The sequence below is a fragment of the Gossypium arboreum genome, chromosome 2 (genome assembly GCF_025698485.1).
Source record: "Gossypium arboreum isolate Shixiya-1 chromosome 2, ASM2569848v2, whole genome shotgun sequence".
In the NCBI taxonomy this organism is placed as follows: domain Eukaryota; kingdom Viridiplantae; phylum Streptophyta; class Magnoliopsida; order Malvales; family Malvaceae; genus Gossypium; species Gossypium arboreum.
The window spans coordinates 55964991-56037079 of NC_069071.1; positions in this window are offsets into that span (position 1 = coordinate 55964991).

A 72089-nucleotide genomic window follows, 5' to 3' on the forward strand; every position below is an offset into this window, starting at 1 on the left:
TTCAATAACATTGATGCTACTTTACAACAGATTTTTCAGCACTTCCACATCTCATCGCCACCCCCACCTCCAGAACCACCTAGCGATGAAGATTTATAAAGAGCTCCTCAGCTCATCATCACATAGGAACTAAAAACTCCACCGGGAAAGGTTCTCCACGAATGACATGTCCTGCTCGACCATGACCATAGCTACCACCATATAATATTCTTTTGGTGCAAGACTTTTGGACTAATGAAACTCTACCACCACTGGAGTATCCTCCTCCCCTCTCACGCCGATTATTCTCTAAAACTCTAGTTCAAGGAATTCATTCATCATTCAGGAAGTTTCACTTGTCTCCCTATCTTATGATTATATATCTATCTTTTTCAATATATCTACCTTTGTACATTGAGGCCAATGTACACCTTAAGTGTGGCGGGTCTTTTATATCAGAAAAATCCCTGAATTTTGTTTTATTCTTATGCGATCTTCTCATATCATTATTAGAATGAATTTTAATTAGTCTATAATGTTTATTGATACATCTTGAATTAAAACATTGGTATTTATAAATTGATTGTTTAAACTTTAAGACATTAAATAATCAAGCATGATAAGTTGATTTTTGAAAAATTAAAAACTTTTAGGTTGTTTCCCTAAGTTTAGGTATTATCTTGAGTTGGAATTCACAAGTTTAAACATCAAAAAACCATAATTTTTGTGAGATCTTGAGCCTTTAGAGCATCTATTATTTCTTTCATCTTCACTTTCATTATAAGTGCGTTAGTATTGAATTGTTATTCTAGAACTTGCTTGATTATGCATGTCAAGACCACACCATTTGATTTGATATGTCAAAATGATAAAGGCACTTAGGTTTAACCCACTCACTCCATAAAAGCCTACATTCACAATTAACCCTTAGTGAACCCCTTTGAGCCTAACAACCCATTCGTTGATTTACCCTCAATATTAACCCATAACTCATTATTGTTGAAATCCCCTAAATTAATTTGATCCCTATTTTTTTTGAGATTTGAGTTGGAATAGTTGCTTAGCTATGTTTTATTTTATTTTTTAATTTGACTTATTCTTAAAAAAATACATGTATACATATTAGTAGTAGTGATCTTCTGAGCTAAAGAAGTTAAATTCCATATTCTGACAAAAAGCTCTGTTGTACGCAATTGATGACTAGTCATTTTTTTAGTTAGGTAATTTTTCAATTCAATCTCGATTCTAACCGTTTCTTTCAGCTTGTGACCACACCCTCTAACCAAAGCCATGTTACAACCCTCTAAGGACATTTTGATTATTTTTCATCTCAATTTATAGTAGTGGAGATTTGTTTTTCATGCAAGCCTATGGTAATGACTTTTCATTATTGACTATTGAGTGCTTCATTTATTGTACTTAAACACCTCGAGTGATTTGAGTGAATCTTTAGTGAGAATGTGAAACTCTGTGATATTTTGAATCAAAAGGGATTACTTAGATGAGGGGAGACACCTATGTTTTCATGATAAAATGCTCAACTTGGAATGTTTGAAACTTTAATGTTCTTTTAGTCAAATTTTGAATGTTTGATTACTTATGGATTAGTTTGAGATATTATTGATAAGAATTATAAAGTTAAAAAGAATTTATTTTGATTATGAGTTGAAGGTTTTTCTTGAGGACAAGCCAATGCTTAAGTGTGGGGGTATTTGATAAACCGCAATTTATACATATTTTTACCCCATGCTTAACACATTTTATGGATGATTTTTCCTTAGATTTGGTGAATTCGATGCTCCTAATGCCTTAATTTCATGTTTTATACTTAGAAGAGCATAAGAGAGTGAAAGGAACGACAAACGAGCCAAAAACGGAGAAAATGGGCCAACGTACGAAATTAACACGGCCTAGACGTCCCTACACGGGCAGACCGCACAGTCATGTCAATTTGGCAGAATCAAAGCATGACTCACACGGGCGTGTCCCTGTCGAGCCCAAGCAGAGTCCTATTCGGAAAAGGCCACTTTTGAGGGTTCTTAGGCATTTCAAAGCCTATAAATACACCCTAGAAGAGAAGAAGAAGGGGACATACAAGAGGAAGCAAGGAATTGATCAAGGAAAGCCAATCGATCCATCTCAGAAACCGGATTCACCATCAAGACTGCAAATCTCCCTTCAAATTCCCTCAAAAGTTTTGGGTTTTCTTATGTTTTGTTATTTTTATTCTTTTCAGATGTTTTCTTTCATTAGTATGAACTAAAACCCCTAAATACATAAGGGGAATGAAACCTAAGACGGATCTTGTTATTATTATCTAAATTGTATGATAAATATTTGACTTGTTCTTAATTATGTGTTCTTAATTCTTGTTTTGATATTCCAGGATATTAATTCAAATTAAGCTCTTATTCAGAAGAGGAATAGACCTGTCTAAGAGTAAATTTGTCATAATTAAGTGGAGTTGATTGCGCGCCTAGAGATAGGGTGACAAGATTTTACTGGATTAGGGTGAAACCTAATAAGGGGATCCATAGATCGAGTTAATGTAAACCTAGGGCGTTAATTAGAAAGAGATTTCAATTATTCAATCTAGTTTTAGATGTTGTTAGTCTCGAGAGAGATAATAATATAACTTAGGGATCTCTATGGAACAAGTTGAATGAATAAATCTTCCGATTCAGAGTCAAATAATAAGTGAAGTCTAGGTGGATTTTTCCTTAGGTATTGTCTCAATCAATCGAGTTTTCCAAAAAGTATTTTTCCCAATTTTTTTCTGTGATTTCTTAGTTTAATTAATTAGTTATATAAACAAAACCTTTTTATTTTTTAGGCTAGATAATAAAAAGAAAGTTGATACTAGTACTTTTAGTTCCTTTGGATTCGATAATCTAGTCTTGCTAAAGTTATACTACTGTTCGATTGGTACACCTGCCTTCATCATGATAATAGTTAGTTTCAAGAACGATTCATTATAAATATTTAAAACCTGTCACGAACATCACGTATCACACCCCAGAGGTACGAAGATGTATCGTGATTTACAAGAATTATATTGGTGGCCTGGAATGAAAAGGGACATAGTTGAGTATGTTAGTAAATTTTTGACATGTCAGCGAGTAAAAGCAGAACATCATGTTCCTACTGGACTACTTCAACTTATTAGTATTCCTGAGTGGAATTGGGATCGTATCACGATGAATTTTATTACGGGATTGCTACTATCGGCGAGCAAAAAAAATGCTTTTTGGGTAATTGTTGATCGGCTTACAAAATCAGCTCACTTTATAGCAGTCAGAATAGATTGGATATTGTAGAAGCTTGCAGAAGTGTATATCTGGGAAATTGTTAGATTACACGGTATTCCATTGTCCATAATTTCGGATCGAGATCCTCGGTTCATATCGAGATTTTGGAGACAGCTACATAAATCATTAGGTACTAGACTTAACTTCAGTACGGCCTTTCATTCGCAAACAGTTGGACAGTCTGAACGAGTAATACAGATATTAGAAGATATGCTTCGGGCTTGTATTATTGATTTTGAATTAGGTTGGGAACTTTATTTTCCATTAGCTGAATTTGTCTATAACAATAGTTTCCAATCTAGTATTCAGATGGCTCCGTATGAAGCACTATATGGTCGAAGGTGTCGATCACTAGTATGTTGGATAGAATTGAAGGAAAGAAAAATGATTGGGCCAGACTTGATTCAAGAAACAGAAGAAACAGTAAAGAAGATTAAAGACAGATTAAAAATAGCCTTTGATAGGCAGAAATCATATGCAGACTTGAAACGGCAAGATATTGAATATTCTGTTGGTGATAAAGTATTCCTCAAAGTATCACCTTGGAAGAAAGTTTTGAGATTTGGCCGAAAGGGTAAATTGAGTCCACGTTTTATTGGGCCGTATGAAATAGTAGAAAGAGTTAGACCGATTGCTTACCGATTAGCTTTGCCTTCAGAGTTAAGATTCACGATGTTTTTCATGTTTCTATGCTTCGGAGATATAGGTTGGACCCTTCACATATCATTTCCACTAAAGACATTGAAATTCGACCGAATCTGTCTTATGAAGAAGAGCCAATGCAAATATTAGCTAAAGAAGTAAATGAGTTGAGAAACAAACGGGTTCCTTTAGTAAAAGTGTTATGGAGAAATCATAAAGTGGAAGAAGCAACTTGGGAACCAGAAGAAACGATGAGAGCACAATATCCTCATCTTTTCTCAAGTAAATTTCGAGGACGAAATTTGTTAAGGGGGGAGAAATGTAATGACCCAAAATTCACGGGCACCGGAAAAGTGAGTTATAGGGCCTTCATCTTAGTGAAATAAGTTCGAAAATAATTATTAAAAATATTTATGAGCCTAGTGGTGTGTCTAATTAGGTTTTAATTAGGTGAATTTATCTTAATTTAGAGTAATTAGTAAAAAAAATTAAATTGAATAAGGGGTAAAATTTGAATTATAGATTAAAAGAAAGTATAAAGGGCCAAAATGACAATTAAGCCAATTCTTAAATATGAGGCGGCATAAGTTGATTGAATTGAAGATATTACATAATATTTAATTAAAAATTATTAAGGTTTAATATTAAATAATAATAATAATAATAATTATTATATTATGAAATAAGTTAAATAAAGACATACAATTTAATACAAGTGTATTAATAGAGACATATATATATTTGTGATATTTTATTTAATTAGTAAAAGATATTTATTAGATAAAATAATTAAATTGTGAGATTTTTGTGTAATGAACCAATTAGATAGTGACATTTGTAATAATGTGAATATATACATTTGTATTATATTTATTTATTTACTTTAAAATTTAAGTAAAAGATAATTACTAATTAAATAATTATATTAGGAGATTTTTATTAGTAAATAAATTGAAAGTATGACAATTGTATGGTATTGATATTGTACAAATGTACAAAAATATATGTGTACAATTGTAGTATTTATACTTGTTACTAAAATAAATTATAAATTATATTAATTATATTATAAGATTTTTGTATAATAAATAAATAAAAGAAAGACAAATGGATGGTCATGATAATATACAAATGTAAAAATATTTATAAGTGTACATTTGTAATATATGTATTTGTATATTAAATAGATATTTATTATATTTATTATTATTATTTAATTAACTAATACTATTTTATTATATTAATGAATAAATTAATAAATTGACAAATGTAAGGTGATAGTAAAATACAAGTGTAATAAATCATATACATACAATTGTAATATATTCATTTATTTACTTACTATTTAAGAAATAATAATATTTATTAAGTTAATATAATAAAATAACAAAAAAGAAAGAAAAAGAACAAAGTAAAAGAAATAGAAAAGAAACAGAGAAGCTATTTCGAAACAGGGGAAAGGAAGGAAAGAAAGAAAAGAAAAAGGAAAAACTAGAGTTTTAAGGTTTGAAGCTTTAAAAGGTAAGTCAATTAAGCCATTTTCTCTTAATTTTGATGTTTTAAAAGCTTTAGAACAAAGTTTTGTTGAAATTAAGTTAAAGTTTTGAAAGTTCTTAGGTTTTTGAACATAGTTCATGTTGAACAAAATAATGAATTAGGGATTTAATTGAATGAATTTTAAGTTAGAATTGATTAAAGGATTAAATTGTAAATTAGGCTATAAGTTTTGTGTTGTAGGAATAAAATGAAAGAAGTTTTAAATTAGAGTTTTATTATGAACATTAGATAATAAGTAGAATATGGAAGGAAATTGAATAGACATAAAGTATGAATTGAGTTAGAAAAGTAGATGAGTTAATTAGGATTAAATTGGAATTAGGGTATAAATTGGATAGAAATTCAGCTATTTTTATTTTTAATTAATGCTGTAATTAATAGTGTAAATTATTATTATTATTTTTGTAGCTAACAAAGAACCCGATGTAACACCCCTTACCCGTTACCGTCGCCGGAATAGGATACAGGGTATTACCAGAACATAACACATACCATTAAACATAACCGAGATATAAATATGTCATCCAATTTGATCGTGCATCGTATAACATATGTCTTGAACAATATTAGCCAACTTTAATGGCTTGTACAAAGTAGCTGGTCGAGTACTGTAACTAATATTTTAAACCTAGACAAATATGACACGTAACAAAATAATTAAGCCTACTATACATGCCATAATTCAAAACGTTTAGTTCAAATACCCTAAAGTATGATAGTGCGGGTAGATCTTCACGATCCTTAACTCCCGAGCAAGTCAAGGATACTATAAGACAAAAGAGAGAAACAAAGTAAGCTTATAGCTTAGTAAGTAAGTATGTAAATACTAATTAAAGAATCTAACATGTTTACACAACAATTCAAGTATATCTATTTTAACTTCACTATTCATTCCACTTTGATTAAGCTGTCTCTGCTGCGTCATATTCACTAAATAAATCATAACTCGAGTTACAAAACTTGAAATTCAAATCCGTAAAATTTCCCTGAATCTAGACTCATAAAGATTTTTGGTAATTTTTTTTCTATAATTTTTGGTTCATCCGATTAGTACAGTTTATTAGTTAAAATTTCCCCTGTTACACAGCTCGACTGATCTGACCTCTGTTCACTACGAATTGAATTTCTCTCAGTACACAATTCAAACAACCCTGAAGTCTGTTTCATTTAAAACTAGTCTCAATAAGGAATTTAGGCATGTAAACTATATTTCTTAATTTGCTTTGTACAATTTTTAATGATTTTTCAAAGTTGGAAGAGGGGATCACGTATTCATCCTAAGCAAGTCACATACAATTGTAAATATCTCAAAATATAGAATTCCTTTGCTTGATCTGTTTCTTTTATATGAAAGTAGACTCATTAAAATTTAATTTCACATCTCATTCAACCTCTAATTATATTCCTCCTATTTTTGGTGATTTTTCAAAATCACGTCACTGCTACCATCTAAAAACAGTTTTAATGCTAATTTCACTCTTTCACACATTCTTTATGCTAACCTCATTTTATCTTATATATGTATATACCACAAATCATTCTCACCACATTTCATTCACCATAAGTGTAGGTCCAAACCACAATATCACCACAAAACCATCCCGTTGAACAATTCGGATCAATCCTCGATATTTAATGGTTTCAAAGACACATTTCACCATCATACTTCGTTTAGTTCGGCTCTCTTGTACACATGGTGAACACTTAGTACCACTCATGCGACCTAACCGATTTGTCTCGTAGCTCTCTTGTCTACATGGTGTCCTTCACTTGGAATCATGCATGCGACCTAGCTACATTTATCTTTCACGTAGCTCTCTTATCTACATGGTGTCCTTCACTTGGAATCACGCATGCGACCTAGCTACATTTATCTTTCACGTAGCTCTCTTGTCTACATGGGATACATCTCGTATCACACATGTGACCTAGCTACTACAGGGTGTCTCGTAGCTTTCTTGTACACATGATGTGCACTCAAGATCATACATGTGACCTAGCTACGCCCTCTATTTCATTCGATCTCTCCAATGTTCAACCGGATCTCTCTCTATATTTATTTCCATTCTTCCAATAGTCGATTTATATTTTAACATCAGCTAGTATATTTATATAATAGGCTGAAATGTACATGAAATTATTGTAATATTTACATACAAACTTACCTTGGTGCAAAATGTGGAAATTTTGCAATTTAGTCCAAAACTTTTTCCTTCCCCCGTTCGAGATCAATTCCGCATCTTTCTTGATCTATAATAACACATTTAGCTCATTTAATACTCATACTATTTATTTCAATCCAAAAATCACATCATGGAAAAATTACATTTTTGCCCCCTAACTTTTACAAAATTACAATTTCACCCCTAGGCTCGGAAATTTAATTTCAGCCCTTATTCTTATGTTTTATGATATGCTGAACATTTTCTCTTCTACAACAACATCAAATTCTCACTCTATCATATAGTTATGAACAATAGGTATTTTTACCGATTATCTTGCTTTTACTCGTTTTCACTTAAAACCGAGTAGCACAAGTTATTTAACATAATTTAAAACCTCATATTCTATCATAAAACATCAAAATACACAAATTTCACCTATGGGTATTTTTCCAAATATGAACCCTAGGTTAAATTATTACTAGCATAAGCTTAATCGAGCTTCCGGATTCCAAAAGCGTAAAGAACATTAAAAGCGGGCTTGGAATCACTTACTATGGAGCTTGAAAATTGAAGAAACCCTAGCTATGGAGAGAGGGAGAATTCGGCAGCAACTAAGGAGGATGATGATAAATTTTGTGTTATTTTTCCCATTTTATTTCATTTAATATCCAAATGACCAAAATGCCCCTCCTTACTAAACTTTCAAAAGTTCCTTCCATGTCCTAATTTTGTCCATGAACTTAAAATTGGTCAAATTGCTATTTAAGACCTCCTAATTAATATTCCAAAACAATTTCATACTAAAAACTTCCGGGATGCAAATTTTGCAACTTATTCGATTTAGTCTCTACTTTCAATTTAAGCACTTTAGGCATAGAATTTCATCACGATATTTTCACACAATCATGCAATCATATCATAAACCCGAAAATAATTATAAAACAATTATTTCTATCTCGGATTTGTGGTCACGAAACCACTATTTCGATTAGGCCCTAATTCGGGTTGTCACAATTCTCCCCTTTTGAGATTTTCGTCCCGAAAATCTTACCCAGAAAGAGGTTTGGGTCTTGTTTCCTCATAGCTTCCTCGGGTTCCCACGTAGCCTCTTCTATCCCATGTCTCGTGCCACAATACTTTCACTAAAGCTATACTTTTATTTCTTAACTGCTTTTAACCTCTCGAGCCAAAATCTTTATTGGTTCCTCCTCATAGGTCATATCGATCGAATCTCAATTTCATTGGGGAAATCACATGTGAGGGATCGAACGATAACGTCATAACATTGATACATGAAACACGTTATGAATTCTTTCTAACTCTGCCGGTAAGGCCAACCGATATGCCATTGGTCCAATTCTCTCAAGAATCTCGTGCGCCCAATAAAACGCGGACTCAACTTGCCTTTTGACTAAATCTCGAATCTTTTCCATGGTGACACCTTCAAGAACACTTTATCACCCACCGAAATTCAATCTCTTTTCTTTTAAATCAGCATATGACTTTTGTCGATCTGAAGCGACTTTCAAGCAATCCCGAATTACTTTTATTTTCTCTTGGTTTCTTTAACTAGATCAACTCCATGAATCTGCTTCTCACTAAGCTCGGTCCAATATAAAGGAGTCCGACACTTACGACCATACAAGGCTTCAGTATGGTGCCATTTGTATACTTGATTGATAAGCTGTTATTGTAGGCAAACTCAATCAAAGATAGATATTTCTCCCAACTACCTCCAAATTCTAAAACACAAGATCTAAGCATATCTTCGAGTACTTGGATTACTCTTTCTGCTTGACCATCTGTTTGTGGATGAAATGCGGTACTAAAGTTCAATTTTGTACCCAAAGCTTCTTGTAACTTTTTCCAAAATCTCGAGGTAAATCTTGGATCTCTATCGATATTATAGACATAGGTACTCGTGCAACTTCACAATTTCAGCAATATATAATTCGCTAATTTATCAAGTGAGTAATCGGTATGTACTTGGTATAAAGTGGGCTGACTTTGTTAATCTATCAACCACTACCTAAACAAAGATCCTTCTTTTAGGAGTTAAAGGAAAACCGGTTACAAAATCCATGGTAATCTTGTCCCATTTCCACTCGAGCACCATTACCGGTTGAAGTAATCCTGAAGGCACTTGATGTTCAACTTTTACTTGTTGACGATCAAACACTTGGTTACAAATTGAAATGTCCTTTTCATACCGCCACCAATACAACTTCTTTAAATCATTGTACATTTTGTGCTACCAGGATGAACTAATAAACAACCATTGTCGCCTCATGTAATATTTTCGAATCAATTTATCGTTTTTCGGCACACATATCCTGTCTCGAAACATCAAACAGTCATCTAGTCCAACTCGAAAATCGAGTCGTAACTCGATTCGCATTGAGTTCTCTTGATCCGCAACTCACTATCATTCTTTTGAGCATCACAAATCAAGCGGAGAAATAACGGTTTAGCTCTCATCTCGCTAAGATTGACCTATCATCGATAATGCTAACCCGTGTTCATGGCTCTCAAAGTAAAAGAAATTTTCGCTCAAGGCGCCAAGAATTACATTTGCTTTTCCCGATGATAATCAATCACTAGATCATAATCCTTTAATAATTCAAGCCATCTTCGCTATCGCAGATTCAGATCCTTTGATTTATCAAGTACTTCAAACTTTTGTGATCAGTAAAATTCGGCATTTTTCACCGTACAAATAATGTCGCCAAATCTTCAAGGCAAAAACAACATTTGCCGGCCCAAATCATGTGCGTGATAGTTCTTCTCATGCGGTTTTAAGCGTCTCGAAGCATAAGCTACCACTTTACCCTCTTGCATCAACACACATCCAAGGCACATCAATGATGCATCACTATAAATTACGAACTCCTTTCCGACTCGGGCAGTACTAAAATTGGTGCTTCATCAATCGTGCTTTCAACTTTTCAAAAATTTGTTGACATTTATCAGTCCATTCAAACTTAACATTCTTTTGCAACAACTTAGTCATAGGAGAGGCAATCATCGAAAATCCTTCAACAAAACGTCTATAATACCCGGCTAAGCCTAAAAAGCTTCTAACCTCGGATACATTCTTGGGCGCTTCAATCAAAGATCAAGAAATCTTGCTTGGATCCACCGAATACCATCACCGAGACTATATGCCTAAAATCCGACTTCACGAAGCCGTAACTCACTTTTACTAAACTTGGCAAACAGTTTCTTTTCTCTCAAGATCGCAATATAGTTCTCAAGTGTTCGGCATGTTCGGACTCATCTCGAGAATAAATTAAAATGTCATCTATAAACACTACTACAAACTTATCCAAATATGGCGGAAGATCCGATTCATTAAGTCCATAAATATAGTGGAGCATTTGTTGTCGAAAGGCATCACAAGAAACTCATAATGTCCATACCTTGTCCTAAATGCGGTTTTCGGCACATCGACTCCTTAACTCTCAATTTGGTAGTAACCGGACCTCAAATCAATCTTTGAAAACACTGGCCCCCTTTAACCGATCGAATAAATCATCAATCCTCGGCAATGGGTACTTGTTCTTTATAGTCACCTTATTAAGTCGACGGTAATCAATGCAAAGTCTCATTGAACCATCCTTCTTCTTCTGAATAATACAGAGCACCCGGGAGAGAAACTCGGTCTCACAAATCCTTGTCTGTTAACTCCCGCAATCGAGCCTTCAATTCTTTTAATTCATTGAGCCATTCTATATGGAGCAATCGAGATCGGTGCGATGCCGACAATAAATCAATGGCAAAATCTATCTCTCTGCTCGGAGGCAACCTAGTCAATTCCTCCGAAATACATCCGAAACTCACAGACTATCGATGCTGATTCAAATTTCAGTTGAGGCAACTCAATATTCATTACATAAGCCGATAAGCTTCACACCCTTTTCTCATGTATTTCATACAGGACATGTGCGAAATCACCATAGGCAATTTATTTGATTCATCTGTTTCAACCCACGAATTTCTCCATTTTCACATTTCAACTCTAGTGTCTTTTGTTTACAATCTACCTTAGCATCATACAATGTTAACCACCCATTCCCAAGATAACGTCAAACTCACCAAATGGTAACAACATCAAGTTGGCGGAAAACAAGAACCTTGAATCATTAATGGGCAATTCTTGCAAACCTTGTCAACTAGCACATATTGGCCTAAGGGTTCGACACTTTAATCGTAAACTCAAGAAATTCAACAGCAACTTTTTATTGGATACTAAATTCATGCAAATATAGGAATGAGTGGACCCGGATCAATCAATGCAATAACAATAGTATCATAGAGAGAAATGTACCAAGAATGACATCGGAGATGATGCTTCTTCTGCACGTATAGCATAAGCTCTAGCAGGTGCTCTAGCTTCGATCTTGCCGTTAAATCTTTCATCACGCTTTTACTACTAGTCCCACCTCCAAGATTTCTCGGTGGTCTACCTCTACTAGCGGTGGTATTCATCTAGCACTCTGAAATCTTTCTTCTTTAACTTTCTCTGGACAATCTCTAATAAAATGCTCATGAGAACCACACAGAAACAAGCTCGCTCGGTCCCCAACACTCACCATAATGTTGCTCGCCACATTCTTGACACTCGGGCTTTCTAGGTCACACATTACCCATACTTGCCACCAAGTAGCTTGAGCTTTAGACCCGAATATGCTCTACCACGATCTCTGTGAATCCCCAATTGAAACTGCATTCGAGGGTTTGTCTCTTTGGACCTCTTTGGTTGAGATTGAAATGGCTTGCTTATCTGTCTTTTTCGACATCTCGGGCCTCAATAGCGCTTTTTCTTCTTTCTTTGTTCAATTCTTGACTTTAAGAGCTCGATCAACCAATACTACAAATTCTTTCAACTCCAAAATTCCTACAAGCACTTTAATGTCCTCATTCAGCCCATCTTCAAATCTTCTACACATAATGGCCTCGGTGGACACACATTCCACAGGCATACGTCTTTGAGTCTTACAAATTCGCTCATACTCGCTCTGCACATTTTCCCTGCTTCAATTCAAGGAACTCCTTCCGTTTTGATCAATAAATCGCTGACTTATGTATTTCTTTCTAAATTCTTCCCGGAAGAAATCCCAAGTAACTTTTTCTTTTGGCACCACTGCAACCAAAGTCTTCCACCGGTGGTAAGTCAATCTCTCAAAAGTGATACTGACACTTTAAGCATTCCTCGGGTGTACATGAGAGCTCATCAAATACACGGGTAGAATTTTCAAGCCGAATTCCGCTTTCTCGGGATCATCATCGACCTTTGCTCTAAACTCTTTGGCCCTTGTTTTGAATCTTGTCAACCGGAGGCTTGTTCATTCTTACCAAATCTATACCTTGAGCAGCCTCTGAGGAATCGCCCGAGGTATAGGAGGGGTGGAGGAGGTTGAGCATTTGAATTTGCTCGAATAAATTCAAGATACCAATTGTTCATCATTTGGAGAAAGGCATCCGAGCCTCATCTCCTTGTCTCAATGTCTCGAGATCTACTTTCCACAGTAGCGGTCCCTTGTGCGGGAGCCGGCGCATTACTAGCAAAGATCATCACCGCAGTTCCTTGGGATCCATTACTATATTAAAACAAAACACAGCTTTAGAATAATCGAGTCACCACACTATCACAATATTTTTATGGCATGTATAGCTAGACTTTTACACAAACTTTATTAGTCCGAGAACCGACTAAACCATAGCTCGATACCACTAAATGTAACACCCTTACCCGTTACTGTCATGGAAATAGGATACTGTGGTATTACCGAACATAACACATACCATTAAACATAACCGAGATATAAATATGACATCCAATTTGATAGTGCATCGATAACATATGTCTTGAACAATATTAGCCAACTTTAATGGCTTGTACAAAGTAGTCGGTCGAGTATCTTGTAACTAATATTTTAAACCTAGACAAATATGACACGTAACAAAATAATTAAGCCTACTATACATGCCATAATTCAAAACGTTTAGTTCAAATACCCTAAAGTATGATAGTGCGGGTAGATCTTCACGATCCTTAACTCCTGAGCAAGCCGAAGGATACTATAAGACAAAAGAGAGAAACAAAGTAAGCTTATAGCTTGGTAAGTAAGTATGTAAATACTAATTAAAGAATCTAACATGTTTACACAACAATTCAAGTATATCTATTTTAACTTCACTATTCATTCCACTTTGATTAAGCTGTCTCTGCTGCGTCATATTCACTAAATAAATCATAACTCGAGTTACAAAACTTGAAATTCAAATCTGTAAAATTTCCCTGAATCTAGACTCATAAATATTTTTGGTAATTTTTTTCTATAATTTTGGTTCATTCGATTAGTACAGTTTATTAGTTAAAATTTCCCTGTTACCTGACTTCATTGATCGACCTCTGCTCACTACGAATTGAATTTCTATCAGTACACAATTCAAACAACCCTGAAGTCTGTTTCATTTAAAACTAGTCTCAATAAGGAATTTAGGCATGTAAACTATATTTCTTAATTTGCTTTGTACAATTTTTAATGATTTTTAAAAGTTGGAACAGGGGATCATGTATTCATCCTGAGCAAGTCACATACAATTGTAAATATCTCAAAATATAGAATTCCTTTGCTTGCTCTGTTTCTTTTATATGAAAGTAGACTCATTAAAATTTAATTTTAATTATATTCCTCCTATTTTTGGTGATTTTTCAAAATCACATCACTGCTACCATCTAAAAACAGTTTTAATGCTAATTTCACTCTTTCACACATTCTTTATGCTAACCTCATTTTATCTTATATATGTATATACCACAAATCATTCTCACCACATTTCATTCACCATAAGTGTAGGTCCAAACCACAATATCACCACAAAACCATCCCGTTGAACAATTCGGATCAATCCTCGATATTTAATGGTTTCAGCACACAGCCCCACCATCATACTTCGTTTAGTTCGGCTCTCTTGTACACATGGTGAACACTTAGTACCACTCATGCGACCTAACCGATTTGTCTCGTAGCTCTCTTGTCTACATGGTGTCCTTCACTTGGAATCATGCATGCGACCTAGCTACATTTATCTTTCACGTAGCTCTCTTATCTACATGGTGTCCTTCACTTGGAATCACGCATGCGACCTAGCTACATTTATCTTTCACGTAGCTCTCTTGTCTACATGGGATACATCTCGTATCACACATGTGACCTAGCTACTACTGGTGTCTCGTAGCTTTCTTGTACACATGATGTGCACTCAAGGCATCATACATGTGACCTAGCTACGCTCCTCTATTTCTTTCGATCTCTCCAATGTTCAACCGGGATCTCTCTCTCTATATTTATTTCCATTCTTCCAATAGTCGATTTATATTTTAACATCAGCTAGTATATTTATATAATAGGCTGAAATATAAGAATGTACATGAAATTATTGTAATATTTACATACAAACTTACCTTGGTGCAAAATGTGGAAATTTTGCAATTTAGTCCAAAACTTTTTCCTTCCCCGCTCGAGATCAATTCGCGTCTTTCTTGATCTATAATAACACATATAGCTCATTTAATACTCATACTATTTATTTCAATCCAAAAATCACATCATGGAAAAATTACATTTTGCCCCTAACTTTTACAAAATTACAATTTTGCCCTAGGCTCGGGAATTTAATTTCAGCCCTTATTCTTATGTTTTATGATATGCTAAACATTTTCTCTTCTACAACAACATCAAATTCTCACTCTATCATATAGTTATGAACAATAGGTATTTTTACTGATTATCTTGCTTTTACTCGTTTTCACTTAAAACCGAGTAGCACAAGTTATTTAACATAATTTAAAACCTCATATTCTATCATAAAACATCAAAATACACAAATTTCACCTATGGGTATTTTTCCAAATATGAACCCTAGGTTAAATTATTACTAGCATAAGCTTAATCGAGCTTCCGGATTCCAAAACGTAAAGAACATTAAAAGCGGGCTTGGAATCACTTACTATGGAGCTTGAAAATTGAAGAAACCCTAGCTATGGAGAGAGGGAGAATTCGGTAGCAACTAAGGAGGATGATGATAAATTTTGTGTTATTTTTCCCATTTTATTTCATTTAATATCCAAATGACCAAAATGCCCTCCTTACTAAACTTTCAAAATTCCTTCCATGTCCTAATTTTGTCCATGAACTTAAAATTGGTCAAATTGCTATTTAAGACCTCCTAATTAATATTCCAAAACAATTTCATACTAAAAACTTCCGGGATGCAAATTTTGCAACTTATTCGATTTAGTCTCTACTTTCAATTTAAGCACTTTAGGCATAGAATTTCATCGCGATATTTTCACACAATCATGCAATCATATCATAAACCCGAAAATAATTATAAAACAATTATTTCTATCTCGGATTTGTGGTCACGAAACCACTATTCGATTAGGCCCTAATTCGGGTTGTCACAATTCTCCCCCTTTTGAGATTTTCGTCCCGAAAATCTTACCCAGAAAGAGGTTTGAGTCTTTGTTTCCTCATAGCTTCCTCGGGTTCCCACGTAGCCTTTTCTATCCCATGTCGTGCCACAATACTTTCACTAAAGCTATACTTTTATTTCTTAACTGTTTAACCTCTCGAGCCAAAATCTTTATTGGTTCCTCCTCATAGGTCATATCGATCGAATCTCAATTTCATTGGGGAAATCACATGTGAAGGATCGAGCGATAACGTCATAACATTGATACATGAAACACGTTATGAATTCTTTCTAACTCTACCCAGTAAGGCCAACCGATATGCCATTGGTCCAATTCTCTCGATAATCTCGTGCGGCCCAATAAAACGCGGACTCAACTTGCCTTTTGACTAAATCTCGAATCTTTTCCATGGTGACACCTTCAAGAACACTTTATCACCCACCGAAATTCAATCTCTTTTCTTTTAAATCAGCATATGATTGTTGTCGATCTGAAGCGACTTTCAAGCAATCCCGAATTACTTTTATTTTCTCTTGGTTTCTTTAACTAGATCAACTCCATGAATCTGTTTCTCACTAAGCTCGGTCCAATATAAAGGAGTCCGACACTTACGACCATACAAGGCTTCGTATGGTGCCATTTGTATACTTGATTGATAACTGTTATTGTAGGCAAACTCAATCAAAGATAGATATTTCTCCCAACTACCTCCAAATTCTAAAACACGGCATCTAAGCATATCTTCGAGTACCTGGATTACTCTTTCCGTTTGACCATCTGTTTGTGGATGAAATGCGGTACTAAAGTTCAATTTTGTACCCAAAGCTTCTTGTAACTTTTTCCAAAATCTCGAGGTAAATCTTGGATCTCTATCTGATATTATAGACATAGGTACTCCGTGCAACTTCACAATTTCAGCAATATATAATTCGCTAATTTATCAAGTGAGTAATCGGTGCGTCTTTGGTATAAAGTGGGCTGACTTTGTTAATCTATCAACCACTACCCAAACAAAGATCCTTCTTTTTAGGAGTTAAAGGCAAACCGGTTACAAAATCCATGGTAATCTTGTCCCATTTCCACTCGAGCACCATTACGGTTGAAGTAATCCTGAAGGCACTTGATGTTCAAATTTTACTTGTTGACGATCAAACACTTGGTTACAAATTCAGAAATGTCCTTTTCATACCGCCACCAATACTTCTTTAAATCATTGTACATTTTGTGCTACCAGGATGAACCGATAAACACCATTATGCGCCTCATGTAATATTTTCGAATCAATTTATCGTTTTTCAAGACACATATCACTGCCTCGAAACATCAAGCAGTCATCCGGTCCAACTCGAAAATCGAGTCGTAACTCGATTCGCATTGAGTTCTCTTGATCCGCAACTCACTATCATTCTTTTGAGCATCACAAATCAAGCGGAGAAATAACGGTTTAGCTCTCATCTCGCTAAGATTGACCTATCATCGACAATGCTAACCCCGTGTTCATGGCTCTCAAAGTAAAAAGAAATTTTCGCTCAAGGCGTCAAGAACTTCATTTGCTTTTCCGGATGATAATCAATCACTAGATCATAATCCTTTAATAATTCAACCCATCTTCGCTGTCAGCAGATTCGGATCCTTTTGATTTATCAAGTACTTCAAACTTTTGTGATCGGTAAAAATTCGGCATTTTCACCGTACAAATAATGTCACCAAATCTTCAAGGCAAAAACAATAGTCGCCAGTTCAAATCATGTGCGGATAGTTCTTCTCATGCGGTTTTAACTGCCTCAAGCATAAGCTACCACTTTACCCTCTTGCATCAACTCACATCCAAGGCACATCAATAATGCATCACTATAAATTACGAACTCCTTTCCGACTCGGGCTGTACTAAAATTGGTGCTTCAATCAATCGTGCTTTCAACTTTTCAAAACTTTGGTGACATTTATCAGTCCATTCAAACTTAACATTCTTTTGCAACAACTTAGTCATAGGAGAGGCAATCATCGAAAATCCTTCAACAAAACGTCTATAATACGGCTAAGCCTAAAAGCTTCTAACCTCGGATACATTCTTGGCGGTTTCCAATCAACGATCGCAAATCTTGCTTGGATCCACCGAATACCATCACCGAGACTATATGCCCATAAAATCCGACTTCACGAAGCCGAACTCACTTTTACTAAACTTGGCAAACAGTTTCTTTTCTCTCAAGATCTGCAATATAGTTCTCAAGTGTTCGCATGTTCAGACTCATCTCGAGAATAAATTAAAATGTCATCTATAAACACTACTACAAAATTATCCAAATATGGCCGGAAGATCCGATTCATTAAGTCCATAAATATAGCTGGAGCATTTGTTAAGCGAAGGCATCACAAGAAACTCATAATGTCCATACCTTGTCCTAAAGGCGGTTTCGGCACATCGACTCCTTAACTCTCAATGGTAGTAACCGGACCTCAAATCAATCTTTGAAAACACTTGTGGCCCCTTTAACCGATCGAATAAATCATCAATCCTCGGCAATGGGTACTTGTTCTTTATAGTCACATTATTGGTAGCGGTAATCAATGCAAAGTCTCATTGAACCATCCTTCTTCTTCTGAATAATACAGAGCACCCAGGGGAGAGAAACTCGGTCTCACAAATCCCTTGTCTATTAACTCCTGCAATCGAGCCTTCAATTCTTTTAATTCATCGAGCCATTCTATATGGAGCAATCGAGATCGGTGCGATGCCAGTAACAAATCAATGGCAAAATCTATCTCTCGTTGGAGGCAACCTAGTCAATTCCTCCGAAATACATCTGAAACTCACGACTATCTGGTCGATCGATTCAAATTTCAGTTGAGGCAACTCAATATTCATTACATAAGCCAGATAAGCTTCACACCCTTTTCTCATGTATTTCTGTGCAGACATGTGCGAAATCACCATAGGCAATTTATTTGATTCATCTGTTTCAACCCACAGAATTTCTCCATTTTCACATTTCAACTCTAGTGTCTTTTGTTTACAATCTACCTTAGCATCATACAATGTTAACCAGTCCATTCCCAAGATAACGTCAAACTCACCAAATGGTAACAAAGATCAAGTTGGCGGAAAAGCAGTGACCTTGAATCATTAATGGGCAATTCTTGCAAACCTTGTCAACTAGCACATATTGGCCTAAGGGTTCGACACTTTAATCGTAAACTCAGTAAATTCAACAGGCAACTTTTTATTGGATACTAAATTCATACAAATATAGGAATGAGTGGACCCGGGATCAATCAATGCAATAACAATAGTATCATAGAGAGAAAATGTACCAGTAATGACATCGGGAGATGATGCATCTTCTCGCACGTATAGCATAAGCTCTAGCAGTGCTCTAGCCCGATCTTGCCGTTAAATCTTTCATCACAGCTTTACTACTAGTCCCACCTCCAAGTATTTCTCGGTGGTCTACCTCTACTAGCGGTGGTATTCATCTAGCACTCAAATCTTTCTTCTTTAACTTTCTCTGGACAATCTCTAATAAAATGCTCATGAGAACCACACAGAAACAAGCTCGCTCGGTCTCCCAACACTCACCATAATGTTGCTCGCCACATTGTCGACACTCGGGCTTTCTAGGTCACACATTACCCATACTTGCCACCAAGTAGCTTGAGCTTTAGACCCGAATATGCTCTACCACGATCTCTGTGAATCCCCAATTGAAACTGTCATTCGAGGGTTTGTCTCTTTGGACCTCTTTGGTTGAGATTGAAATGGCTTGCTTATCTGTCTTTTTCGACATCTCGGCCTCAATAGCGACTTTTCTTCTTTCTTTGTTCAATTCTTGGCTTTAAGAGCTCGATCAACCAATACTACAAATTCTTTCAACTCTAAAATTCCTACAAGCACTTTAATGTCCTCATTCAGCCCATCTTCAAATCTTCTACACATAATGGCCTCGGTGGACACACATTCTCAGGCATACTTGTTGAGTCTTACAAATTCGCGTTCATACTCGCTCTGAGACACTTTCCCTGCTTCAATTCAAGGAACTCCTTCCATTTTTGATCAATAAATCGCCGACTTAAGTATTTCTTTCTAAATTCTTCTGGAAGAAATCCCAAGTAACTTTTTCTTTTGGCACCATGCAACCAAAGTCTTCCACCAGTGGTAAGTCAATCTCTCAAAAGTGATACAAAGACACTTTAAGCATTCCTCGGTGTACATGAGAGCTCATCAAATACACGGTAGAATTTTCAAGCCGAAATTCCGCTTTCTCGGGATCATCATCGACCTTTGCTCTAAACTCTTTGGCCCTTGTTTTGAATCTTGTCAACCGGATGCTTGTTCATTCTTACCAAATCTATACCTTGAGCAGCTGCAGGAATCGCCCGAGGTATAGGAGGGGTGGAGGAGGTTGAGCATTTGAATTTGCTCGAATAAATTCATATACCAATTGTTCATCATTTGGAGAAAGGCATCCGAGCCTCATCTCCTTGTCTCAATGTCTCGGATCTACTTTCCCACAGTAGCGGTCCCTTGTGCGGGAGCCGGCGCATTACTAGCAAAGATCATCACCGCAGCCCTTCGAGGATCCATTACTATATTAAAACAAAACACAGTTTAGAATAATCAGGAGTCACCATACTATCACAATATTTTTATGGCATGTATAGCTAGACTTTTACACACACTTTATTAGTCCAAGAACCGACTAAACTATAGCTCTGATACCACTAAATGTAACACCCTTTACCCATTACCGTCGCCGGAATAGGATACAGGGTATTACCAGAACATAACTGTGACATCCCTAATTTGACCCTAGTCGGGAAGTGGTGTCGGGACCATTAAACCGAGTCTTATAAGTAATTAAAAGTTATATTCTATGTTTATGATGTTAGCAAATGCATGTGTGAAAGTTGCGTGCATTAATTTGATCATTTCTATGTGAATTTATTAAGATGGACTTATATGAAACATTGTTGAAAGGTGATAGGCCAATCTTCAATGGTCTAATAGTATATGCATGCAAAAGAATGGTTTTGCATGTCAATTTACCCAAAGAGAAGGAAGTGGCCGGCCATGGTGATGAAGATGGGCAAAAGAAAACATGTCTTAAACATGTTTTGCTAGTGGTGGATGTTAGAAATAATAAAATAAGAGCATGGGTAAAGAAATGAAAAAAAATGAGTGTGGATACTTCCCCCTTGTGCCGTACATGAGAGAAACAAAACAAAGAAAAAAAATTTTGTTCATCTATTTTCACTCTCCTTTGGCCGAAAATACTAAGGATAAGGAAGGAGTTTTGCTTCATACTTGGTTTGGAAGAGGATTAGGAAGAGGTTGGCTATACTTGCATCAAGAGTAAGGTATGTTTGAGGTTGTGCCATGAGATTCATGCATGTTTTTGGTTGCTAGATTGATGTTCTTGTTAGCCCATGGTTCAAATCTTTGTTATGTCATGGGAATGAAATTCGCCCAAGTGAATATGGTGATAAAGCCATTGCATGCTAAGTGTGAAGCTTGATGATGATGCATGCAAAGATGGATTGTCTACTCTTGAAATTTCTTTGTAGCCATCTTGAGTAAGACTTTGAGTTTTCTTTTTGTTTAACCATGATTGAAGTTGAAAGGGCATGATTGTGATGTATTCGCCATGATGCATTCATGAGCATGGTTCATGCTTCTTGCATGATAGTTAAAATTTGTGTTTTGGATGGCTATGGGCACCTTGAAATTGACCATGCACATATATGTATATATATGTTTGCACATGATGTTTTGGTTATGAAGTAAGTGGTGAATATGTTTGTTTAAAGAAGAAAATGTTGAAGAATGTTTGTGAAATTGCAAGTATAATCGGCCATATGAGTGCTTGATGCTATATTATAAGTATTTAGCCACAATATGTAAAACATTAACTAGTAAAATGCATGCTGTTTTTTTGTGTGGTATTAAGTGGATAATTGGCCTCAAATTGGACATGTATATTCGGCCTTAGGTAGCCTATTGATGGCCTTAGCTTTTCCTTGATGCTTGAATGAATTGTATTGAATTGCTTGATGTAGTATAAAATGTGCATGACCATTGTGTATTCAAGCTAAAGGGTGGCCATATGACCATTTAAACTCCTTGTCATATTCGCCATAAGCTAGCATAATGAGGTTTTAATAAATTAAATTTGTTTGAATTAGCTCAAGAGCTTAGAGGGCCACAATTGGACAAGGGAAGGAATAAGTGATCGAATAGCCGTAAAAGCCGTTCGACAACATCCGAGGTAAGTCCTCAAGAAGTGACCCTACTTGAATTATGTGAAATGAAATATGGATGTGTAATGATTATCGATTTATGTGTGTATGAGTATTTGAATGATACCCTGCTAAGTCCCGAAGGCGATTATGCTAGTGATTACCTTTGTGTTTGAGCCTTAGTAACGAAAATGAAACATGAATGTCTAATGATTATTGATGTATGTGTGCATGAGCAATTGAATGATATCCGGCTAAGTCCCAAGTCATTTATGCTGGAAATTATATCCGGTTAAGACCAAGGCAATTGTGCTAGCGGCTACATCCGGCTAAGACCGAAGGCATTCGTGCAAGTCATTCTATCCGGCTAAGACCAAGGCATTCGTGCACGTGGTTATATCCGGTTGTATTCAAGAAGCTTGGGCTGGAGGTGAGTGTTGGTTGCTGTAATAAATTCAATTAATGCGCTCGAAAAGCCCAAAGAATAAGGTATGTTTATATGTGCATTGGAAAAGTCGACATGTTTGAGCAACATTCGCTCAATCGACTAATGAATATCAACTATTGAAGTGGTTGATACCTTGTGAAAGTATATAATGATGAAGTGTGAAGTAAGAATGATTATGTGAATGTGTATTAATGAAATGATGCATTTGGCTATGTGAATGTATTGCTTTAATTAAAGCTGATTTTATTCCTTGAGACTTACTAAGCATAAAAATGCTTACCCATTTGCTTTGGCTCTCTGTTTTATAGATTTTGCTCGATAGCAAACGGATTCGGGATCAATAAAGCCGAAGTCATCTACACTATCAAAGCCTCCATTTTGGTATAATTTTTGGTTGAACTTTGAAATGGCATGTATAGGACTACCCTTGTCGGTTCAATTGTGTTGTGATGTATATGTGTGCGGCCATGCGAAAATGGCTCGTAGAAGTCAAGTACTAACTTAGACCATTTGTGATTTGTATATATATATATATATGGTTTCATGATGTAATTATGGATTGAAATGGGAGTGTTGGTCACATGATCAGCCATTGGAATGTCTAAAATGGTCATAGGTGAACCTATTTATGGCAAGACTAGTTGGATCATGAAGACTACAAATAGATAAGACATACCTTGAAAACAGATGCGGGCAGCAGCAGTGAAGTGGTTTTGAAAAATCACCAAAATTTGTAGGAATGGTATTAAATAGTGAATAAGTTATGTAAATGAACCTTGATGAGTCTACTTTCATATGGAAGAAACGAAACGGTCATAGGAGTTACATGTTAAGAGATATTAATGCTATTGTGAGACAGGGCCAGAGCGGTTTCTGGGTCCCCTGTCGCAACTTTAAAAATTTACTATAAATTATCCAGAAAGAATCAGGAGTCATACCTTACATGTACAGATTCCATTTTTAGTCTAGCTTCATTAGAAACAAACGGCACCAGTATTAAAGCCCTGTACAGAGAGATATTCAAGTTGTAACGCGCAAAGGTCAGAGCAGTCTATCTCTGTAACATGGGTGACTTTAACTAATAAACTGTACCAATTGGCCCGACCAAAAATTCTAGAAATAAATCCATGGATGGATATATGAGTCTAAATTCAGTAAAAATTTACGAAAACAGTTTCCAAGTTTTGAAACTCGAGATATGATTTTTAAGGCGACAGTGACGCAGTTTTCCAGCCTGACTGGAAATGTCAAATTGATGGGCGAAACATGTGGATTTGGCTTGTTAACCCTCGTGTCCGACAATCCGATGGTCTCGGGTTCGGGTGTTACAATTTTATTGGTATCGAGCCACGGTTTAGTCGATTCTAGGACTACCGTGATGTGTTTGGGGTCTAGCTATACATGCCATTAAATGATGAATCGATAGTGTGGTGATTTACGACAATTTGACTTTGTGTTGTTTATAGTAATGGATCCCGATCCCAACCGAGCGATAGCTGATGATGTGGAGAGTGTGGCGCTGCTCCCACGCGAGGACAGCGCCATGACTCTCAACCTATGGCCAGCAATCCGAATGATGAGGCTAGGCAAGCCTTTTATAGTGTGATGAATGAATGGTTTAACCAATACATTCGAACTAACACTACTGTTCCACAACCTCCATTCCCGACAAATGCAACCCCAAGACCTACAATACCTCCCAGAATCGACCAAATAAGGTCAAGTAAGCCCCAATCGATAGGATTCGAAAACATGGGGCCACCAAATTCAAAGCTACGGATGATGATGATGCCGAAGCGAGCTGAATTTTGGTTGGACAACACTATCCGGGTGCTCGATGAGCTATCTTGTACACCGATGAGTGCCTAAAGTGTACCATCTCCTTGCTACGCGATTCCGCCTACTATTGGTGGAGTACTCGACTTTTGTGGTGCCTAGAGAGCAAGTGACTTGGGAATTCTTTCAAACCGAGTTCAAAAAGTATATCGATCGAGATTCATCGACCAAAAGCGAAGGAATTTCTTGATCTTAAGCAAGGTTCTATGTCGATTACCACTCTGACGAAAATTTGTGAGGCTTAGCGATGCAGCGAGAATGCATTTCGTCCGAAGCTATTATGTGTAAACGCTTGAGGATGGGCTGAATAATGATATAAGGATGTTCGTTGGCATTCTCGAAATACGAGAGTTCGTAGTACTTGTTGAGCGAGCTTGTAAAGTCAAGAGCTTAGAAAGGAGAAACAAAAAGTCGATGTGGGAACCGGAGAATTCGAAGAGGTCCTCGGAAAGTCTCTTCAACAGAATCGAAGAGATTTCGAGATGATGTGAGCCGGTCTAGAGGCGCTTGGGCTTTTCTAGACGAGGACGCGATCGACCCTGTGACTACGAGTCACTTGATCGCCGATGGTGGAAATGATCGCCGAGAGAGGCGGAGTGTCTGCATTGTGGAAAATGGCATTCTGGGAGCTGTTGGTTCCGTGATCGCTCTGCTATAAGTGTGGATCGGCCGACCACTTTATGAAGGATTGCCCGAGGATGCTTGAACAAAATGTAAGTCAAAGTGGAAACCCGGGTGCTACCACTGCTCGGGGTAGGCCACCTAGAAATATGGGCAATGTCAGTGGCAGTCAAAGAGGATCTAGAGATGCTACCATCGGATCTGAGGCTCGTGCTCTGCTAGGACTTATGCCATCAGCCGCACGCCGAGGATGCTTTGCCTCTCCGGATGTCATTACGGTACTTTCACTCTTTTCAATACTAATGTGATTGCTTTGATTGACCCCGGTTCTACTCATTCTTATATATGTGAAACCTTAGCATCCAAAGAAGACTTTGCCTATTGAGTCTACTGAGTTTGTAATTCAGGTGTCAAACCCCTTGGGTCATTACGTGCTTGTCAACAAAGTGTGTAAGAAAAGTCCCCTAGTGTTCCGAGGTTCTTGTTTTCCGGCGGACTTGATGCTTTTGCCGTTCGATGAATTTGACGTTATTCTTGGTTTGGATTGGTTGACCATGCACGATGCGGTTGTAAATTGCAAAAGCAAGACTATCGATTTGAGGTGCGCGAATAATGAGATAATTCGGGTTGAGTCTACAGACTTAAAGGGGTTGCCAGCTATAATATCAGCAATGTTGGCCCGGAAATATGTAAGAAAAGGGTGCGAAGCGTACCTTGCGTACGTGCTCGATGACAAGGAATCAGAAAAGAAACCCGAATCTGTGCTCGTGGTTTGTGAATACCCGGATGTTTTCCCTGAAGAATTGCCGGGTTTACCACTGTTCGGAAATAGATTTTGGCATCGAATTGGTACCGGTACCACTCTAATTTCGATAGCTCCGTGTCGTATGGCACCAACGAATTAAAGGAGTTGAAAGCTCGATTGCAAGAATTGGTGGATAGAGGTTTTGCTCTTGAGTTGTTCGCCTTAGGGTGCGCCGGTGTTGTTTGTGAAAAGAAGGATGGAACCATGAGGTTGTGCATCGACTATCGTCGACTTAATAAAGCGACGATAAAGAACAAATATCCGTTACCGCGTATCGATGACTTGTTCGATCAAGCTGAAGGAGCCTCGGTGTTCTCGAAAATAGATTTGAGATCGGGCTATTATCAATTGCGAATCCGAGATTCGGACGTACCCAAGACCGCCTTGAGCGAGATATGGTCACTATGAGTTCCTAGTGATGTCGTTTGGGCTTACTAATGCCCCTACGGTATTTATGGATTTAATGAATCGGATCTTGAGACCATATTTGGATCGATCCGTAGTCGTGTTCATTGATGACATCTTGGTCTATTCAAGGAATGAGATCGAACATCTTTGAACACACGAGGTTAGTCTTTGCAAATTTTACGGGATAAGCAATTATATGCTAAGTTCAAGAAGTGTGAGTTCGGTTAAGAGAGGTTAGCTTCTTGGGTCATGTGGTATCTGCATCGGGTATTCGAGTCGACGAATAAAATTTCAGCCATACTTAATTGGAAGCCTCAGAAATATTCTTGAGGTTCGGAGCTTTTTGGGGCTTGCTTGGTTATTACCGACGATTTGTAAAGGTTTCTCAACGATAGCCACGCCGATGACGGCTACTCCAAAAGGATGTTAAGTTCGAATGGACGGAGAAATGTCGAAAAGTTTCGATCAATGAAAACTTATTTGGTGAAGCCCCAATTCTAGTGCAACCCGAATCCGCAAAGAGTTTGTCATCTATAGTGGCGCCTCCCTACTTGGGTTAGGTTGTGTATTGATGCAAGAAGGTCGAGTTGTGGCCTATCGTCGAGGCAATTAAAGCCACATGAGAAAAATTATCCGACCCATGATCTCGAATTGGCGCCATCGTATTCGCCTTAAAGATTTGGCGACATTACTTATTTGGTGAGAGGTGCCATGTGTACTCGGATCACAAAAGTCTCAAATATTTGATGACCCAAAGAGACTTAAATCTGCGACAAAGACGTTGGCTCGAGCTGTTAAAGGATTATGAGTGGTCATTGACTATCACCCGAAAGGCGAATGTGGTTGCGGATGCCTTGAGTCGTAAATCATTATTCACTTCTGACGATGAATGTGCACTTGTCATTCGATCCGACGGTGTGTTAGTAGCTGAATTGAAAGCCAAACCATTATTGATACACCAAATTCGAGAAGCTCAGAAAGTCGATGACGAGTTGGCTGCAAAACGGGCTGAGTGTGTTCCGAACAAGGACTCGGAGTTTCAAATCGATGATGACGATTGTTTGAGGTTCAAAAGTCGTCTGTGTGTTCCAAAGAATTGAACTCATTTCGATAATTACGAATGAAGCCCATTGTAGCCGAATGGCAATCCACGAGGAGTACGAAGATGTACAACGATTTGAAACGTCGGTTTTGGTGGCATGGTATGAAACGAGACATCTCCGACTTTGTTTCCGGATGTTTAATATGTCAACAAGTGAAAGCGGAACATCAAGCGCCTTCAGATTACTTGACCAATCACGATACCCGAGTGGAAATGGGATCGAGTCACAATGGACTTTGTATCGATCGCCATTGTCGTGAGTAAGAAGGATGCGGTTTGGGTCGTGGTAGATAGATTGACTAAGTCGGCTCACTTTGTCCCGTGCGTCGGATTTTTCAATGGACAAATAAGCCGAATTATACGTTCTCAGTTGTGAGATTACACGGGTGCCTATTTCCATCGTGTCGGATAGAGATCCGAGATTTACCTCGCGATTTTGGAAAAAGTTGCAAGAAGCTTTGGATACCAAGTTGCATTTCAGCACCGCCTTTCACCCCCAAACCGATGGTCAATCCGGCGGATAATTCGATACTTGAGGATATGTTGAGATGTTGCGTCCTCGAGTTTAGTGGTTCATGGGAGCGGTATTTGCCGTTGATTGAATTCGCTTACAACAACAACTTTCAATCAAGTATTAAGATGGCACCTACGAGGCTTTGTACGATCGTAAATGTCGTACACCATTGTTTTGGACCGAGCTCGGTGAAAGCAAGATTTTCGGGGTGGATTTGATTAGAGATGCTGAACAGAAAGTGAAAGTAATCCGTGAAAGTCTGAAGATAGCCTCCGATTGTCAGAAGTCGCAGCGGATCTGAAGCGTAAGGATATCGAGTATCGTGGGTGATAAAGTGTTTCTCAAGGTATCGCCTTGGAAAAGATACTCGATTCGGCCGTAAGGGCAAGTTGAGCCCGAGGTTCATTGGGCCATATGAGATATCCGGCGACTTCGGTCGATGGCATATCATTTGATTTTGCCCCTTGAACTCGAAAAGGTTCACGATGTCTTTCATGTTTCGATGCTTCGACACTATAGATCCGATCCATCGCACATGATTAGTCCATCAGAAATTGAAATTCAAGCTAATATGAGTTATGAGGAAGAATCGATTAGTATCCTATCATGGGAAGTGAAAGAGTTGCGAAACAAGCGGGTTCCGCTAGTGAAAGTGTTATGGCTCAAGCACGGGATAGAAGAAGCTACTTGGGAGACCGAGAACTCTATGAAAGAGCGATATCCAAACCTATTTACGGTAAGATTTTCGAGACGAAAATTTCTTAAGTGGGGAGAGTTGTGACATCCTAATTTGACCCTAGTCGGGAAGTGGTGTCGGGACCATTAAACCGAGTCTTATAAGTAATTAAAAGTTATATTCTATGTTTATGATGTTAGCAAATGCATGTGTGAAAGTTGCATGCATTAATTTGATCATTTCTATGTGAATTTATTAAGATGGACTTATATGAAACATTGTTGAAAGGTGATAGGCCAATCTTCAATGGTCTAATAGTATATGCATGCAAAAGAATGGTTTTGCATGTCAATTTACCCAAAGATAAGGAAGTGGCCGGCCATGGTGATGAAGATGGGCAAAAGAAAACATGTCTTAAACATGTTTTGCTAGTGGTGGATGTTAGAAATAATAAAATAAGAGCATGGGTAAAGAAATGAAAAAAAAAATGAGTGTGGATGCTTTCCCCCCCCCCTAGTGCCGTACATGAGAGAAACAAAAACAAAGAAAAAAAAAATTTGTTCATCTATTTTCACTCTCCTTTTGGCCGAAAATACTAAGGATAAGGAAGGAGTTTTGCTTCATACTTGGTTTGGAAGAGGATTAGGAAGAGGTTGGCTATACTTGCATCAAGAGTAAGGTATGTTTGAGGTTGTGCCATGAGATTCATGCATGTTTTTGGTTGCTAGATTGATGTTCTTGTTAGCCCATGGTTCAAATCTTTGTTATGTCATGGGAATGAAATTGCCCAAGTGAATATGGTGATAAAGCCATTGCATGCTAAGTGTGAAGCTTGATGATGATGCATGCAAAGATGGATTGTCTACTCTTGAAATTTCTTTGTAGCCATCTTGAGTAAGACTTTGAGTTTTCTTTTTTGTTTAACCATGATTGAAGTTGAAAGGGGCATGATTGTGATGTATTCGGCCATGATGCATTCATGAGCATGGTTCATGCTTCTTGCATGATAGTTGAAATTTGTGTTTTGGATGGCTATGGGCACCTTGAAATTCGGCCATGCACATATATGTATATATATGTTTGCACATGATGTTTTGGTTATGAAGTAAGTGATGAATATGTTTGTTTAAAGAAGAAAATGTTGAAGAATGTTTGTGAAATTGCAAGTATAATCGGCCATATGAGTGCTTGATGCTATATTATAAGTATTGAGCCACAATATGTAAAACATTAACTAGTAAAATGCATGCTGTTTTTTTTGTGTGGTATTAAGTGGATAATTGGCCTCAAATTGGACATGTATATTCGGCCTTAGGTAGCCTATTGATGGCCTTAGCTTTTCCTTGATGCTTGAATGAATTTTATTGAATTGCTTAATGTAGTATAAAATGTGCATGACCATTGTGTATTCAAGCTAAAGGGTGGCCATATGACCATTTAAACTCCTTGTCATATTCGGCCATAAGCTAGCATAATGAGGTTTTAATAAATTAAATTTGTTTGAATTAGCTCAAGAGCTTAGAGGGCCACAATTGGACAAGGGGAAGGAAAAAGTGATCGAATAGCCGTAAAAGCCGTTCGACAACATACGAGGTAAGTCCTCAAGAAGTGACCCTACTTGAATTATGTGAAATGAAATATGGATGTGTAATGATTATCGATTTATGTGTGTATGATTATTTGAATGATACCCGGGTAAGTCCCGAAGGCGATTATGCTAGTGATTACCTTTGTGTTTGAGCCTTAGTAACGAAAATGAAACATGAATGTCTAATGATTATTGATGTATGTGTGCATGAGCAATTGAATGATATCCGGGCTAAGTCCGAAGACATTTATGCTGGAAATTATATCCGGTTAAGACCAAGGCAATTGTGCTAGCGGCTACATCCGGCTAAGACTTCGAAGGCATTCGTGCAAGTCGTTCTATCCGGGCTAAGACCAAGGCATTCGTGCGCGTGGTTATATCCGGTTGTATTCGAAGAAGCTTGGGCTGGAGGTGAGTGTTGGTTGCTGTAATAAATTCAATTAGTGCGCTCGAAAAGCCCAAAGAATAAGGTATGTTTATATGTGCATTGGAAAAGTCGACATGTTTGAGCAACATTCGCTCAATCGACTAACGAATATCACTATTGAAGTGGTTGATACCTTGTGAAAGTATATAATGACGAAGTGTGAAGTAAGAATGATTATGTGAATGTGTATTAATGAAATGATGCATTTGGCTATGTGAATGTATTGCTTTAATTAAAGCTGATTTTATTCCTTGAGACTTACTAAGCATAAAATGCTTACCCGTTGCTTTGGCTCTCTTTTTATAGATTTTGCTCGATAGCAAACGGATTCGGGATCATTAAAGTCGAAGTCATCTACACTATCAAAGCCTCCATTTTGGTATAATTTTGGTTGAACTTTGAAATGGCATGTATAGGACTACCCTTGTCGGTTCAATTGTGTTGTGATGTATATGTGTACGGCCATGCGAAAATGGCTCGTAGAAGTCAAGTACGAACTTAGACCATTTGTGATTTGTATATATATATATATGGTTTCATGATGTAATTATGGATTGGAAATGGGAGTGTTGGTCACATGATCAGCCATTGGAATGGCTAAAATGGTCATAGGTGAACCTATTTATGGCAAGACTAGTTGGATCATGGAGACTACAAATAGATAAGACCTACCTTGAAAACAGATGCGGGCAGCAGCAGTGAAGTGGTTTTGAAAAATCACCAAAATTTGTAGGAATGGTATTAAATAGTGAATAAGTTATGTAAATTAACCTTGATGAGTCTACTTTCATATGGAAGAAACAAAACGGTCATAGGAGTTACATGTTAAGAGATATTAATGCTATTGTGGACAGGGCCGGAACGGTTTCTGGGTCCCCTGTTGCAACTTTAAAAATTTACTATAAATTATCCAGAAAGAATCAGGAGTCATGCCTTATATGTACAGATTCCATTTTGAGTCTAGCTTCATTAGAAACAAACGGAACCAGTATTAAAGCCCTGTACTGAGAGATATTCAAGTTGTAACGCGCAAAGGTCAGAGCAGTCGATCTCTGAAACATGGGTGATTTTAACTAATAAACTGTACCAATTGGCCCGACCAAAAATTCTAGAAATAAATCCATGGATGGATATATGAGTCTAAATTCAGTGAAAATTTACGAAAACAGTTTCTGAGTTTTGAAACTCAAGATATGATTTTTAAGGCGACAGTGACGCAGTTTTCCAGCTTGACTGGAAATGTCAAATTGATGGGCGAAACATGTGGATTTGGCTTGTTAACCCTCGTGTCCGACACCGGCGATGGTCTCGGGTTCGGGTGTTACAATTTATTGGTATCGAGCCACGGTTTAGTCGATTCTAGGACTACCGTGATGTGTTTGGGGTCTAGCTATACATGCCATTAAATGATGAATCGATAGTGTGGTGATTTCGACAATTTGACTTTGTGTTGTTTATAGTAATGGATCCCGATCCCAACCGAAGCGATAGGCTGATGATGTGGAGAGTGTGGCGCTGCTCCCACGCAAGGACAGCGCCGGCGACTCTCAACCTATGGCCAACAATCCGAATGATGAGGCTAGGCAAGCCTTTTATAGTGTGATGAATGAATGGTTTAACCAATACATTCGAACTAACACTATTGTTCCACAACCTCCATTCCCGACAAATGCAGCCCCGCACCTACAATACCTCCGTGAATCGACCAAATAAGGTCAAGTAAGCCCCGGTCGATAGGATTCGAAAACATGGGGCCACTTTGAATTCAAAGCTACGGATGATGATGATGCCGAGCGAGCTAAATTTTGGTTGGACAACACTATCCGGGTGCTCGATGAGCTATCTTGTACACCGATGAGTGCCTAAAGTGTACCATCTCCTTGCTACGCGATTCCGCCTACTATTGGTGGAGTACTCGACTTTTGTGGTGCCTAGAGAGCAAGTGACTTGGGAATTCTTTCAAACCGAGTTCAAAAAAGTATATCGATCGAGATTCATCGACCAAAAGCGAAGGAATTTCTTGATCTTAAGCAAGGTTCTATGTCGATTCCACTACGAACGAAAATTTGTGAGGCTTAGCCGATGCACGCGAGAATGCATTTCGTCCGGCTATTATGTATGGCGCCGAGGATGGGCTGAATAATGATATAAGGATGTTCGTTGGCATTCTCGAAATCGAGAGTTCGTAGTACTTGTTGAGCGAGCTTGTAAAGTCAAGAGCTTAGAAAGGAGAAACAAAAAGCGATGTGGAACCGGAGAATTTGAAAGAGGTCCTTGGGAAAGTCTCTTCAACAGAGCATCGAAGAGATTTCGAGATGATGTGAGCCGGTCTAGGCGCTTGGGCTTTCTAGACGAGGACGCGATCGACCCCTGTGACCACACGAGTCACTTGATCGCTGATGGTGGAAATGATCGCCGAGAGAGGCGAATCTGCGCATTGTGGCAAATGGCATTCGGGGAGTTGTTGGTTCGTGATCGCTCTGCTATAAGTGTGGATCGGCCGACCACTTTATGAAGGATTGCCCGAGGATGCTTGAACAAAATGTAAGTCAAAGTGGAAACCGGGTGCTACCACTTTGCTCGAGGTAGGCCACCTAGAAATATGGGCAATGTCGGTCAGCGATCGAGAGGATCTAGAGATGCTACCATCGGATCTGAGGCTCGTGCTCTGCTAAGACTTATGCCATCTGAGCACGCGAGGATCTTGCCTCTCGGATGTCATTACCCAGACTTTCACTCTTTTCAATACTAATGTGATTGCTTTGATTGACCCTAGTTCTACTCATTCTTATATATGTGAAACCTTAGCATCCAAAAAGACTTTGCCTATTGAGTCTATTGAGTTTGTAATTGGTGTCAAACCCTTGGGTCATTACGTGCTTGTCAACAAAGTGTGCAAGAAAAGTCCCTAGTGTTTCGAGGTTCTTGTTTTCCGGCGGACTTGATGCTTTTGCCGTTCGATGAATTCGACGTTATTCTTGGTTTGGATTGGTTGACCATGCGATCACGATTGTAAATTGCAAAAGCAAGACTATCGATTTGAGGTGCGAATAATGAGATAATTCGGGTTGAGTCTACGGACTTAAAGGGGTTGCCGGTATAATATCGGCAATGTTAGCCCGAAATATGTAAGAAAAGGGTGCGAAGCGTACCTTGCGTCGTGCTTTCGATGACAAGTAATCGAAAAGAAACCCGAATCGTGCGCGTGGTTTGTGAATACCGGATGTTTTCCACTGAAGAATTGCGGGTTTACCACTGTTAAAATAGATTTTGGCATCGAATTGGTACCGGTACCACTCAATTTCGATAGCTCCGTGTCGTATGGCACCAACGGAATTAAAGGAGTTAAAGCTCGGTTGCAAGAATTGGTGGATAGAGGTTTTGCTTTCACCCGAGTTGTTACGCCTTGGGGTGCGCCGGTGTTGTTTGTGAAAAGAAGGATAGAACCATGAGGCGTGCATCGACTATCGTCGACTTAATAAAGCGGCGATAAAGAACAAATATCCGTTACCACGTATCGATGACTTGTTCGATCAAGCGAAGGAGCCTCGGTGTTCTCGAAAATAGATTTGAGATCGGGCTATTATCAATTGCGAATCCGAGATTGGACGTACCCAAGACCGCCTTGAGCGAGATATGGTCACTATGAGTTCCTAGTGATGTCGTTTGGGCTTACTAATGCCCTGCGGTATTTATGGATTTAATGAATCGGATCTTGAGACCATATTTGGATCGATTCGTAGTCGTGTTCATTGATGACATCTTGGTCTATTCAAGGAATGAGATCGAACATCTTGAACACCGAGGTTAGTCTTGCAATTTTACGGGATAAGCAATTATATGCTAAGTTCACCAAGTGTGAGTTACGGTTAGAGAGTTAGCTTCTTGGGTCATGTGGTATCTGCATCGGTATTCGAGTCGACCGAATAAAATTTCAGCCATACTTAATTGGAAGCCTCAGAAATATTCTTGAGGTTCGGATCTTTTTGGGGCTTGCGGTTATTACAAACGATTTGTAAAGGTTTCTCAACGATAGCCTTACCGATGATGAAGCTACTCCAAAAGGATGTTAAGTTGAATGGACGGAGAAATGTCGAAAAGTTTCGATCAATGAAAACTTATTTGGTGAAGCCCCAATTCTAGTGCAACCCGAATCCGGCAAAGAGTTTGTCATCTATAGTGGCGCCTCCTACTTGGGTTAGGTTGTGTATTGATGCAAGAAGGTCGAGTTGTGGCCTGTCGTCGAGGCAATTAAAGCCACATGAGAAAAATTATCCACCCATGATCTCGAATTGGCCGCCATCGTATTCGCCTTAAAGATTTGGCGACATTACTTATTTGGTGAGAGGTGCCATGTGTACTCGGATCACAAAAGTCTCAAATATTTGATGACCCAAAGAGACTTAAATCTCGACAAAGACGTTGGCTCGAGTTGTTAAAGGATTATGAGTGGTCATTGACTATCACCCGGAAAGGCGAATGTGGTTGCGGATGCCTTGAGTCGTAAATCATTATTCACTTTACTGACGATGAATGTGCACTTGTCTGCATTCGATCCGACGGTGTGTTAGTAGCTGAATTGAAAGCCAAACCATTATTGATACATCAAATTCGAAAGCCGAGAAAGTCGATGACGAGTTGGTGCAAAAGCGGGCTGAGTGTGTTCGAACAAGGACTCGGAGTTTCAAATCGATGATGACGATTGTTTGAGGTTCAAAAGTCGTCTGTGTGTTCCAAAGAATTGAACTCATTTCGATAATCTGAATGAAGCCCATTGTAGCTGAATGGCAATCCACCGAGGCGATCGAAGATGTACAACGATTTGAAGCGTCGGTTTTGGTGGCATGGTATGAAGCGAGACATCTCCGACTTTGTTTGAGATGTTTAATATGTCAACAAGTGAAAGCGGAACATCAAGTGCCTTGAGATTACTTGACCAATCACGATACCCGAGTGGAAATGGGATCGAGTCACAATGGACTTTGTATCTAGGCGCCATTGTCGTGAGTAAGAAGGATGCGGTTTGGGTCGTGGTAGATAGATTGACTAAGTCGGCTCACTTTGTCCCCGTGCGTCGGATTTTTCAATGGACAAATTAGCCGAATTGTGCGTTCTCAGATTGTGATTACAGGGTGCCTATTTCCATCGTGTGGGATAGAGATCCGAGATTTACCTCGCGATTTTGGAAAAAGTTGCAAGAAGCTTTGGATACCAAGTTGCATTTCAGCCTTGCCTTGCACCCCAAACCGATGGTCAATCCGGCGGATAATTCGGATACTTGAGGATATGTTGAGATGTTGCGTCCTCGAGTTTAGTGGTTCATGGGAGCGGTATTTCCGTTGATTGAATTCGCTTACAACAACGACTTTCAATCAAGTATTAAGATGGCACCCTACGAGGCTTTGTACGATCGTAAATGCCGTACACCATTGTTTTGGGTGAGCTCGGTGAAAGCAAGATTTTCGGGGTGGATTTGATTAGAGATGCTGAGCGAAAGTGAAAGTAATCCGTGAAAGTCGAAAGATAGCCTCCGATCGTCGAAGTCGTATGCGGATCTGAAGCGTAAGGATATCGAGTATCGGTGGGTGATAAAGTGTTTCTCAAGGTATCGCCTTGGAAAAGATACTCAGATTCTAGTAAGGGCAAGTTGAGCCGAGGTTCATTGGGCCATATAAGATATCCGAAGCGAGTCGGTCGGTGGCATATCATTTGATTTTGCCCTTGAACTCGAAAAGGTTCACGATGTCTTTCATGTTTGATGCTTCGACGCTATAGATCCGATCCATCGCACATGATTAGTCCATCGAAATTGAAATTCAAGCTAATATGAGTTATGAGGAAGAACCGATTAAGTATCCTATCACGGGAAGTGAAAGAGTTGCGAAACAAGCGGGTTCCGCTAGTGAAAGTGTTATGGCTCAAGCACGGGATAGAAGAAGCTACTTGGGAGACCGAGAACTCTATGAAAAGCGATATCCAAACCTATTTACGATAAGATTTTCGAGGACGAAAATTTCTTAAGTGGGAGAGAGTTGTGACATCCCTAATTTGACCCTAGTCGGGAAGTGGTGTCGGGACCATTAAACCGAGTCTTATAAGTAATTAAAAGTTATATTCTATGTTTATGATGTTAGCAAATGCATGTGTGAAAGTTGCATGCATTAATTTGATCATTTCTATGTGAATTTATTAAGATGGACTTATATGAAACATTGTTGAAAGGTGATAGGCCAATCTTCAATGGTCTAATAGTATATGCATGCAAAAGAATGGTTTTGCATGTCAATTTACCCAAAGAGAAGGAAGTGGCCGGCCATGGTGATGAAGATGGGCAAAAGAAAACATGTCTTAAACATGTTTTGCTAGTGGTGGATGTTAGAAATAATAAAATAAGTGCATGGGTAAAGAAATGAAAAAAAAAATGAGTGTGGATGCTTTCCCCCCCTAGTGCCGTACATGAGAGAAACAAAAACAAAGAAAAAAAATTTTGTTCATCTATTTTCACTCTCCTTTTGGCTGAAAATACTAAGGATAAGGAAGGAGTTTTGCTTCATACTTGGTTTGGAAGAGGATTAGGAAGAGGTTGGCTATACTTGCATCAAGAGTAAGGTATGTTTGAGGTTGTGCCATGAGATTCATGCATGTTTTTGTTGCTAGATTGATGTTCTTGTTAGCCCATGGTTCAAATCTTTGTTATGTCATGGGAATGAAATTCGGCCCAAGTGAATATGGTGATAAAGCCATTGCATGCTAAGTGTGAAGCTTGATGATGATGCATGCAAAGATGGATTGTCTACTCTTGAAATTTCTTTGTAGCCATCTTGAGTAAGACTTTGAGTTTTCTTTTTTGTTTAACCATGATTGAAGTTGAAAGGGGCATGATTGTGATGTATTCGGTCATGATGCATTCATGAGCATGGTTCATGCTTCTTGCATGATAGTTGAAATTTGTGTTTTGGATGGCTATGGGCACCTTGAAATTCGGCCATGCACATATATGTATATATATGTTTGCACATGATGTTTTGGTTATGAAGTAAGTGATGAATATGTTTGTTTAAAGAAGAAAATGTTGAAGAATGTTTGTGAAATTGCAAGTATAATCGGCCATATGAGTGCTTGATGCTATATTATAAGTATTGAGCCACAATATGTAAAACATTAACTAGTAAAATGCATGCTGTTTTTTTTGTGTGGTATTAAGTGGATAATTGGCCTCAAATTGGACATGTATATTCGACCTTAGGTAGCCTATTGATGGCCTTAGCTTTTCCTTGATGCTTGAATGAATTGTATTGAATTGCTTGATGTAGTATAAAATGTGCATGACCATTGTGTATTCAAGCTAAAGGGTGGCCATATGACCATTTAAACTCCTTGTCATATTAAACCATAAGCTAGCATAATGAGGTTTTAATAAATTAAATTTGTTTGAATTAGCTCAAGAGCTTAGAGGCCACAATTGGACAAGGGAAGGAAAAAGTGATCGAATAGCCGTAAAAGCCGTTCGACAACATCCGAGGTAAGTCCTCAAGAAGTGACCCTACTTGAATTATGTGAAATGAAATATGGATGTGTAATGATTATCGATTTATGTGTGTATGATTATTTGAATGATACGGGCTAAGTCCGGGCGATTATGCTAGTGATTACCTTTGTGTTTGAGCCTTAGTAACTAAAATGAAACATGAATGTCTAATGATTATTGATGTATGTGTGCATGAGCAATTGAATGATATCCGGGCTAAGTCCCAAGACATTTATGCTGGAAATTATATCCGGTTAAGACCGAAGGCAATTGTGCTAAGCGGCTACATCCGGGCTAAGACCAAGGCATTCGTGCAAATCGTTCTATCCGGGCTAAGACCGAAGGCATCCGTGCTGCGTGGTTATATCCGGTTGTATTCGAAGAAGCTTGGGCTGGAGGTGAGTGTTGGTTGCTGTAATAAATTCAATTAGTACGCTTGAAAAGCCCAAAGAATAAGGTATGTTTATATGTGCATTGGAAAAGTCGACATGTTTGAGCAACATTCGCTCAATCGACTAACGAATATCAACTATTGAAGTGGTTGATACCTTGTGAAAGTATATAATGATGAAGTGTGAAGTAAGAATGATTATGTGAATGTGTATTAATGAAATGATGCATTTGGCTATGTGAATGTATTGCTTTAATTAAAGCTGATTTTATTCCTTGAGACTTACTAAGCATAAAAATGCTTACCCGTTGCTTTGGCTCTCTGTTTTATAGATTTTGCTCGATAGCAAACGGATTCGGGATCATTAAAGTCGAAGTCATCTACACTATCAAAGCCTCCATTTTGGTATAATTTTGGTTGAACTTTGAAATGGCATGTATAGGACTACCCTTGTCGGTTCAATTGTGTTGTGATGTATATGTATGCGGCCATGCGAAAATGGCTCGTAGAAGTCAAGTCTGAACTTAGACCATTTGTGATTTGTATATATATATATATGGTTTCATGATGTAATTATGGATTGGAAATGGGAGTGTTGGTCACATGATCAGCCATTGGAATGGCTAAAATGGTCATAGGTGAACCTATGTATGGCAAGACTAGTTGGATCATGGAGACTACAAATAGATAAGACCTACCTTGAAAACAGATGCGGGCAGCAGCAGTGAAGTGGTTTTGAAAAATCACCAAAATTTGTAGGAATGGTATTAAATAGTGAATAAGTTATGTAAATGAACCTTGATAAGTCTACTTTCATATGGAAGAAACAAAACGGTCATAGGAGTTACATGTTAAGAGATATTAATGCTATTGTGAGACAGGGCCAGAACGGTTTCTGGGTCCCCTGTCGCAACTTTAAAAATTTACTATAAATTATCCAGAAAGAATCAGGAGTCATGCCTTATATGTACAGATTCCATTTTGAGTCTAGTTTCATTAGAAACAAACGTCACCAGTATTAAAGCCCTGTACAGAGAGATATTCAAGTTGTAACACGCAAAGGTCAGAGCAGTCGATCTCTGTAACATGGGTGACTTTAACTAATAAAATGTACCAATTGGCCCAACCAAAAATTCTAGAAATAAATCCATGGATGGATATATGAGTCTAAATTCAGGGAAAATTTACGAAAACAGTTTCTGAGTCTTGAAACTCGAGATATGATTTTTAAGGCGACAGTGATGCAGTTTTCCAGCCTGACTGGAAATGTCAAATTGATGGGCGAAACATGTGGATTTGGCTTGTTAACCCCTCGTGTCCGACACCGGCGATGGTCTCGGGTTCGGGGTGTTACAATAACACATACCATTAAACATAACCGAGATATAAATATGTCATCCAATTTGATAGTGCATCGTATAACATATGTCTTGAACAATATTAGCCAACTTTAATGGCTTGTACAAAGTAGTGGTCGAAATCTTGTAACTAATATTTTAAACCTAGACAAATATGACACGTAACAAAATAATTAAGCCTACTATACATGCCATAATTCAAAACGTTTAGTTCAAATACCCTAAAGTATGATAGTGCGGGTAGATCTTCACGATCCTTAACTCCTGAGCAAGCCGAAGGATACTATAAGACAAAAGAGAGAAACAAAGTAAGCTTATAGCTTAGTAAGTAAGTATGTAAATACTAATTAAAGAATCTAACATGTTTACACAACAATTCAAGTATATCTATTTTAACTTCACTATTCATTCCACTTTGATTAAGCTGTCTCTGCTGCGTCATATTCACTAAATAAATCATAACTCGAGTTACAAAACTTGAAATTCAAATCCGTAAAATTTCCCTGAATCTAGACTCATAAAGCTTTTTGCTAATTTTTTTCTATAATTTTTGGTTCAGCCGATTAGTACAGTTTATTAGTTAAAGTTTCCCCTGTTACACAGCTCGACTGATCTGACCTCTGTTCACTACGAATTGAATTTCTCTCAGTACACAATTCAAACAACCCTGAAGTCTGTTTCATTTAAAACTATTCTCAATAAGGAATTTAGGCATGTAAACTATATTTCTTAATTTTCTTTGTACAATTTTTAATGATTTTTCAAAGTTGGAACAGGGGATCACGTATTCATCCTGAGCAAGTCACATACAATTGTAAATATCTCAAAATATAGAATTCCTTTGCTTGCTCTGTTTCTTTTATATGAAAGTAGACTCATTAAAATTTAATTTCACATCTCATTCAACCTCTAATTATATTCCTCCTATTTTTGGTGATTTTTCAAAATCACGTCACTGCTACCATCTAAAAACAGTTTTAATGCTAATTTCACTCTTTCACACATTCTTTATGCTAACCTCATTTTATCTTATATATGTATATACCACAAATCATTCTCACCACATTTCATTCACCATAAGTGTAGGTCCAAACCACAATATCAAAACAAAACCATCCCGTTGAACAATTCGGATCAATCCTCGATATTTAATGGTTTCAGCACACAGCCCCACCATCATACTTCGTTTAGTTCGGCTCTCTTGTACACATGGTGAACACTTAGTACCACTCATGCGACCTAACCGATTTGTCACGTAGCTCTCTTGTCTACATGGTGTCCTTCACTTGGAATCACGCATGCGACCTAGCTACATTTATCTTTCACGTAGCTCTCTTATCTACATGGTGTCCTTCACTTGGAATCACGCATGCGACCTAGCTACATTTATCTTTCACGTAGCTCTCTTGTCTACATAGGATACATCTCGTATCACATATGTGACCTAGCTACTACTGTGGTGTCTCAGTAGCTTTCTTGTACACATGATGTGCACTCAAAGCATCATACATGTGACCTAGCTACGCTCCCTCTATTTCATTCGATCTCTCCGAATGTTCAACCGGGATCTCTCTCTCTATATTTATTTCCATTCTTCCAATAGTCGATTTATATTTTAACATCAGCTAGTATATTTATATAATAGGCTGAAATATAAGAATGTACATGAAATTATTGTAATATTTACATACAAACTTACCTTGGTGCAAAATGTGGAAATTTTGCAATTTAGTCCAAAACTTTTTCCTTCCCCTGTTCGAGATCAATTCCGCGTCTTTCTTGATCTATAATAACACATTTAGCTCATTTAATACTCATACTATTTATTTCAATCCAAAAATCACATCATGGAAAAACTACATTTTGCCCCTAACTTTTACAAAATTACAATTTTACCCCTAGGCTCGGGAATTTAATTTCAGCCCTTATTCTTATGTTTTATGATATGCTGAACATTTTTCTCTTCTACAACAACATCAAATTCTCACTCTATCATATAGTTATGAACAATAGGTATTTTTACCGATTATGCCGTTTTACTCGTTTTCACTTAAAACCGAGTAGCACAAGTTATTTAACATAATTTAAAACCTCATATTCTATCATAAAACATCAAAATACACAAATTTCACCTATGGGTATTTTTCCAAATATGAACCCTAGGTTAAATTATTACTAGCATAAGCTTAATCGAGCTTCCGGGATTCCAAAAACGTAAAGAACATTAAAAACGGGGCTTGGAATCACTTACTATGGAGCTTGAAAATTGAAGAAACCCTAGCTATGGAGAGAGGAGAATTCGCAGCAACTAAGGAGGATGATGATAAATTTTGTGTTGTTTTTCCCATTTTATTTCATTTAATATCCAAATGACCAAAATGCCCTCCTTACTAAACTTTCAAAAATTCCTTCCATGTCCTAATTTTGTCCATGAACTTAAAATTGGTCAAATTGCTATTTAAGACCTCCTAATTAATATTCCAAAACAATTTCATACTAAAAACTTCCGGGATGCAAATTTTGCAACTTATTCGATTTAGTCTCTACTTTCAATTTAAGCACTTTAGGCATAGAATTTCATCATGATATTTTCACACAATCATGCAATCATATCATAAACCCGAAAATAATTATAAAACAATTATTTCTATCTCAGATTTGTGGTCACGAAACCACTATTCGATTAGGCCCTAATTCGGGTTGTCACAATTCTCCCCCTTTTGAGATTTTCGTCCCAAAATCTTACCCAGAAAGAGGTTTGGGTCTTGTTTCCTCATAGCTTCCTCAGTTCCCCGTAGCCTCTTCTATCCCATGTCCGTGCCACAATACTTTCACTAAAGCTATACTTTTATTTCTTAACTGCTTAACCTCTCGAGCCAAAATCTTTATTGGTTCCTCCTCATAGGTCATATCCGATCGAATCTCAATTTCATTGGGAAATCACATGTGAAGGATCGAACGATAACGTCATAACATTGATACATGAAACACGTTATGAATTCTTTCTAACTCGCCAAGAAGGCCAACCGATATGCCATTGGTCCAATTCTCTCAAGAATCTCGACGCCCCAATAAAACGCGGACTCAACTTGCCTTTTGACTAAATCTCGAGAATCTTTTCCATGGTGACACCTTCAAGAACACTTTATCACCTACCGAAATTCAATCTCTTTTCTTTTTAAATCGCATATGACTTTTGTCGATCTGAGCGACTTTCAAGCAATCCCAATTACTTTTATTTTCTCTTGGTTTCTTTAACTAGATCAACTCCATGAATCTGCTTTCTCACTAAGCTCGGTCCAATATAAAGGAGTCCGACACTTACGACCATACAAGGCTTCAGATGCGGTGCCATTTGTATACTTGATTGATAAGCTGTTATTGTAGGCAAACTCAATCAAAGATAGATATTTCGCCAACTACCTCCAAATTCTAAAACACGGCATCTAAGCATATCTTGAGTACCGGATTACTCTTTCCGTTTGACCATCTGTTTGTGGATGAAATGCGGTACTAAAGTTCAATTTTGTACCCAAAGCTTCTTGTAACTTTTTCCAAAATCTCGAGGTAAATCTTGGATCTCTATCGATATTATAGACATAGGTACTCCGTGCAACTTCACAATTTCAGCAATATATAATTCACTAATTTATCAAGTGAGTAATCAGTGCGTCTTGGTATAAAGTGGGCTGACTTTGTTAATCTATCAACCACTACCCAAACAAAGATCCTTCTTTTTAGGAGTTAAAGGCAAACCGGTTACAAAATCCATGGTAATCTTGTCCCATTTCCACTCGTGCACCATTCTTGGTTGAAGTAATCCACAAGGCACTTGATGTTCAACTTTTACTTATTGATGATCAAACACTTGGTTACAAATTCGAAATGTCCTTTTCATACCGCCACCAATACTGACTTCTTTAAATCATTGTACATTTTGGGCTACCAGGGATGAACCGATAAACACCATTGTGCGCCTCATGTAATATTTTACGAATCAATTTATCGTTTTTCGACACACATATCCTGTCTCGAAACATCAAATAGTCATCCGGTCCAACTCGAAAATCGAGTCGTAACTTTGATTCGCATTTAGTTCTCTTGATCGCAACTCACTATCATTCTTTTTAGCATCACAAATCAACTGGAGAAATAACGGTTTAGCTCTCATCTCTGCTAAGATTGACCTATCATCAGACAATGCTAACCCCGTGTTCATGGCTCTCAAAGTAAAAAGAAATAATTACATTTGCTTTTCCCGAATGATAATCAATCACTTGATCATAATCCTTTAATAATTCAAGCCATCTTCACTGTCGCAGATTCAGATCCTTTTGATTTATCAAGTACTTCAAACTTTTGTGATCAGTAAAAATTCGGCATTTTTCACCGTACAAATAATGTCGCCAAATCTTCAAGGCAAAAACAACAGCTGCCAGTTCCAAATCATGTGCAGGATAGTTCTTCTCATGCGGTTTTAACTGTCTCAAAGCATAAGCTACCACTTTACCCTCTTGCATCAACACACATCCAAGGCCTGTCAATGATGCATCACTATAAATTACGAACTCCTTTCCTGACTCGGGCTGTACTAAAATTGGTGCTTCAGTCAATCGTGCTTTCAACTTTTCAAAACTTTGTTGACATTTATCAGTCCATTCAAACTTAACATTCTTTTGCAACAACTTAGTCATAGGAGAGGCAATCATCGAAAATCCTTCAACAAAACGTCTATAATACCCGGCTAAGCCTAAAAAGCTTCTAACCTCGGATACATTCTTGGGCTGTTTCCAATCAACGATCGTAGAAATCTTGCTTGGATCCACCCGAATACCATCACCTGAGACTATATGCCCCAAAATCCGACTTCACGAAGCCGAACTCACTTTTACTAAACTTGGCAACAGTTTCTTTTCTCTCAAGATCTGCAATATAGTTCTCAAGTGTTCAAAGATGTTCGGACTCATCTCGAGAATAAATTAAAATGTCATCTATAAACACTACTACAAACTTATCCAAATATGGCGGAAGATCCGATTCATTAAGTCCATAAATATAGCTGGAGCATTTGTTAAGTCGAAGGCATCACAAGAAACTCATAATGTCCATACCTTGTCCTAAAGGCGGTTTTCAGACATCGACTCCTTAACTCTCACCGGTAGTAACCGGACCTCAAATCAATCTTTGAAAACACTTGTGGCCCCTTTAACCGATCGAATAAATCATCAATCCTCGACAATGGGTACTTGTTCTTTATAGTCACCTTATTAAGTCGACGGTAATCAATGCAAAGTCTCATTGAACCATCCTTCTTCTTCTGAATAATACAGAGCACCCAGGAGAGAAACTCGGTCTCACAAATCCTTGTCTGTTAACTCCCGCAATCGAGCCTTCAATTCTTTTAATTCAGTCGGAGCCATTCTATATGGAGCAATCGAGATCGGTGCAGTACCCGGCAACAAATCAATGGCAAAATCTATCTCTCTGTTCGGAGGCAACCTAGGCAATTCCTCAGGAAATACATCCGAAACTCACGGACTATCGATCGATTCAAATTTCAGTTGAGGCAACTCAATATTCATTACATAAGCGGATAAGCTTCACACCCTTTTCTCATGTATTTCATGCGGACATGTGCGAAATCACCATAGGCAATTTATTTGATTCATCTGTTTCAACCCACGAAATTTCTCCATTTTCACATTTCAACTCTAGTGTCTTTTGTTTACAATCTACCTTAGCATCATACAATGTTAACCACCCATTCCCAAGATAACGTCAAACTCACCAAATGGTAACACATCAAGTTGGCGGAAAAAAGTGACCTTGAATCATTAATGGGCAATTCTTGCAAACCTTGTCAACTAGCACATATTGGCCTAAGGGTTCGACACTTTAATCGTAAACTCGAGAAATTTAACGAGCAACTTTTATTGGATACTAAATTTATGCAAATATAGGAATGAGTGGACCCGGGATCTGTGACAGCCCAAAATTGACCCTAGTCGGGATGTGGTTTCGGGACCACAAAACCGAGGCATAAAAATAATTTAAAATTTATTTTGATGCCTATGATATGTGTTAATTTGTGTGTGACATTTTTGATGTTTTGATTTAGTGTTATAAATGCGAATTTCACTAGAAAGGACCTAGTAGTGAACTTTGAAAGTATGATGGGGAAATGTTTGATGACTAGTTGCTCATGCATGCAAAAATAAAGGATTTGCATGTCAAATTTCCCCCAACATGAAGTGGCGGCCATGGCAAGAGAGGATGGGCAAAACATGTCATGAAACATGTTTTGTTGGTGCATTAGGAGAAATAATAAACAAAGGTGTATGGGTAAGAAAAGAATGAAAAAAAATGTGTGTGGTGAGGTATTCCCCCCATTGCCGTGAGTTGTAGAGAAGGAAAGAAAAAATTTTGTTCATCCTTTCTTTGAGCCAAAACTAAGGAAGAAGGAGGATTTTTGCTTCATGCTTGGTTTGGAAGAGATCTAGAAGGAGATTTGGCTAAGTTTGCATCAAGATTAAGGTATGTATGAGGTTGTGTTAGGAGTTTCATGCATGTTTTGGTTGCTAACTTGATGTGCATGTTAGCCATGGCTCAAATCTTTGTTAAGCCATGGAAATGGTATTTGGCCAAAGTTGTTATGGTGATAAAGCCATTGCATGCTAAGTGTGAAGCTTGATGATGATGCATGCAATGATGGATTGTCTACTCTTGAGTAAGATTTTGAGCTTTCTTTTTGTTTTATCATGATTGAAGTTGAAAAGGAGCATGATTGTCATATTCGACCATGATGCATTCATGAGCATGGTTCATGCTTCTTGCATGTTAGTTAAAATTTGTGTTTTGGATGGCTATGGACACCTTGAAATTCGGCCATGCTCATATATGTATATATATGCTTGCACATGATGTTTTGGTTATGAAGGAAGTGATGAATAAGTTTGTTTAAAGAAGAAGATGTTGAAGAATAATTGTGAAATTTTCAAGCACAATTCGGCCTAGCACACATATAAGTGCTTGATGCTATATTATAAGTTTTGAGCCACAATATGCAAAGCATTAACTAGTAAAATGCATGCTGTTTTTGTGAGGTATTAAGTGCATAATTGGCCTCAACATGTACATGAATATTCGCCTTGGGTAGCCTATTGAAGGCCTTAGCATTTCCTTGATGCTCGAATAAATTGTATTGAATTGCTTGATGTAGTATAAAATGTGCATGACCATTGTGTATTCAAGCTAAAGGGTGGCCATATGACCATTTAAACTCCTTGTCATATTCGCCATAAGCTAGCACAATGAGGTTTTAATAAATTGAATTTGTTTGAATTAGCTCAAGAGCTTAGAGGGCCACAATTGGACTAGGGAAGGAGAAAGTGATCGAATAGCCGAAAAAGCCGTTCGACAACATCCGAGGTAAGTCCTCAAGAAGTGACCCTACTTGAATTATGTGAAATAAAGTATGGATGTGTATTGATTATTGATTATGTGTGCATGAGTATTTGAATTCTACCCGGCTAAGTCCCAAGGCGAATATGCTTGTGACTATAATTGCGTTTGAGCCTTAGTAACTAAAATGAAATATGTATGTCCAATGATAATTGATGTATGTGTTCATGGGAAATTGAATGATATCCGGGCTAAATCCAAGACAATTATGCTGAAATTATATCCGGGTTAAGACCAAGGCAATTGTGCTAGTGGCTACATCCGGGCAAGACCAAGGCATTCGTGCGAGACATTCTATCCGGCTAAGACCAAGGCATTTGTGCACATGGTTATATCCGGTTATATTCGAAGAATCTTGGGCTGGAGGTGAGTGTTGGTTGCTGTAATAAATTCAATGAGTACACTCAAAAAGCCCAAAGAATGAGATACGTTTATATGTGCATTGGAAAGTCGACATGTTTGAGCAACATTCGCTCAATCGACTAATGAATTTCAGTTATTGAATTGATTGATACTTTGTGAAATTATATAATGATGAAGTGTGAAGTAAGAATGTGTATTAATGAAATGATGCATTTGGCTATGTGAATGTATTGCTGTAATTAGAGTTGATTATATTCCTTGAGACTTACTAAGCATAAAATGCTTACCCGCTGCTTTGGCTCTCGGTTTTCTAGATTTCGCTCAAGCAATCGGATTTGGGATCGTTGAAGTCGAAGTCATCCACACTATCAAGCCTCCATTTTGGTATAAATTTTGGTTGAACTTGAGATGGCATGTATAGGACTACCCTTGTTGGTTAAATATGTTGTGATGTATATATATACGGCCATGCGAAAATGGCTCGAAAAAGGAAGCATGAACTTAGACTATTTGTGGTTTGTATGTATATATTTGGTGTCATGATGTGGCTATGGATTGAAATGGGAATGTTGGTCACATGATCAGCCATTGGCATGGTTAAAATGATCATATATGAACCTATGTATGGCAAGACTAGTTGGTTCATGGAGACTACCAAATAGGTAAGACCTACCTTAAAAACAGATGCTGCCAGCTGCAGTGACGTGAATGTGAAAAATCACCAAAATTTGTAGGAATGGTATTAAATAGTGAATAAGCTATGTAAATGAACCTTGATGAGTCTATTTTCATATGGAAGAAACGAAATGGTCATAGGAGTTACATGTTAAGAGATATTAAGGCTATTGTGAGACAGGGCCAGAACGGTTTCTGGGTCCCCTGTCGCAACTTTAAAAATTTACTATAAATTATCCAGAAAGAATTAGGAGTCATTCCTTTATGTACAGATTCCATTTTGAGTCTAGTTTCATTAGAAACAAACATCACCAGTGTTAAAGCCCTGTACAGAGAGATATTCAAGTTATAACACGCGAAGGTCAGAGCAGTCGATCCCTGTAACATGGGTGACTTTAACTAATAAACTGTACCAATTGGCCCGACCAAAAATTCTAGAAATAAATCCATTGATGGATATATGAGTCTAAATTCAGGGAAAATTTACGAAACCAGTTTCCGAGTATTGAAACTCAAGATATGATTTTTAAGACGACAGTGACGCAGTTTTCCAGCCTGACTGGAAATGTCAAATTGGTGGGCAAAACATGTGAACTTGGCTTGTTAACCCCTCGTGTCCGACACCGGCGATGGTCTCGGGTTCGGGGTGTTACAGGATCAATCAATGCAATAACAATAGTATCATAGAGAGAAAATGTACCAGTAATGACATCGGGAGATGATGCATCTTCTCGGGCACGTATAGCATAAGCTCTAGCAGGTGCTCTAGCTTCTGATCTTGCCGTTAAATCTTTCATCACAGTTTTACTACTAGTCCCACCTCCAGTATTTCTCGGTGGTCTACCTCTACTAGCGGTGGTATTCTGTCTAGCACTCTGAAATCTTTCTTCTTTAACTTTCTCTGGACAATCTCTAATAAAATGCTCACGAGAACCGCACCTGAAACAAGCTCGCTCGGTCCCCCAACACTCACCATAATGTTGCCTGCCACATTGCTGACACTCGGGCTTTCTAGGTCACACATTACCCATACTTGCCACCGAAGTATCTTGAGCTTTAGACCCCGAATATGCTCTACCACGATCTCTGTGTGAATCCCCAATTGAAACTGTCATTCGAGGGTTTGTCTCTTTGGACCTCTTTGGTTGAGATTGAAATGGCTTGCTTATCATCTTTTTCGACATCTCGGGCCTCAATAGCGACTTTTCTTCTTTCTTTGTTCAATTCTTTGGCTTTAAGAGCTCGATCAACCAATACTACAAATTCTTTCAACTCCAAAATTCCTACAAGCACTTTAATGTCCTCATTCAGCCCATCTTCAAATCTTCTACACATAATGGCCTCGGTGGACACACATTCTCAGGCATACTTGTTGAGTCTTACAAATTCGCGTTCATACTCTCTTCTGACATTTTCCCTACTTCAATTCAAGGAACTCCTTCCGCTTTTTATCAATAAATCGCTGACTTAGGTATTTCTTTCTAAATTCTTCCCGGAAGAAATCCCAAGTAACTTTTTCTTTTGGCACCACTGCAACCAAAGTCTTCCACCGTTGGTAAGTCGAATCTCTCAAAAGTGATACAAACACACTTTAAGCATTCCTCGGTGTACATGAGAGCTCATCAAATACACGGGTAGAATTTTCAAGCCGAATTCCGCTTTCTCGGGATCATCATCGACCTTTGCTCTAAACTCTTGCCCCTTGTTTTCAATCTTGTCAACCGGAGGCTTGTTCATTCTTACCAAATCTATACCTTGAGCACTACAGAATCGCCCGAGGTATAGGAGGGTGGAGGAGGTTGAGCATTTGAATTTGCTCGAATAAATTCAAGATACCAATTGTTCATCATTTGGAGAAAGGCATCCCGAGCCTCATCTCCTTGTCTCAATGTCTCAGATCTACTTTTCCACAGCGGTCCCTTGTGCGGGAGCCATGCATTATTAGCAAAGATCATCACCGCAGCCTTCCTTGAGGATCCATTACTATATTAAAACAAAACACGCTTTAGAATAATCGAGTCACCACACTATCACAATATTTTTATGGCATGTATAGCTAGACTTTTACACACACTTTATTAGTCCGAGAACCGACTAAACCATAGCTTTGATACCACTAAATGTAACACCCTTACCTGTTATCAGCCGGAATAGGATACGTGGTATTACCGAACATAACACATACCATTAAACATAACCGAGATATAAATATGTCATCCAATTTGATAGTGCATCGATAACATATGTCTTGAACAATATTAGCCAACTTTAATGGCTTGTACAAAGTAGCTGGTCGAGTATCGTAACTAATATTTTAAACCTAGACAAATATGACACGTAACAAAATAATTAAGCCTACTATACATGCCATAATTCAAAACGTTTAGTTCAAATACCCTAAAGTATGATAGTGCGGTAGATCTTCACGATCCTTAACTCCCGAGCAAGCGAAGGATACTATAAGACAAAGAGAGAAACAAAGTAAGCTTATAGCTTAGTAAGTAAGTATGTAAATACTAATTAAAGAATCTAACATGTTTACACAACAATTCAAGTATATCTATTTTAACTTCACTATTCATTCCACTTTGATTAAGCTGTCTCTGCTGCGTCATATTCACTAAATAAATCATAACTCGAGTTACAAAACTTGAAATTCAAATCCGTAAAATTTCCCTGAATCTAGACTCATAAAGCTTTTTGCTAATTGTTTTTCTATAATTTTTGGTTCAGCCGATTAGTACAGTTTATTAGTTAAAGTTTCCCCTGTTACACAGCTCGACTGATCTGACCTCTGTTCACTACGAATTGAATTTCTCTCAGTACACAATTCAAACAACCCTGAAGTCTGTTTCATTTAAAACTAGTCTTAATAAGGAATTTAGGCATGTAAACTATATTTCTTAATTTGCTTTGTACAATTTTTAATGATTTTTCAAAGTTGGAACAGGGGATCACGTATTCATCCTGAGCAAGTCACATACAATTGTAAATATCTCAAAATATAGAATTCCTTTGCTTGCTCTGTTTCTTTTATATGAAAGTAGACTCATTAAACTTTAATTTCACATCTCATTCAACCTCTAATTATATTCCTCCTATTTTTGGTGATTTTTCAAAATCACGTCACTGCTACCATCTAAAAACAGTTTTAATGCTAATTTCACTCTTTCACACATTCTTTATGCTAACCTCATTTTATCTTATATATGTATATACCACAAATCATTTTCACCACATTTCATTCACCATAAGTGTAGGTCCAAACCACAATATCACCACAAAACCATCCCGTTGAACAATTCGGATCAATCCTCGATATTTAATGGTTTCAAAGACACACCCCACCATTATACTTCGCTTAGTTCGGCTCTCTTGTACACATGGTGAACACTTAGTACCACTCATGCGACCTAACCGATTTGTCTCAGTAGCTCTCTTGTCTACATGGTGTCCTTCACTTGGAATCACGCATGCACCTAGCTACATTTATCTTTCACGTAGCTCTCTTATCTACATGGTGTCCTTCACTTGGAATCACGCATGCGACCTAGCTACATTTATCTTTCACGTAGCTCTCTTGTCTACATGGGATACATCTCGTATCACACATGTGACCTAGCTACTACAGGGTGTCTCAGAGCTTTCTTGTACACATGATGTGCACTCAAAGATCATACATGTGACCTAGCTACGCCCTCTATTTCATTCGATCTCTCCAATGTTCAACCGGATCTCTCTCTCTATATTTATTTCCATTCTTCCAATAGTCGATTTATATTTTAACATCAGCTAGTATATTTATATAATAGGCTGAAATATAAGAATGTACATGAAATTATTGTAATATTTACATACAAACTTACCTTGGTGCAAAATGTGGAAATTTTGCAATTTAGTCCAAAACTTTTTCCTTCCCCTGCTCGAGATCAATTCGCGTCTTTCTTGATCTATAATAACACATTTAGCTCATTTAATACTCATACTATTTATTTCAATCCAAAAATCACATCATGGAAAAATTACATTTTGCCCCTAACTTTACAAAATTACAATTTCGCCCCTAGGCTCGGAATTTAATTTCAGCCCTTATTCTTATGTTTTATGATATGCTGAACATTTTCTCTTCTACAACAACATCAAATTCTCACTCTATCATATAGTTATGAACAATAGGTATTTTTACCGATTATGTCGTTTTACTCGTTTTCACTTAAAACCGAGTAGCACAAGTTATTTAACATAATTTAAAACCTCATATTCTATCATAAAACATCAAAATACACAAATTTCACCTATGGGTATTTTTCCAAATATGAACCCTAGGTTAAATTATTACTAGCATAAGCTTAATCGAGCTTCCGGGATTCCAAAAACGTAAAAAACATTAAAAACGGGGCTTGGAATCACTTACTATGGAGCTTGAAAATTGAAGAAACCCTAGCTATGGAGAGAGGGAGAATTCGCCAGCAACTAAGGAGGATGATGATAAATTTTGTGTTATTTTTCCCATTTTATTTCATTTAATATCCAAATGACCAAAATGCCCCTCCTTACTAAACTTTCAAAAATTCCTTCCATGTCCTAATTTTGTCCATGAACTTAAAATTGGTCAAATTGCTATTTAAGACCTCCTAATTAATATTCCAAAACAATTTCATACTAAAAACTTCCGGGATGCAAATTTTGCAACTTATTCGATTTAGTCTCTACTTTCAATTTAAGCACTTTAGGCATAGAATTTCATCACGATATTTTCACACAATCATGCAATCATATCATAAACCATAAAATAATTATAAAACAATTATTTCTATCTCGAATTTGTGGTCACGAAACCACTATTCCGATTAGGCCCTAATTGGGTTGTCACAATTCTCCCCCTTTTGAGATTTTCGTCCCAAAAATCTTACCGATAAAGAGGTTTGGGTCTGTTTCCTCATAGCTTCCTCAGTTCCCACGTAGCCTCTTCTATCCCATGTCTGTGCCACAATACTTTCACTAAAGCTATACTTTTATTTCTTAACTGCTTAACCTCTCGAGCCAAAATCTTTATTGGTTCCTCCTCATAGGTCATATCTCGATCGAATCTCAATTTCATTGGGAAATCACATCCGAAGGATCGAACGATAACGTCGCAACATTGATACATGAAACACGTTATGAATTCTTTCTAACTCTGCGGTAAGGCCAACCGATATGCCATTGGTCCAATTCTCTCGATAATCTCAGACGCCCAATAAAACGCGGACTCAACTTGCCTTTTGACTAAATCTCGAATCTTTTTCCATGGTGACACCTTCAAGAACACTTTATCACCCACGAAATTCAATCTCTTTTCTTTTAAATCAGATATGACTTTTGTCGATTTGAAGCGACTTTCAAGCAATCCCGAATTACTTTTATTTTCTCTTGGTTTCTTTAACTAGATCAACTCCATGAATCTGCTTTCTCACTAAGCTCGGTCCAATATAAAGGAGTCCGACACTTACGACCATACAAGGCTTCGTACGGTGCCATTTGTATACTTGATTGATAACTGTTATTGTAGGCAAACTCAATCAAAGATAGATATTTCTCCCAACTACCTCCAAATTCTAAAACACGGCATCTAAGCATATCTTCGAGTACCTGGATTACTCTTTCCGTTTGACCATCTGTTTGTGGATGAAATGCGGTACTAAAGTTCAATTTTGTACCCAAAGCTTCTTCTAACTTTTCCAAAATCTCGAGGTAAATCTTGGATCTCTATCGATATTATAGACATAGGTACTCCGTGCAACTTCACAATTTCAGCAATATATAATTCGCTAATTTATCAAGTGAGTAATCGATGCGTCTTGGTATAAAGTGGGCTGACTTTGTTAATCTATCAACCACTACCCAAACAAAGATCCTTCTTTTTAGGAGTTAAAGGCAAACCAGTTACAAAATCCATGGTAATCTTGTCCCGTTCCACTCGAGCACCATTACGGTTGAAGTAATCTCAAGGCACTTGATGTTCACTTTTACTTGTTGACGATCAAACACTTGGTTACAAATTTAGAAATGTCCTTTTCATACCGCCACCAATACAACTTCTTTAAATCATTGTACATTTTGTGCTACCAGGATGAACTGATAAATGACCATTGTGCACCTCATGTAATATTTTCGAATCAATTTATCGCTTTTTGGCACACATATCCTCGTCTCGAAACATCAAACAGTCATCCGGTCCAACTCAAAAATCGAGTCAGAAACTTTGATTCGCATTGAGTTCTCTTGATCCGCAACTCACTATCATTCTTTTGAGCATCACAAATCAATCGGAGAAATAACGGTTTAGCTCTCATCTCTCGCTAAGATTGACCTATCATCAGACAATGCTAACCCCGTGTTCATGGCTCTCAAAGTAAAAAGAAATTTTCTGCTCAAGGCGTCAGCAACTACATTTGCTTTTCCCGGATGATAATCAATCACTAGATCATAATCCTTTAATAATTCAAGCCATCTTCGCTATCGCAGATTTAGATCCTTTTGATTTATCAAGTACTTCAAACTTTTGTGATCGGTAAAATTCGCATTTTTCACCGTACAAATAATGTCGCCAAATCTTCAAGGCAAAAACAACAATTGCCAGCCCAAATCATGTGCGGGATAGTTCTTCTCATGCGGTTTTAATCGCCTCAAGCATAAGCTACCACTTTACCCTCTTGCATCAACACACATCCAAGGCACATCAATGATGCATCACTATAAATTACGAACTCCTTTCCTGACTCGGGCTGTACTAAAATTGGTGCTTCAGTCAATCGTGCTTTCAACTTTTCAAAACTTTGTTGACATTTATCAGTCCATTCAAACTTAACATTCTTTTGCAACAACTTAGTCATAGGAGAGGCAATCATCGAAAATCCTTCAACAAAACGTCTATAATACCCGGCTAAGCCTAAAAAGCTTCTAACCTCGGATACATTCTTGGCGGTTTCCAATCATCGATCGCAGAAATCTTGCTTGGATCCACTCGAATACCATCACCGAGACTATATGCCCCAAAAATCCGACTTCACGGCCGAAACTCACTTTTACTAAACTTGGCAAACAGTTTCTTTTCTCTCAAGATCTGCAATATAGTTCTCAAGTGTTCGCATGTTCGACTCATCTCGAGAATAAATTAAAATGTCATCTATAAACACTACTACAAACTTATCCAAATATGGCCGGAAGATCCGATTCATTAAGTCCATAAATATAGCTGGAGCATTTGTTAAGCCGAAAGGCATCACAAGAAACTCATAATGTCCATACCTTGTCCTAAAGGCAGTTTTCGGCACATCTGACTCCTTAACTCTCACCGGTAGTAACCGGACCTCAAATCAATCTTTGAAAACACCGTGGCCCCTTTAACGATCGAATAAATCATCAATGCTCGGCAATGGGTACTTGTTCTTTATAGTCACCTTATTGTCGACGGTAATCAATGCAAAGTCTCATTGAACCATCCTTCTTCTTTACGAATAATACAGGAGCACCCCAGGGAGAGAAACTCGGTCTCACAAATCCCTTGTCTGTTAACTCCTGCAACTGAGCCTTCAATTCTTTTAATTCAGTCGGAGCCATTCTATATGGAGCAATCGAGATCGGTGCAGTACCCGGCAACAAATCAATGGCAAAATCTATCTCTCTGTTCGGAGGCAACCCAGGCAATTCCTCAGGAAATACATCTGGAAACTCACGGACTATCCAGATCGATTCAAATTTCAGTTGAGGCAACTCAATATTCATTACATAAGCCAGATAAGCTTCACACCCTTTTCTCATGTATTTCTGTGCATGTAACACCCCATCCCCGATACCGTCGCCGGAGTCGGACACGAGGGGTTCTAAGACCAACTCTCATGTGTCACACAGACTATTTTTCACATTTCCAGCCTAGCTGGCAAACTGCGTCCCTGTCACCTTAAAACTCATATCTCGAGTTCCAGAACTCGAAAACCAGTTCCGTAAATTTTCCCTGAAACTAGACTCATAATTCCATCTACAAATTTTTTTCTAGAATTTTTGGTCAAGCCAATTAGTACAGTTTATTAGTTAAAGTTACCCATGTTACAGGGGTCGACTACACTGACCTTCACGCATTACGACCTGGATATCTTCTCGTACAGAGCTTCAATGCTCATGCCGTTTGTTTCTAATGAAACTAGACTCAAAAGGGAATCTGCACATATAAGGAAAGACTTCTAATTCCTTTTGGATAATTTATGGTAAATTTTCAAAGTCGAGACAGGGGATCCAGAAACCATTCTGGCCCTGTCTCATGAGAACTTTAATATCTCTCACTATACTGCTCATATGGTCGTTTCGTTTCGTCCATATGAAAATAGATTCATCGAGGTTCAATTTCATAGTTTATTCACTATTTAATTCTACTTCTACTATTTTTAGTGATTTTTCCATCTCACCTCACTGCTGCTGGCAGCATCTGTTACTAAAGCAAACAATGACTATTTCATAATTCTTCCATGGCCAACTATTACATCATACATAATACAAACTATGGCCACCTTATCAAAATTAAGGTTTCTAAGGCTCGTGACTATAGGTTTTAGAATCACACTCAACCGACCACATAGGCCATTTTCGCATGGCTTAAAGTTTACAACCCACAATTCAACAAAACAAAATAGCCTATACATGCCAAACGTTCTCCTAGTTCAACTACGACGACAATACCAAAGATTTCCAGCCGGTGTGATGACTTCAACGACGGTTCCGAGCACGCAAAACGATCACGAGTCCAAGAGACCTAAAATGGGTGACAAGAAAACACCGAGTGAGTTTATAACTCAGTAAGTCATAAGCATTCGACAACCACCCATTAATAAAGTTATCACAACATGAAACAATAAACGAAGCTAGGTACTCCATCCATATCGAAACTATACCATAATTCCTCGGACCTTTCGGTTCAAACTCATACCAAGTCATACATCCACATTTCAAATTCTATACAATAAGATATTTGAGGCATTTTCACACACCAACTCATTTTCACCACAATCATACAATTGCAATCATCACATAGATTTAAAGCTTACCAAGCTCAACCCGAGCATGAACATATTGCCTATTCGTCATGAGCTCAAGGTACTTACCCGATCCGCTGTCCGGGATTAACTCGATAATGTCGCACACTCAGTGCCAATTGTAATGCAAGAGTATATAGTGAATCCGCACACTTAGTGCTATATATTTTCAGCTCGCACACTTAGTGCTATAAAATTTTCAGCTCGCACACTAAGTGCTATATATTTTCAGCTCGCACACTTAGTGTCAGTATAATCAAACTCGCACACTTAGTGCTGTACAATTTTAAACCCGCACACTTAGTGCCAATCTTGTCACCGTGTCCATTTATACCCGCACACTTAGTGCGAGACCAATACTTTATGCAATTTACCACCTTTATACATTCAACGATGGCATCATTCCATACACATACATTTCCATTTACACATCAATTCATTAAACACAATTGCATATATATTATGATCATTTAAATCAATACCAAATATATGCTTAATGACTTACCTTATATTGGATGAAACGATTTCCAATCGGCTACTCGATTATCTTTGCTTTGCCTTTGTTTGATTTTCCCCTTTGATGTCTTGATCTAGAATAAATACATTTAGTAGTAAATTTTTTATTCTAATGTACAACATCATGAATCAACTCAACCGAATTATCTCTATCACCCAACTAAAATTCGCACCTTAACTTCATCTCATTACCCCTTAAAGTCCGAATGCACACATACACAATTTATATACAAATTTCATCCTCACAATGTATATAATTCATTCGGCCATTCACCACTCACCTAACAAAACTTCATATCAAATTTCCATGACCGATCACACCTATACTTACCTTCCATATAGCCGAACATTACTTGTATATGTACCCATAAATTAAATGTGAGAATTTAGCAAAGTTACCTTTGAAAGACTCACCCGAACAACATGGAAATGTCCAGCTTTGGACAGCATTGAATTTTCAAATGAGACATGCATTAAACTTAACCGAATTTGTCATAAAATTTACAATATTGGACAGCATGTAAAAGCAAATTAAGGCAGCATAATAAGATAGTCACAATTGCACACGTCAACACATATTTGAGCAGCCATACCACACCATTTACTTCACCATTTAGCCACGGTTTCCGGAGCAAATTAATCCACACTCACCAAACAAAACTATCAAAATCTTACATGCATGTCGATGCAACAACAATCTCAAGCATCGCAACACTTAAAACCGAACAGCTTAGGAAGAAATATAAAATATTTGCAAAGAACTCGACCAAAATTCCTCCAAGATGGAAATCACCTATTTGATTTGCTCCATTGTATTTCTCTATTATTGCTTCCTCTTCTTCTTCTAGTTACAACAATTGCAAAAGAAAGAAAACATGAACACTCCTTCTTCTTCTCAAGTCATGGTAATTGTAACAAAAATGAGAATGGATGAACAACAAGGATTTTTCTTTCCTCTTCCTCAACTCACGGCAATGGGGGGACATTCACCATTCTCTTCTTTTTTTTATTTCTTTACTACTAGCTTTCTATTTTATTGTTTCCTACATACATCACTAGCCTAACATGTTGGAAACATGTTTCCTTGCCCATCACTCTTGTCATGGCGGCCATTAGCTAATATCAAAGGGAATTTGACATGCAAGTCCACCCTTTGATTACATGCACTAATAGGCCACTTACATTTGCCCAACACATTTCTAAGTTTTCTCATAAGTCCTAATCACAAAAATTCATCTACAATTAAGAAAAATCCAAACATGAAATTTTCACACATTCATATTCACATATTCTAGACAATAAATATTACGTTCCAACATTTCGGTGACTCGGTTTAGCGGTCCCGAAACCACTTCCCGACTAGGGTCAATTTTGGGCTATCACAACTCTCCCCACTTAAGAAATTTTCGTCCCAAAAATCTTACCAAGAAATGTGTTTGGGTATCGCTCTTTCATAGAGTTCTCGGGCTCCCAAGTAGCTTCTTCTATCCCGTGTTTGAGCCATAACACTTTCACTAGTGGAACCTTTTGTTTCGCAACTCTTTCACTTCACGTGCTAGGATACAAATCGGTTCTTCTTCATAGCTCAAATTAGGTGAACCTCGACCTCGGATGGAGTAATTACGTGTGTCGGTCGACCTATATCGTCAAGCATCGAGACATGAAAAACGTTGTGAATCTTTTCAAGCTCAGGGGGCAAAATTAATCGGTAAGCGACTGGCCCAACTCGTTCGGATACTTCATACGGCCCGATGAACCTCGGACTCAATTTGCCCTTACGGCCAAATCTAAGCACCTTCTTCCAGGGTGAAACTTTGAGAAATACTTTGTCTCCAACCTGATATTCAATGTCTTTTCTTTTCAAATCCGCATACGACTTTTGGCGATCCGAAGCAGCTTTCAAACTTTCACGAATTACTTGAACTTTCTGCTCGGCATCCTTAATCAAATCAACCCCGAAGATTTTACTTTCATTATGTTCAGTCCAGAATAATAGGGTACGGCATTTATGACCGTATAAAGCCTCGTAAGGCGCCATCTTAATGCTTGATTGAAAACCATTGTTGTAGGCGAATTCAATCAAAGGTAAATACCATTCCCATGAACCACTAAACTCAAGGATGCAACATCTCAACATATCCTCGAGTATTTGAATTATCCGTTCGGATTGACCATCGGTTTGGGGGTGAAAGGCGGTCTTGAAATGCAACTTGGTACCCAAAGCTTCTTGCAACTTCTTCCACAATCGCGAGGTAAATCTCGGATCTCTATCCGACACGATGGAAATAGGCACCCGTGTAGTCTCACAATCGAGAAACGTATAATTCGGCTAGTTTGTCCATTGAAAAATCAGACGTCGGGGACAAAGTGAGCCGACTTAGTCAATCTATCTACAACAACCCAAATCGCATCCTTCTTACTTGTCGACAATGGCGGTCCGGATACAAAGTCCATTGTGACTCGATCCCATTTCCACTCGGGTATCGTGATCGGTCAAGTAATCTCAAGGCACTTGATGTTCCGCTTTCACTTGTTGACATATTAAACATCTCAAACAAAGTCGAGATGTCTTGTTTCATACCATGCCACCAAAACCGACGTTTCAAATCGTTGTACATCTTCGTACTCCGGGTGGATTGCCATTCGGCTACAATGGGCTTCGTTCGAATTATCGAAATAAGTTCAATTCTTTGGAACACACAGACGACTTCGAACCTCAAACAATCGTCATCCTCGATTTGAAATTCGAGTCCTTGTTCGAACACACTCACCGTTTTGCAACCAACTCATCGTCGACTTTCTCGAGCTTCACGAATTTGACGTTTCAATAATGGTTTGGCTTTCAATTCAGCTACTAACACATTGTCGGGTAGAAACATAAGTGTACATTCATCGCTTCATAAAGCAAATAGTGATTTACGACTTAAGGCGTCCGCAACCACATTAGCCTTTCCGGTGATAGTCAATGACCAGCTCATAATCCTTTAACACTCGAGCCAATGTCTTTATCGAGATTTAAGTCTCTTTGAGTCATCAAATATTTGAGACTTTTGTGATCCGAATACACATGGCACTTCTCACCAATTAAGTAATGTCGCCATATCTTTAAGGCGAATACGATGGCGACCAATTCGAGATCATGGGTCGGATAATTTTCTCATGTGGCTTTAATTGTCTCGACGCACAGGCCACAACTCGCCTTCTTTCATCAATACGCAACCCAACCCAAGTAGGGATGCGTCACTATAAATGACAAACTCTTTGCCCGATTCGGTTGCACTAGAATTGGGGCTTCAATCAAACAAGTTTTCATTGATCGAAACTTTTCTAACATTTCTCCGTCCATTCAAACTTAACATCCTTTTGGAGTAGCCGTCATTGGCGTGGCTATCGTCGAGAAACCTTTTACAAATTGTCGGTAATAACCGGCAAGCCCCAAAAAGCTCCGAACCTCGGTAATATTTCTCGGAGGCTTCCAGTTAAGTATGGCTGAAATTTTGTTCGGGTGGACTCGAATACCCGTCATGCATATCACATGCCCCAAGAAGCTAACCTCTCTTACCGTAACTCACACTTGTGAACTTAGCATATAATTGCTTATCCCGTAAAATTTGTAGCACTAACCTCGTGTGTTCAAAGATGTTCGGTCTCATTTCTTGAATAGACCAAGATGTCATCAATGAACACGACTACGAACCGATCCAAATATGGTCTCAAGATCCGATTCATTAAATCCATAAATACCGCAGGGCATTAGTAAGCCCAAACGGCATCACTAGGAACTCATAGTGACCATATCTCGCTCAAGGCGATCTTGGAGTACGTCCAATCTCGAATTCGCAATTGATAATAGCCCGATCTCAAATCTATTTTCGAGGACACCGAGGCTCCCTTCAGTTGATCGAACAAGTCATCGATACGTGGTAACGGATATTTGTTCTTTATCGCCGCTTATTAAGTCGACGATAGTCGATCTACAACCTCATGGTTCCATCCTTCTTTCACAAACAACACCGGCGCACCCCAAGGTGAAAAACTCATGCGAGCAAAACCTCTATCCACCAATTCTTGCAACTGAGTTTTCAACTCCTTTAATTCCGTTGGTGCCATACGATACGGAGCTATCGAAATTGGAGTGGTACCAGGTACCAATTCGATGCCAAACTCTATTTCCCAAACAGGTGGTAAACCCGGCAATTCTTCAGGGAAAACATCCGGGTATTCGCAAACCACTGGCACAGATTCGGGTTTCTTTTCTAACTCCTTGTCGTCTAGTACATACGCAAGGTATGCTTTGCACCCTTTCTTACGTATTTCCGCCAACATTGCGATATTACACCGGCAACCCTTTTAAGTCCGTAGACTCAACCCGAATTATCTCGTTATTTGTACACCTCAGATCAATAGTCTTGCTTTTGCAATTTACAATCGCATCGTGCATGGTCAACCAATCCAAACCAAGAATAACGTCGAATTCGTCGAACGGCAAAACCATCAAGTCCGCCGGAAAACAAGAACCTCGAAATACTAGGGGACTTTTCTTACACACTTTGTCAACGAGTACGTATTGACCCAAAGGGTTTGACACTGAATTATTTAACTCGAGAGACTCAACAGTAGAGTCTTCTTTGGATGCTAAGGTTTCACATACATATGAATGAGTAGAGCGGGGTCAATCAATGCAATCACACTAGTATCAAAGAGAGTAAAAGTACCAAAGATAACGTCAGGAGGATGCCTCCTCTCGTTCATGGATGGCATATGCTCTAGCAGAGCACGGGTCTCGGACCGAACAGCCGTGATCGCTGGCTCCTCTCGATTACCACCCTACCTCCTGAAATCCTCGGGGTCTACCTCTAGCCGTCGCCCCACTAGATCTTGCACCTTGCATCTTATTCTTCTCATCTAGCTCGTGCAATCTCTAATGAAGTGGTCCTTCAACCACATCCGTAATGAGCCCTTGCTAATGACTTACCCCAACATTCACCTAGGTGTCGCCTTCCACATTGGGGGCATTCAGTCTCTCTTGACGATTATTGCCCACACTAGCTACCAAGTAGCTCGAGTCCGTCGATGGTCGGGCTCTAATGGAAATTCCCGCATCGCCTCGACTTCTTGGTGTCCTCCCCGAACCTCTTTACAGCCGAGAACGGAGCTTTACTCGTTGATCTTTTACGGTAATCTCTTGCTTCAAATTCAGCCTTCTTCTTTTCCTTTCCAAGTTCTTCCGCTTTGCGTGCTCGTTCGACTAGTGTCACGAACTCCTTTATCTCCAAAATTCCCACTAGTAACTTTAACTCTTCATTCAATCCTTCTTCAAATCTTTTGCACATAGCAACCTCATCAGCCACACACTCCGGGCATACTGATCGAGTCTTACGAACTCATGTTCAGATTCAGATCTTCATCATACGGCCTTGCTTGAGTTCCAAGAATTCCTTACACTTCTGATCGATGAACCGTTGACTAATGTATTTCTTTCGAAATTCTGATTGAAAGAAATCCCAAGTAACTCGTTCGTTTGGGACTATGGAAATTAAAGTCCTCCACCAATAGTAAGCTGAGTCTCGCAACAAGGATATAGCACACTTAAGACATTCATCGGGTGTGCATGATAGTTCATCTAACACTGAATGGTGTTATCGAGCGAACTCGGCCTTTTCGGCATCATCAAGAATTATGGCCTTGAACTCCTCAGCCCGCGCTTCCTAATCAGTCTCAGTGGTTTACTCAGCCTCACGTAATCAAGAATCAAGGCATTACGGGCTCTTGGGGTGGAGTATTTAAATTCGGAATGGTTGGACAAAGGGTTGGTTCGCATATTATGCGACCCACTCATTCATCATGGTGAAGAAGGCTTGTTTCGCCTTCATTTTAATTATTCATGGATGACCGAGGCTCAACAGGCGGTGTCCCTTGCGCGGGAGCAGCCGCTACACTTTCAACGTCATCCGCCAAGGGTCTCTCTATCCCGGGTTCCATTGCTAATCAAAACAAAAATTTCAACCGTCAGAAGTCATCACATTATTCAGCACTAACAATTTGGCATGTATAGCTAGACTCACACGCGCTATGGTAGTCCTAGAACCGACTAAACCATAGCTCTGATACCAATAAAATGTAACACCCCATCCCCGATACCGTCGTCGGAGTCGGACACGAGGGGTTCTAAGACCAACTCTCATGTGTCACACAGACTATTTTTCACATTTCCAGCCTAGCTGGCAAACTGCGTCCCTGTCACCTTAAAACTCATATCTCGAGTTCCAGAACTCAAAAACCAGTTCCGTAAATTTTCCCTGAAACTAGACTCATAATTCCATCTACACATTTTTTTCTAGAATTTTTGGCCGAGCCAATTAGTACAGTTTATTAGTTAAAGTTACCCATGTTACAGGGGTCGACTACACTGACCTTCACGCATTACGACCTGGATATCTTCTCGTACAGAGCTTCAATGCTCATCCCGTTTGTTTCTAATGAAACTAGACTCAAAAGGGAATCTGCACATATAAGGCAAGACTTCTAATTCCTTTTGGATAATTTATGGTAAATTTTCAAAGTCGAGACAGGGGATCCAGAAACCATTCTGGCCCTGTCTCACGAGAACTTTAATATCTCTCAGTATACTGCTCATATGGTCGTTTCGTTTCGTCCATATGAAAATAGATTCATCGAGGTTCAATTTCATAGTTTATTCACTATTTAATTCTACTTCTACTATTTTTAGTGATTTTTCCATCTCACCTCACTGCTGCTGGCAGCATCTGTTACTAAAGCAAACAATGACTATTTCATAATTCTTCCATGGCCAACTATTACATCATACATAATACAAACTATGGCCACCTTATCAAAATTAAGGTTTCTAAGGCTCGTGACTATAGGTTTTAGAATCACACTCAACCGACCACATAGGCCATTTTCGCATGGCTTAAAGTTTACAACCCACAATTCAACAAAACAAAATAGCCTATACATGCCAAACGTTCTCCTAGTTCAACTACGACGACAATAAAAAAGATTTCCAGCGGTGTGATGACTTCAACGACGGTTCCGAGCACGCAAAACGATACGAGTCCAAGAGACCTAAAATGGGTGACAAGAAAACACCGAGTGAGTTTATAACTCAGTAAGTCATAAGCATTCGACAACCACCCATTAATAAAGTTATCACAACATGAAACAATAAACGAAGCTAGGTACTCCATCCATATCGAAACTATACCATAATTCCTGGACCTTTCGGTTCAATCTCATACCAAGTCATACATCCACATTTCAAATTCTATACAATAAGATATTTGAGGCATTTTCACACACCAACTCATTTTCACCACAATCATACAATTGCAATCATCACATAGATTTAAAGCTTACCAAGCTCAACCCCGAGCATGAACATATTGCCTATTCGTCATGAGCTCAAGGTACTTACCCGATCCGCTGTCCGGGATTAACTCGATAATGTTGCACACTCAGTGCCAATTGTAATGCAAGAGTATATAGTGAATCCGCACACTTAGTGCTATATATTTTCAGCTCGCACACTTAGTGCTATAAAATTTTCAGCTCGCACACTTAGTGCTATATATTTTCAGCTCGCACACTTAGTGCTGTATAATCAAACTCGCACACTTAGTGCTGTACAATTTTAAACCCGCACACTTAGTGCCAATCTTGTTACCGTGTCCATTTATACCCGCACACTTAGTGCCGAGACCAATACTTTATGCAATTTACCACCTTTATACATTCAACGATGGCATCATTCCATACACATACATTTCCATTTACACATCAATTCATTAAACACAATTGCATATATATTATGATCATTTAAATCAATACCAAATATATGCTTAATGACTTACCTTATATTGATGAAACGATTTCCAATCGGCTACTCGATTATCTTTGCTTTGCCTTTGTTTGATTTTCCCCTTTGATGTCTTGATCTAGAATAAATACATTTAGTAGTAAATTTTTTATTCTAATGTACAACATCATGAATCAACTCAACCGAATTATCTCTATCACCCGAACTAAAATTCGCACCTTAACTTCATCTCATTACCCTTAAAGTCCTAATGCACACATACACAATTTATATACAAATTTCATCCTCACAATGTATATAATTCATTCGCCATTCACCACTCACCTAACAAAACTTCATATCAAATTTCCATGACCGATCACACCTATACTTACCTTTCATATAGCGAACATTACTTGTATATGTACCCATAAATTAAATGTGAGAATTTAGCAAAGTTACCTTTGAAAGACTCACCCAACAACATGGAAATGTCCAGCTTTGGACAGCATTGAATTTTCAAATGAGACATGCATTAAACTTAATCGAATTTGTCATAAAATTTACAATATTGGACAGCATGTAAAAGCAAATTAAGGCAGCATAATAAGATAGTCACAATTGCACACGTCAACACATATTTGAGCAGCCATACCACACCATTTACTTCACCATTTAGCCACGGTTTCTAGGAGCAAATTAATCCACACTCACCAAACAAAACTATCAAAATCTTACATGCATGTCGCATGCAACAACAATCTCAAGCATCGCAACACTTAAAACCGAACAGCTTAGGAAGAAATATAAAATATTTGCAAAGAACGGACCGAAAATTCCTCCAAGATGGAAATCACCTATTTGATTTGCTCCATTGTATTTCTCTATTATTGCTTCCTCTTCTTCTTCTAGTTACAACAATTGCAAAAGAAAGAAAACATGAACACTCCTTCTTCTTCTCAAGTCATGGTAATTGTAACAAAAATGAGAATGGATGAACAACAAGGATTTTTCTTTCCTCTTCCTCAACTCACGGCAATGGGGGGGACATTCACCATTCTCTTCTTTTTTTTTATTTCTTTACTACTAGCTTTCTATTTTATTGTTTCCTACATACATCACTAGCCTAACATGTTGGAAACATGTTTCCCTTGCCCATCACTCTTGTCATGGCTCATTATTAGCTAATATCAAAGGGAATTTGACATGCAAGTCCACCCTTTGATTACATGCACTAATAGGCCACTTACATTTGCCCAAAGACATTTCTAAGTTTTCTCACATAAGTCCTAATCACAAAATTCATCTACAATTAAGAAAAATCCAAACATGAAATTTTCACACATTCATATTCACATATTCTAGACAATAAATATTATGTTCCAACATTTCGTGACTAGGTTTAGCGGTCCCAAACCACTTCCCGACTAGGGTCAATTTTGGGTCATCACACAGTGCAGACATGTGCGAAATCACCATAGGCAACTTATTTGATTCATCTGTTTCAACCCACGAATTTCTCCATTTTCACATTTCAACTCTAGTGTCTTTTGTTTACAATCTACCTTAGCATCATACAATGTTAACCAGTCCATTCCCAAGATAACGTCAAACTCACCAAATGGTAACAAAGATCAAGTTGGCGGAAAACAGTGACCTTGAATCATTAATGGGCAATTCTTGCAAACCTTGTCAACTAGCACATATTGGCCTAAGGGTTCGACACTTTAATCGTAAACTCAAGAATTTAACAGCAACTTTTTATTGGATACTAAATTCATGCAAATATAGGAATGAGTGGACCGGGATCAATCAATGCAATAACAATAGTATCATAGAGAGAAAATGTACCAAGAATGACATCGGAGATGATGCATCTTCTGCACGTATAGCATAAGCTCTAGCAGTGCTCTAGCTTCGATCTTGCCGTTAAATCTTTCATCACGCTTTACTACTAGTCCCACCTCCAGATTTCTCGGTGGTCTACCTCTACTAGCGGTGGTATTCTGTCTAGCACTCTGAAATCTTTCTTCTTTAACTTTCTCTAGACAATCTCTAATAAAATGCTCGCGAGAACCACACCTGAAACAAGCTCGCTCGGTCCCCCAACACTCACCATAATGTTGCCTGCCACATTGCTGACACTCGGGCTTTCTAGGTCACACATTACCTATACTTGCCACCGAAGTAGCTTGAGCTTTAGACCCCGAATATGCTCTACCACGATCTCTGTGTGAATCCCCAATTGAAACTGTCATTCGAGGGTTTGTCTCTTTGGACCTCTTTGGTTGAGATTGAAATGGCTTGCTTATCTGTCTTTTTCGACATCTCGGCCTCAATAGCAGCTTTTCTTCTTTCTTTGTTCAATTCTTCGCTTTTAAGAGCTCGATCAACCAATACTACAAATTCTTTCAACTCCAAAATTCCTACATGCACTTTAATGTCCTCATTCAGCCCATCTTCAAATCTTCTACACATAATGGCCTCGGTGGACACACATTCCCGGGCATACTTGCTGAGTCTTACAAATTCGCTCATACTGCTACGCACATTTTCCGTGCTTCAATTCAAGGAACTCCTTCCGTTTTGATCAATAAATCGCTGACTTATGTATTTCTTTCTAAATTCTTCCTGGAAGAAATCCCAAGTAACTTTTTCTTTTGGTACCACTGCAACCAAAGTCTTCCACCAAGTGGTAAGTCGAATCTCTCAAAAGTGATACAAAGACACTTTAAGCATTCCTCGGGTGTACATGAGAGCTCATCAAATACACGGGTAGAATTTTCAAGCCAATTTCGCTTTCTCGGATCATCATCGACCTTTGCTCTAAACTCTTCAGCCCTTGTTTTCGAATCTTGTCAACCGGAGGCTTGTTCATTCTTACCAAATCTATACCTTGAGCAGCCATGAGAATCGCCCGAGGTATAGGAGGGGTGGAGGAGGTTGAGCATTTGAATTTACTCAAATAAATTCAAGATACCAATTGTTCATCATTTGGAGAAAGGCATCCCGAGCCTCATCTCCTTGTCTCAATGTCTCGGATCTATTTTCCACAGGCGGTCCCTTGTGCGGGGAGGCGCATTACATTAGCAAAGATCATCACCGCAGCCTTCCTTGGATCCATTACTATATTAAAACAAAACACGCTTTAGAATAATCAGAGTCACCACACTATCACAATATTTTTATGGCATGTATAGCTAGACTTTTACACACACTTTATTAGTCCGAGAACCGACTAAACCATAGCTCGATACCACTAAATGTAACACCCTTACCCATTACACGTCATTTGGAATAGGATATGTGGTATTACCGTAACATAACACATACCATTAAACATAACCGAGATATAAATATGTCATCCAATTTAATAGTGCATCGTATAACATATGTCTTGAACAATATTAGCCAACTTTAATGGCTTGTACAAAGTAGCTGGTCGAGTAATCAGAACTAATATTTTAAACCTAGACAAATATGACACGTAACAAAATAATTAAGCCTACTATACATGCCATAATTCAAAACGTTTAGTTCAAATACCCTAAAGTATGATAGTGCGGTAGATCTTCACGATCCTTAACTCCCGAGCAAGCCGAAGGATACTATAAGACAAAAGAGAGAAACAAAGTAAGCTTATAGCTTAGTAAGTAAGTATGTAAATACTAATTAAAGAATCTAACATGTTTACACAACAATTCAAGTATATCTATTTTAACTTCACTATTCATTCCACTTTGATTAAGTCGTCATTGCTGCCATATTCACTAAATAAATCATAACTCGAGTTACAAAACTTGAAATTCAAATCCGTAAAATTTCCCTGAATCTAGACTCATAAATATTTTTGCTAATTGTTTTTCTATAATTTTTGGTTCAGCCGATTAGTACAGTTTATTAGTTAAATTTTCCCTGTTACACAGCTTCGATCGATCTGACCTCTGCTCACTACGAATTGAATTTCTCTCAGTACACAATTCAAACAACCCTGAAGTCTGTTTCATTTAAAACTAGTCTTAATAAGAAATTTAGGCATGTAAACTATATTTCTTAATTTACTTTGTACAATTTTTAATGATTTTTCAAAGTTGGAACAGGGGATCACGTATTCATCCTGAGCAAGTCACATACAATTGTAAATATCTCAAAATATAGAATTCCTTTGCTTGCTCTGTTTCTTTTATATGAAAGTAGACTCATTAAACCTTAATTTCACATCTCATTCAACCTCTAATTATATTCCTCCTATTTTTGGTGATTTTTCAAAATCACATCACTGCTACCATCTAAAAACAGTTTTAATGCTAATTTCACTCTTTCACACATTCTTTATGCTAACCTCATTTTATCTTATATATGTATATACCACAAATCATTTTCACCACATTTCATTCACCATAAGTGTAGGTCCAAACCACAATATCACCACAAAACCATCCCATTGAACAATTCGGATCAATCCTCGATATTTAATGGTTTCAAACACACACCACCATCATACTTCGCTTAGTTCGGCTCTCTTGTACACATGGTGAACACTTAGTACCACTCATGCGACCTAACCGATTTGTCTCGTAGCTCTCTTGTCTACATGGTGTCCTTCACTTGGAATCACGCATGCGACCTAGCTACATTTATCTTTCACGTAGCTCTCTTATCTACATGGTGTCCTTCACTTGGAATCACGCATGCGACCTAGCTACATTTATCTTTCACGTAGCTCTCTTGTCTACATGGGATACATCTCGTATCACACATGTGACCTAGCTACTACAGGTGTCTCGTAGCTTTCTTGTACACATGATGTGCACTCAAAGATCATACATGTGACCTAGCTACGCCCTCTATTTCATTCGATCTCTCCAATGTTCAACCGGATCTCTCTCTATATTTATTTCCATTCTTCCAATAGTCGATTTATATTTTAACATCAGCTAGTATATTTATATAATAGGCTGAAATATAAGAATGTACATGAAATTATTGTAATATTTACATACAAACTTACCTTGGTGCAAAATGTGGAAATTTTGCAATTTAGTCCAAAACTTTTTCCTTCCCCGCTCGAGATCAATTCCGTCTTTCTTGATCTATAATAACACATTTAGCTCATTTAATACTCATACTATTTATTTCAATCCAAAAATCACATCATGGAAAAATTACATTTTGGCCCCCTAACTTTTACAAAATTACAATTTCGCCCCTAGGCTCGGGAATTTAATTTCAGCCCTTATTCTTATGCTTTATGATATGCTGAACATTTTTCTCTTCTACAACAACATCAAATTCTCACTCTATCATATAGTTATGAACAATAGGTATTTTTACCGATTATGCTGCTTTTACTGCTTTTCACTTAAAACCGAGTAGCACAAGTTATTTAACATAATTTAAAACCTCATATTCTATCATAAAACATCAAAATACACAAATTTCACCTATGGGTATTTTTCCAAATATGAACCCTAGGTTAAATTATTACTAGCATAAGCTTAATCGAGCTTCCGGATTCCAAAACGTAAAGAACATTAAAACGGGCTTGGAATCACTTACTATGGAGCTTGAAAATTGAAGAAACCCTAGCTATGGAGAGAGGGAGAATTCGCAGCAACTAAGGAGGATGATGATAAATTTTGTGTTATTTTTCCCATTTTATTTCATTTAATATCCAAATGACCAAAATGCCCTCCTTACTAAACTTTCAAAAATTCCTTCCATGTCCTAATTTTTTCCATGAACTTAAAATTGGTCAAATTGCTATTTAAGACCTCCTAATTAATATTCCAAAACAATTTCATACTAAAAACTTCCAGGATGCAAATTTTGCAACTTATTCGATTTAGTCTCTACTTTCAATTTAAGCACTTTAGGCATAGAATTTCATCACGATATTTTCACACAATCATGCAATCATATCATAAACCCGAAAATAATTATAAAACAATTATTTCTATCTCGGATTTGTGGTCACGAAACCACTATTCCAATTAGGCCCTAATTCGGGTTGTCACACCCGAAGCATTGGCACGAAAAGGAAAGGAGAAAGTTATCGAGGAGTAATCGCGAAATCTGTGTTTGTATTACTATAATTCAAGTTAATTATTAT